Source organism: Archocentrus centrarchus, chromosome 18, assembly GCF_007364275.1.
Source record: "Archocentrus centrarchus isolate MPI-CPG fArcCen1 chromosome 18, fArcCen1, whole genome shotgun sequence".
Classification (NCBI taxonomy): domain Eukaryota; kingdom Metazoa; phylum Chordata; class Actinopteri; order Cichliformes; family Cichlidae; genus Archocentrus; species Archocentrus centrarchus.
Genome location: NC_044363.1, coordinates 1,223,486 through 1,292,819, shown reverse-complemented (window position 1 = coordinate 1,292,819; position 69,334 = coordinate 1,223,486). Strand labels below are relative to the sequence as shown.

General features: G+C 40.8%; 8 protein-coding genes across 10 annotated transcripts; 1 reads left to right on the top strand and 7 right to left on the bottom strand.

Moving 5' to 3' along the window:
* Positions 1-2,108: 2,108 nt before the first annotated feature.
* Positions 2,109-3,620, bottom strand: LOC115797378 (uncharacterized). Its single transcript, XM_030753944.1, has 5 exons — positions 3,507-3,620; positions 2,707-3,414; positions 2,463-2,588; positions 2,335-2,378; positions 2,109-2,228 (listed from the first exon to the last, which is right to left on the bottom strand). The coding sequence occupies exons 1-5, from the start codon at positions 3,559-3,561 to the stop codon at positions 2,109-2,111; spliced, it is 1,053 nt and encodes a 350-aa protein (XP_030609804.1). The 5' UTR covers positions 3,562-3,620.
* A 5,570-nt stretch (positions 3,621-9,190) lies between these two features.
* On the bottom strand, positions 9,191-10,825 carry LOC115797590 (uncharacterized). The gene is made up of 5 exons (XM_030754189.1): positions 10,777-10,825; positions 9,964-10,671; positions 9,745-9,852; positions 9,440-9,483; positions 9,191-9,316 (listed from the first exon to the last, which is right to left on the bottom strand). Exons 1-5 carry the CDS (start codon positions 10,823-10,825, stop codon positions 9,191-9,193), a joined length of 1,035 nt encoding a protein of 344 aa, XP_030610049.1.
* A 3,190-nt stretch (positions 10,826-14,015) lies between these two features.
* Positions 14,016-16,469, bottom strand: LOC115797351 (uncharacterized). The gene is made up of 5 exons (XM_030753912.1): positions 16,415-16,469; positions 15,588-16,292; positions 15,365-15,484; positions 15,100-15,134; positions 14,016-14,132 (listed from the first exon to the last, which is right to left on the bottom strand). The coding sequence occupies exons 1-5, from the start codon at positions 16,467-16,469 to the stop codon at positions 14,016-14,018; spliced, it is 1,032 nt and encodes a 343-aa protein (XP_030609772.1).
* Positions 16,470-18,183: 1,714 nt separating this feature from the next.
* LOC115797589 (uncharacterized) lies at positions 18,184-20,104 on the bottom strand. The gene is made up of 5 exons (XM_030754188.1): positions 20,056-20,104; positions 19,251-19,955; positions 19,021-19,146; positions 18,493-18,536; positions 18,184-18,303 (listed from the first exon to the last, which is right to left on the bottom strand). Exons 1-5 carry the CDS (start codon positions 20,102-20,104, stop codon positions 18,184-18,186), a joined length of 1,044 nt encoding a protein of 347 aa, XP_030610048.1.
* A 2,950-nt stretch (positions 20,105-23,054) lies between these two features.
* On the top strand, positions 23,055-53,133 carry LOC115796735 (prostaglandin D2 receptor 2-like). 3 transcript variants are annotated; one of them, XM_030753151.1, is made up of 2 exons: positions 23,055-23,092; positions 51,344-53,133. In XM_030753151.1, the coding sequence occupies exon 2, from the start codon at positions 51,365-51,367 to the stop codon at positions 52,430-52,432; it is 1,068 nt and encodes a 355-aa protein (XP_030609011.1). In that variant the 5' UTR covers positions 23,055-23,092; positions 51,344-51,364; the 3' UTR covers positions 52,433-53,133. The 3 variants fall into 3 exon arrangements, with proteins under 3 accessions (XP_030609011.1, XP_030609012.1, XP_030609010.1); XM_030753152.1 differs by lacking the exon at positions 23,055-23,092 and adding an exon at positions 45,990-46,071; XM_030753150.1 differs by lacking the exon at positions 23,055-23,092 and adding an exon at positions 46,136-46,170.
* LOC115796737 (uncharacterized) lies at positions 23,604-25,043 on the bottom strand. The gene is made up of 5 exons (XM_030753155.1): positions 24,988-25,043; positions 24,174-24,875; positions 23,963-24,091; positions 23,842-23,885; positions 23,604-23,729 (listed from the first exon to the last, which is right to left on the bottom strand). The coding sequence occupies exons 1-5, from the start codon at positions 25,028-25,030 to the stop codon at positions 23,604-23,606; spliced, it is 1,044 nt and encodes a 347-aa protein (XP_030609015.1). The 5' UTR covers positions 25,031-25,043.
* Positions 53,134-53,681: 548 nt separating the features above from the next.
* Positions 53,682-56,216, bottom strand: LOC115796736 (probable G-protein coupled receptor 132). The gene is made up of 3 exons (XM_030753154.1): positions 56,093-56,216; positions 55,167-56,014; positions 53,682-54,630 (listed from the first exon to the last, which is right to left on the bottom strand). Exons 2-3 carry the CDS (start codon positions 55,745-55,747, stop codon positions 54,207-54,209), a joined length of 1,005 nt encoding a protein of 334 aa, XP_030609014.1. The 5' UTR covers positions 55,748-56,014; positions 56,093-56,216; the 3' UTR covers positions 53,682-54,206.
* Positions 56,217-58,295: 2,079 nt separating this feature from the next.
* LOC115797159 (UDP-glucuronosyltransferase 1-2) lies at positions 58,296-62,597 on the bottom strand. Its single transcript, XM_075074445.1, has 2 exons — positions 62,559-62,597; positions 58,296-60,914 (listed from the first exon to the last, which is right to left on the bottom strand). Exon 2 carries the CDS (start codon positions 60,909-60,911, stop codon positions 59,322-59,324), a length of 1,590 nt encoding a protein of 529 aa, XP_074930546.1. The 5' UTR covers positions 60,912-60,914; positions 62,559-62,597; the 3' UTR covers positions 58,296-59,321.
* Between the last annotated feature and the right edge of the window lie 6,737 nt (positions 62,598-69,334).

Below are 69,334 nucleotides of genomic sequence, written 5' to 3'. Positions count from 1 at the left end.
CTGTCCAAAAAGCATTGCTCCAGAAGTCTTTTTGTTTGTTCAGAATCAACTTTTCAAAAATGTGCATACCTGACATGTCAGTCCTCCCAAACAATCCACACTTTTTCTAATTGTACTGTCATAAACTTCAACTTTTAAGATGCTAACTGAGCACGGTGGAGTCTGAGTTGTAGCTCTCGGGTTTGTTGCATTTTCTCTGGGCATTACACGGCCTGACCTTGGGGTGACTTTGCTGAGACATGCACTCCTGGAAAGCATGGCTTCGGGGCTGACTTTAATTTTGTCCTCTTGTGTTTATTCTTTCTCACTGTAGAAGGATGGACTTCTGATTGTTTGGAAATGGCCTTATAACCCTTCCCACCTACATGTGCAGCATGTCTAAGAACAATCTTAGTCTCTCCTCCTTGGCAGTGTATTAACACACACCAGCATGATCTAGAGCAGCAAACCGTCAAAACTGGCTTTTATAGAGGTGGTCACACTTCCTGATGATCAGTTAATGAAGTGTATTTAATTAATTATTTAATTGTAACATCTGGCTGCTATTTACCCTTAGTTCCTATGGAGGCAGAATGGGTGTACTTCTACACACTGCTTCTGCATTTTGGCTTAATTTCTGTTAAATAAATAATGATGTGGTATAATACTCTGTGTCTGAATCTGCAGGAGTGTATTTTCTCAATTTTCAACCAAATTTAGACGTAAAGGGATATTTTTCGCAGGTCTTTTCAGTGTCCTGAGAAGATGGCTTTTCACCATTTAAAAATCTAAAATATCAACGCTGTTTAGACATCTGGCAAAGTTGTCATCTTTTCAAGTTTTTGCTGAGTGGGGAAGCCAATCTAACAAAAATGGTAGCAACCTGGGCTTCCGCATTAACACGAGAGAAACACACTTTTTTTCTACAAACTGTACCTTTAAAAATATCTTCTCACATATGTTCTTACTTTTTTGTTTCCTAACTTGCAATCTTAGTCATGCTGCATATGTAACAGAAAATATGAAAGGTATTAGCACACAGGGGAGTGTGTCGGGGAGGAGTGAAGGAAGTATTCAGCTTGTGTCAGGGTGAGGCCTGACGGGGATGTTTTTTTAATTTTCTTTCATCCAGGTGGTTTGGTGGGCAGGCTTTGCTTCCGCTCTGTCTGTGTTTGCCTTGCATACTTCTCTGCCAGATTCTCCTGATCTACAAGGTGGTAAATTGGCTTTTTTTTGTTGGGCCAACCTGAAAGTAATTCCTGACTCTCGTTTCTCTCCCAGTGCTGCAATTAAGGATTCAGCACCTCACCTCAATTGCTTTGTGGAACACCCAGCACCCACACAGCCAAACTTCTTCACACACCCCCAGCCTTCAGTCTCTCTTCATCGACCAGCTCTCCACCTCACCAGCACAAGGAACATCAGACCCCAGCCAGCTCTCCTCTAGCAAATCCCTCCCCAACCCAAATGAGGCTTTTGACACACGTTATGCTCTAACCTTTGTGAGCCATACCTGCCAACACTAATTCTCCCTCTTTACAGATTCTTGCTGACTGCCAGTTTTTCCATTTAGTTCCAGCCCTGATTCTGTCACCATTTCAGATTATTTGAGTATTGTAAATAAACATCTTTACTGTGAACGTCATTGTGTAAGTCTGCTTGGGTACGGCACATCTGTTGCGAGAATATTAATAATGCAGTGGAAAAATTTACACTAGTGATAATAACTTGTAGAGAAAGTAAAACTGTATGCGTAGTATTTGGTGTTGTCAAATTTGCATTCTTCTTTTAGTTAATGGCAACCTTTCCAGCCACAATCACGTAATCCCACTGCTGGTCTGCCAAAAGGAGTGAACACACACTTAACTACTTCATAATGATGTTTACTTCTTTTTGTCATTAAATACATGTCAGAAATTCCAAAGTTTTAGATAACACACAGTAAAACCAAGAAATTACATATTTCAGTTGTGTGCACAAGTCACTGTAAAGCAGTACTACTAAAATAATCTTTAAACTCCAGACAAGAGCAAAGAAATGTGCACATTACAAAGCACTGAGAAATTATCATTTTAATCAAAAATGTACAAGTAATTTTGTGTCACACCTCTAAAGAAAGACTGAGATGGTCACGGCTTTACACTGGAGTACACACATTCACTCGAGGTGTTATCCTTCAGTCTTCTTGATCGGTTTGTCTGGTTTACACTTAAAGCAGCATAATGCAGGCTGTCTGCATCGCGGTAACCCTGCTGACAAAATATTAAATGAATACATCTCAATATGGCTCCCATCTGCATTGTATTCAAAGATTTTTGCTTACAAAATTCACAGTTAAACCACAATGATATTTACCTCTGCATTTGTTGCATGGGGAGATGAATGGCCTACATGAGATTCTGGTTGTGAAAATTGGAAAACAAAACATTTTTTAGCAAAAATTAAATGCAGTTTAAGCTTCTAGCATTGGAAAAATGCTTTACCTTTGTGTTGGCAGCAGTTTCTCCCATTTATCTTGTATATTAGGAACGCCAGAAAGCCGGTAAGAATCATGCTGAATATCAAAGCTCCACCCAAAATATACACCAAGTGCGGTGAGTCCACATCTCCTGTAAAACCAGAATCAAGACCACAGGTTTAGCCTTACTTATTTCCCCAGAATTATCATAAACACCCATGAATAAAAAAAAATAAAAAAATAAAAAAACTGCTAGAAAGGAAACTCACCGTGAAAGTCCAACTTTGTCCCATTCCCAAACAGTATGTGTCCACATGAGGCAACAGCACAGTAGTAGGTTCCAGCATGAGACCGATTCAGACTCTTCACTGGCAGGCTGTAGACACAGGTGTTAGTTTGTGTGCTGCTTTTCCCCTTGCATTGATCATTCCCGCCTCCATGGGCATAAATGAGTCCTGGATGATGAGATTCTTCTGTGGTTTTGAACCAGTAAACACTGTGTTCTCCATCACAGGTCCCAGTATGCACTGTACAGTTCAGAGTCACAGAACCTCCTGGCTGGATGGTCTCAGATACGGACTGCTGGATTAAAGCTTTGATGCTCAAACCTGAATTCTTTACATTGACTTTGGTTCCCTCTCCAAATTCAAACACAAATGAAAGACCACTTGCACAGAAATAAGTAGCTGTATCTGTGATTTGTACATTGGAAATTTTTAAGTGGTTTATACCTACATCAGTTTCCAGTGTAAAGCGTGGATTGTCCTTGAACTCATCGTAAAAAGTCCCATTTTTGTCAAATTTATAGGTATTGGAGATAAGCTGTAGCTTCTGTCCCAGCGTTTGCTTATACCAGTAATACTTTGCGGCATCACTGTCATGAAAACATTCCAAAGTCAAACTGTCTCCAACATTAGTAGTTATAAATCTTCTCTCTTGATTCACATTTCTGGGTTGTTTTAGATGATTCATCTCGGCTAAATGGGAAACAAAGCAGAAATATATTTTTAACCAGAATGATATAATTAAAATACATTAAATTGTTTTTTTTAAATATAATGCAACTTACCAAATTCCCCCAAGAGCATGCATGTCAGATATAAAATAAGCTTCGGAGGTGTCATCTTGTTGAAATTGTTGTGTTGAATGAAAAGCACTGCACTACAGTCTCACTCTCTTCAGAGACAAGACTGTTTTGATTGGCCAGCAAGAGAAGATGATCACATGTGCACTTCCACCTACAGAAGCAATTTTAGTTCCATAAGAAGTGTAAGGGGGAAACTATATGAAGTACTGCAAGAATGATAAATTATTGATTTTTATAAAACATATTAAAAGAAAAAGCAGAGTTCAGATAACATTTGACACTACAGTGAACTAACTATAATTTGAAGTATATTTTTACAGAAAAACAACATATTGCAAGACATCAAATAGTCCATAATGTAAAAATGAACTTAAATACTACCAATTTCTAGTATTTTGTCCCATAGATATTATAAAAGATTGATTTACCGACTGTGACGTCACCGATTGGTAAGCAAAGTCCTACTGTGAAGCCTCAAGCTAAGTGCTTTGGCTATCGACATCTTTGTGTTTTGAAACTGGATTTGATGATTCACTGATGGCTCTGGGTGACAAAATGAGACTGGCTAGTTACAGAGCCATACATCAAGTCCTTCTATATACTAATGGGGACCATAATTTACAAAATGGTCTTCATGTTATGTTGAATATGACTTGTAAATAGTGGTTGAGATCATAACCTCATCTGAAAAATATTTAGAGGTTGTAGAGCAAGGGCATTGACAGGATAGCTCAGGCAGTGCGGGACTCACTGGCTTCAGACTCTCATGCTGAGCGGGACCAATCAGATGTCCTCGAGCCAACCAAGGCATGAGTTGGCAGAAAGGGCCTGTGTTAGCAGCCGTGGGTGGAACAAGAGCCTTTGGCAGGGACCCAATGACACAGGAAGCTCTGGTTGCACAGGCTCGGTCTGCGCTGGGCTCTGAGCTGGCCCAGCTGACCAAGGATGTGCTGTTTGTCCCAGTGACTGAAAGGGTGCTGAAGACTGAAGAGGCAGTGGTGCTGCAGCAGACGGCACTGCAGACACTAACTCTGAAGACCGCAGTGGAGGCACAGAAGACTGAAGACTGACGAGGCTGTAGTTTTGACTGGGACCTGGCTGTCCTCACCCTTGGGACCTAGGTATAGGTGCAGGTGACTCTGGTTCCACAGGTGACTCTAGCAGCAGTGCAGAAGACTGAAGACTCTGCAGGCGCTGAAAGTTTTCGCCGCCTGCAGAGTTTGGTGGTGCATTGTATGCAGCCATCTTCTTTGACAATTGGGTCACTCTGCAGGGCACACAGTCATCTCCAGTGATGACTGGGGCTGCTTAGTAAGGCCTACTGCTGCTTCCAGAGGCTGAAGTTTCTGCTGGGCCTTGGCTGTCCCCACCTGCAGAACAGGTATGGGTGCAGGGGCAGGCTGAGCTTGGGCCATCCTCACCTGAAGAACAGGTATGGGTGTAGGGTCCGGTTGAGCTCTGGCTATCCTCACTCTGGTAAATGGGAATGGGTGCAGTGTCTCAGTGTCAGCACACATGGACTCAGTGGCAGGTGCAGGCTGGAAATATGCCTCTGGCTGCCATGTAGAGCACTAGCAATGGGTGCCTCACTTACCCTGCAAAGGAGACACCAGGGAAGCTGGAACAGCAGATGCCTCCAACAGGTCGAGAGGCAACATTGAGGTGGAAGTGCTGCGTGATGTATACACAGAATATCCAAGGTACCAGGAAAGGATTCCAGGTCAGTGAGACTATGGGCAGGTTGTGAATAATCCCTCCTTGGCTGCTGAGAGCCCCTCTTCCTAGGTCGGGAAGCATGCGGTGGCAAAGGAGAGAACCTGGAGAGTGGAGTGACAGCCAGTGACAGTGAAATCACCCACTCCCATCCCCTGTGGCTCCACCATCTGATGCAGCTGTCAAGCGAAATAGATGCTGGTCAAGGTTCAGGGACAAGGCTGAGACAGCCTGAGGTCCCTTCCCCAGCCGGGACCTCCCAGGGCCAGGCGCTTACCCCAGAAGTGTGACTGGCACTCAAGAGTGAGCCACGGATTCCGCCTCCCTCTCTCTTGCAAGTAGGCACGAACAACCAGCTGGCGTTTATGCCAGACCAAGTCTGCTGGGTCCATTCTCTGGTTGCGTCATTCTGTCATGAGATGGCAGGTGAGGGTGACAGGATATAGACCAAAAAAATGCAGGACTCAGAGTCAAGCATGAACACAAAACACAGCTTTGATTATTGCAGAGAGGCTGAAAATAACCAAAACATACAGAACATGGCTGACTCAAACAAACTGGAAACAGAGCGGGGAGAGTCATTACCATAAGGGATGCTGCAAAATGAACTGAGAAAAACTGAGGGCTTGAATGCACACAGACTGATTAGGCAAATAGGACACAGCTGAGGAGACCCGGTGAACTGAATCAAATTAACGAAACAAGTGAAGCAAACCTGAACATAATGCACAAGAGACAAGAGTGACAAAACAAAACAGGAAGTGACTAGTGATGGCACAAATGTAAATTTGGGGCTCAGGGAATGCAATAAACTGTAACCAAGAACATAACTCAAGAGGTTACAAATAAAAACCTAACCAGGAACTAAAAAGGTATAAAACTCAAACCCCATCACCAACTAGGAATCAGAGACATTAAATAACAGAATTAGTCCAAAAAAAGAGTCCAAAAACAGAAAACGCTGGGTCACAGCCCCAAGATCATGATGCTGGCACTTAATTATTGTTTAGTTTAGTTGCAAAAGAAAATTTCCAGCACCACCTCACGAGTAAGAGTAGACATCTGTTTTCATATGTAAATGTATTTACACAGAAACCTTCATGAACAGGCTTCATAAGCCACAAACTAAGACAAGAACAAGCTCTTCGTGTTCAGGATGTTTTCAGTGTCCCATTTAAACAGTCATTTTGAAACTCATTTCTGTTGCACCCTCTGCTACCTGCAGGACTTTTGTATTTGGTTGTGTTGTGTCTCTTTGCAGTACTTCATGGTATTACGGCATTATCACTTGCTTGTGGTCTTAAGAGGTTATATGTCACTGTTTCAGTAATATATTAAAGATTATGCACATAAATTACACCTACTGTGTGGTTTTAATGCAGTTTTCTTTTCAAGCTGCATCTCCAATAGGAGTACTTACACCTCTTCATTCTGCTGAAACCCACAAAGACCACTACAGTATAACTTGGCTGCAAGGGTCTCAGTTAAATGATTGCTGCTTTGTGTATACAGTAGAAACTATGAGGGGGTTGAATATTTTGCAAACATGTTTTTTTTCACTGTAATAAGCCTTAAAAGTATATATAATTAGTAGTCATACTGAGTGACAGGTGGGTGTAGTTTGGTTTTTAATATTTGCTTTCAGTTTGTCCAACTGCTCAAGCTCACTTAGCTGATAACACCCAAGCTCTGTTCTCTCATCCAAATATGGTGCTGTGCGTTAAAAGAACATGGCAACAACCAAAATAAACCAAAATTCCATTAAAAACCCTGCAAACAATACAAGAAAAGGCCAGTATAGCAATTGTGCTACTTTTGGCTGCTCCCTTATTCACAGGTGGGTAGCTTTACATGTTTGTTTTCAGAGGTTTTTTTTACCCTTCCCAACATTTCCAAGATATCTAATGCGGAATTTCCATTCATTCATTCTCGTCCGCTTATCCTGTCCAGCTGACATAGGGCGAGAGGCAGGGTACACCCTGAACAGGTCACCAGCCTGTCGCAGGGCTAACACAGAGAGACAAACAACCTTTCACACTCACATTTACACCTATGGGAAATTTAGTGTAGCCAATTAACCTAACACCAGTTAGTGCATGTCTTTGGACTGTGGGAGGAAACCGGAGTACCCGGAGGAAACCCACACAGGCACAGGGAGAACATACAGAGAGAGAGAGAGAGAGAGAGAGGCCTGGGCCAAGGTGGAATCAAACCCAGACCTTCTAGATGTTATTCTAACTGTGAGGCAGCAGTGCTAACCACTGTGCCACCGTGCTGCCCGCAGCAGTGCTAACCACTGCGCCATCGTGCTCAAGTACACTATTAGATGCAGAATTTCCATTAGCACTTAATCAGCGCGGGTCAACTTGACTCGCCACGTACTTGTTTTGTTTCCATTACAATTGAGTGTGGGTGGAGTCCATATAGCAATGCGGGAAGTAGTCTGTTGACGTAATATGTATGTGACTCAAAACACAACACAACAATGGATGAAACAGAGGCAAGCTAATGGTAGCTAATTCCAGTTTACCATTGTCATCATACATAAGTCCCACGTACAGTGTTTTAATGGATGAAGGTAATCATTTTTAAGTATTAAAATATGTATGCTGCGTGCACATTTCAGATGGCTCTCTTGTTGCTAAACTACCGCTGCAAACCGTCGGTCTGAGCATTCAACCAGGCCTCCCGGTGGTTTGCGTGCCTTCATTTTCTTGCTGTCAGGTTTTAAAAATGGTGCGGTTGATTCTGGTGAAGGAGTCGCTCTCATGACTTAGCTAGTGATGAGACTCCTTGGCCAATCAGTGGCATGCTGTTCTTCAACATCACATTTTCAGATCGCCTTGCGTCACTAGGAACCCCGTCTGAGTGGGTACTGAAAAAAGTTCCTGGTACCAATGGAAATGCCTACAAACTGTGCCGAGTAAGTACTAATGGAAACACGCCATAAATCTCCTTCCAGAATTGAACCAGGGATCTTTCATCTATTAGGTGAATGTGTAAACCATTACACTATATAGCCACTCACAATACAGATTCATGAGTTATTAAAAAAAAATACCATACAGTTATAGTGAAGGAACTAGTCATGGAGGCCAAAATGTTTTTTTTTTCTACAAGGCTAATCCTGTAAACTTTCAACACAGAGTCTATGGAGACTGACCTGGTTTTACAACCATGGACACTGGACGAACTGCAGTAGGCGGCACCTTCACACTTGATTTATTTTTCATCCATGCATGTTGCCACTTGCATAGAAAAAGATATCTGTACTTACCATGCTAATTACCAAGATGTTCTTAGTGTCAAAGAGTATAGTGTACTTTATTGATGCATATACACAGAATTCTTTTTGTTGAATACAATAGGTGCAAAAAAAACAATGAATCTCAAGTTGTTCAAAATATATAGTTCAACTAAGATACAGTTGCAATGGTGGAAAATTGGTAAAGACTGACTGTTTGCAGCCGCACAGACACAAAAGTTCTTTTCTCTCTTAATATGCTGACACAAACCATATGGAAATTTAATCTTGTGACTACAGACCTGAAGTGAAACTATAAAGACAGTTTTAGATCAATGGTTTTGTAGCAATATCTAAAAAAAATGTACACATAACATGCATACATAACGCACATCCCCCAGTAAAGAGCATGCTATTTGATAACATTGTACTTTGTACATTGCATTTCTTATTACATAAACTGACCTATTTTTGTGGTTATGTGGCACAGTGTTTCATGCACACATGAAGAAATGTAAAGGGTTGGCTTCGTAAAGGAAAACTTTTTCTTTCTGTTTTTCTTAACCTGAGAACCAACAAGTACACTGATGATGGAAATATAGCACCCTTGCAGCCAAAGCTTTGGATTGATCATCTTTCACAACAGATCTCAAAACACGTGCAAACAAAACCACATCTTACAATGAAACAACGTCTAGATGAAAAGGGTTCAATTCTGCTGTCTTACACTAGAATACACACAGTGACTCGTGGCATCGTTCATCTGTCTTTTTTGCCGGTTGAACCTTTGTGTCTGTATAGCAGCATAGTGAAGATTGTCTGCATCTTGGTTTCCCTGAAAAAAATAAAAATAAAAAAAATAAATAAGAATCAGTCAGTCTTATAGGAAATAAATAAATATTTCATGTAGTACAAAATATGGATGGATGGCAGTTTGAAAGACAAAAATCATAATCACCTCTACATTAGTTGTGGAGGGATCTGAACATCTTGCTTGTGACTCTAGTTTGAAACACAAAAAAGATGAAAGCCTTTGTAAATAAAAGCGATTTAAGACAACAGTATTATGGTCTGGCATTTATATAGTTCTTGTCCAGCCTTTCCAACAAATGAAAGCACTTTACACTGCAGGCCAGGTTTGCCCATTCATCCACATATAATACAACTCTTCTTTATGCACTGTCTCACATCCACATACCACCAGTTTAGAATCATTAACTAACCAAAGTTAACCAAAGTTACCTGGACACTAGCAGTTATTACCTTTATTCATCTTGTACACTAGGAAAGCCATTAAAACACTCAAAGTGGTGGTGAATGCCAATGCTCCACTTAAGGCATGCACAAGATTGTCAGAAAAGGTCACCTCATCTGTAGAGTACCAAACATCCAGAAGACAGTTGTCAGTATGTTTCCATTTCACGCTGGAAATATTAATGACTGTTTAGCAAATGAGACATAAGCTATTTTAATGGCACTTACCCTCAAAGTCCAGCTTGGTCCCGTTTCCAAACAGTATGTGTCCACAAGCGGCAACAGCACAGTAGTAGGTGCCATTATGAGGCAGATTCAGGCTCTTTATTGGCAAATCATAGACACACATGTGTGTTTGTGTGTTAGTTTTCCTCTCACATCGATCATTCATACCCCCATGGGTGTAAATCAGTCTTGGAAGAGATTTTTCCGAGCTTTTGAACCAGTAAACACTGTGTTCTCCACCACAGGTCCCAGTGTGTACTGTACAGTTCAGAGTCACAGAGCCTCCTGGCTGAATGGTCTCAGAAGATATCTGATGGACTGAAGTTTGGATATTCAAACCTGAACCCTTCACACTGATGGTAGTACCCTCAGCAAATTCAAACTTGTATGCATAGCAGCTTATGCAGTAATAAGTAGCTGAGTCCGAAATTTGTACATTTGAGATTGTCAAGTGGTTCAGGCCATTTTTAGCTTCCAAAGAGAACCTTGGATTGTTCTTGAAATCACCATTAAAAGTGCCATTTTTATCGTGCTTATAGAAGGTAGAGATGAGCTTTGGTTTCTGTCCCAGAGTTTGTTTGTACCAGTAAAACATAGCTGCAACATCACCTTTATAGAAACATCGCAAAGTTACATTGTCTCCAACATTAGCTGATATAAAACCACTCTCTTGACGAACATGCAAAGACAGCTGTAAATTAGCTTTCAAGCCTGTGAATAAAAGAGCAAGAAAGTTTGCATTTAAAACCATGATATAAGCTTATAATCATTATTAGAATAAACCCATAAGATTTAACTTAGGTTTTCAGAACTTACCTATTGGCCACAAGAACAGAAAAATCAGAGCAAACTTCAGGGATGTCATCGTGATCAAGAGGTCTTGATCAATGTAGAAAACCTCCATACATCCTCTAGTCTTAGAGAGAAGGCTCTTTTTGATTGGCTAACCAAAGGTGACACTGAACTATTTTTGAATCAGTGAGCGTAAGTTTAACGCCCCCTCCATGGTGAATTTGGTTCTCCACACAAGAGATATGAACAGTACCAAATATATGATATTACTCTTAAGTCTGATTAATTTTAATCAACCCCACACGCCCCACCCCTAAAAAAAAACAATAAGGTGAGTGAGAGTAAATTTGGTCAAGGTTAGGAAGAACTTTCCAGTTAGCGTGAAAAGTAGATCAGCTCCACTTAATTTATCATGAACAGTGCAATGAACCAGGATTTGATTCACCTTGTTTCTTCTTGTGTCTCCAATAGGTTGTTCCTGGCGATTAATTTCTTAGTCGACTAAACAAGGGAAAAAAATTAGACTAACAATCTAGTCTAAAACTGAGAAACACTCGGCTATCCAGTAACATTTTAGGCCTGTTTAGTGTTTACTGCAATCGATGTTTACGCATCAATAAAATATGTGAAAACATTTGTTAACATCCAAAAAACAAATAAACTGCTACTTATAAGTGTGGTCCACACTCTTACAAGTGTGTAGCACACATCATAAACGATGTGTGCTACAATCCAGGACTCACATCTCATTAAAAGTAAAAATTTAAAAGTATAAATGATAATGATAATAATACAATGTTACATCCATTCATCCATTTTTGTCCAATTATCAGGTGCCGAGTCGAGGGGCTGCATCCTGAACAGTGAAGCCCAAGCCCCGACCCTTCCCCCTCCACCAACCTCCTCCTTCTCCTCAGCTTACGCCAGATTCAGACTTCAGCGTTGGGTCTTTGTAGCGCTATGATGTAACCTAAGTGGCTGATGTTGTTGCCGTGTTTATGCAAATACATTTTTTTGCTTCTTTGTACAAATTTGGGGTAAGTAGCTGGAAATGAAGAACATGACAGTGTTTCTTGGGAGTTGTGCCTAGTTGTAAAGCTTAAAAAAATAACTAACAATATTAGACCTAATAAAAATATCAGGCCAAGATTAAGAGCATTATGGCATTTTTCTGTAATGATTTCAGGGCTGCAGCTCCATCTGGTGGCAGATCACTTAAGACATTTAGGACAACCTTCGGGCATCAATTAAAATCTTAATAAATAGGCTAACTGACTACTACGTCTGGTACTGACTAGTGACAATAGCGACGATTAGTCGAATAGTTGCGCACATCTCTAGTCTCCAATCAATCATCTGTTCTTTCAGAAGAACCATTTCTCACATGGCAACATTTGTTTGTATTTCAAACATACCTGACATATTGGGGAAGCTCATAACCCTGTCCTCTATGTATAGCTACATGCTGAAGCACAATGGATGCTTGAAAAACCACTGAAAAATCATTAACTATGCTAACGTTTTCCATTAGTGGAAACAATTGCAACAATGCCTCCAAAAAAGGCTTGACATCAGTGTTACCAGTTTATAAACCTTTTGTGAGAGTAACAAAAACCTGAGTGTTAGCTAGACTGAAAGACGCTTTGTGTATTGGGCATTGGTATGAATCAGTGATATCTGGTGTTGTCACTTCATTGGGCAATGAAAAGACCATGTTGCTTATTTTGCAACTTTCCACCATTCACACATTTGGATATGTTTTCAGTGTTTCTCTTGCTGGCCCCACCTTCACATTCCTACTTGGCTAATATGCTTCGTGTCCCGTTCGCAGTTTTACAGGCATCTTTTTATTGCCTATGAAAAGAGTACTCATTGTGGCAAACGGGAAGTTTTTGGTTGCAATAATATGAGCGGCCACTGGGGGAAAATTAGTGGCTGTGAGGGCATCATGTTAATCTCTCACAATACAACAATCACTTTTGAGCCTATGAAATGTATATAAATGTTTGTACAAATTTTCATTGTAATCCTTGCTGCAGTTAATGCATCTGAATCAAAGTTGTGTATATGGTCATGAAAAATCCAGAAAATTTATGGAAATTGTTAAAAATTATTTGAACACTTAACTACTCACTGAGTAGTTACTTCTTCACTCACCTCTTTATACTCTGTGTGTTTTTATACACCACACTGCATTTAATCATTAGTCATTCTTAATCCCTGGCTCTCTTCCACAGCATGTCTTCTATCCCGTCTCCCTACTTTCACCCCCAGCTGGTTGCAGCAGATAGCTGTGGTAAATTTTGACGTGAATTTCAATTTCATGTTTCAATGTCTGTCATAGAAATTTATTTGTTAAAATGTGCATGAACTCTGTAGACTGACAGACTAACGGACATCACTAGTTATGCAACCATGCTTGGGCTTCAGCCCTGTGTTGGCACAAGTGTCTGCAGGCAGTGATTTCTTCATAGAAGATCAGAAAATTTCTCTCACACTGGGTTTGTGGGTTTGAAGCAATATAATTAGACTGCATTCCAAATGAATAAAACAAAGACAATGTGATTGCATTTTGATTAATTTTAGTTTAATGATACAGGCTGCAGAAGAAACCTGGGCATAATTAATACTGCGTGGTTGCAGTGCATGAACACAGTGCAGACACTTCCTGTCTGAAACCAGAAAGATGAAGCGAGCAAGCTGTTCTTCAAAGACTCTTAAGAGTCAATCATTTGACTGTTGACCACATAGATGCTAAATAAAGAGTCAAACTCTGGTTTCAGGTGTGTAAGCAGAACAATAAACATTCTGCAAAGGCATCTGTAAAAGACAGATGTTACAGAGTAGCATAAGATTATCGCTGATGAACTGTTTCCTGCTATATTTAATCTAATTACATATTCATGCCACCACACTACTGTGAGAAGGCACAGGCCTGCTGTTTCTCTCATCTCTAAAGGCCACGCATTGAGTTTGCAGAGGCATTCTGATTATGACCCTTTAACCCTCCAGAGTCTGTAACATTTGTAATATGACCTCTTTATCTTATCTTATCTACATCTGGCTTCGTATTTTTGGTTTCACCCAGACAGAGACACACCTGAAACCAAAATCTGCTCTTGTGCGACATCAACTTATCATACACTTGCCCTCTTTTTGCGTTCTCTGATGTCAATGTTCCATTTTCAGAAAAAATAAAAACAGTAAAACCAGTCCTTCTTATAGGAAAACAAGGCAAAAAAAAAATGAAACATCCAATTCTTTTATTTGACACTTGAGTACACACATTCGGTGTTTGTGTTGTCTCGTTGTCTCTTGGATCGGTTGACCTTGTGATTCCTCAAAGCAGCATAATGGAGGTTGTCTGAATCCTGGGAACCCTGATAATATAACAATTTCATGTAAGCACTGTATTAATACATATTACTACTCTGATATATACATTTACTTAAAATATATTTAAATTAAAATTCATACTGATATAAGAACAGTTAAAAAACACCTATTTTCCTAACCTTTATCCAACTATCATCGATGCACTGCACAGTTTGATACTTTGGTGAATGCTGAAGTCAGTGAACATACATTATGTGGATTAAAGTATTGGACTGCCTCTTAATCTTTGAATACAGTTGTCTTCAGTCCCATCGCTGCAGGCGTATAAAATCAATAACCTAGCCATCCAGTCTGCCTGTAGAAGCGTTTGTGAAACGATAGCTCATTCCAAACAGCTCAATGAATCCAACCTTGGTACTGTGATGGGATGCCACTGTTACGGCAGTTTAGTTCAAGAAATTTCTTCCCTTCCAGGTATTCAGTGATCAACTGTCGGTAGTATTACTGCAAAGTGGAAGTGTTTAGGCACCACGGCAACTCAGCCCCAAAGTGGCTGACTACGTAAAGTTACAGATCGAGGTCCATAATGTGTAAAAGTCGCCAATGCTCAGCTGACTCACTGCAGAGTTACAGACCTCCTCTGGTATTAACATTAGCACAAAAATGGTGCTCTGGCAGCTTCATGGCATAGGTTTCCATGCCAAGCAGCTTCTGTAGGTGTAATGTGTAGGTGGCCCAGTACTTTTGTCCATACAGTGTATTACTGATATCTTGGTAAGCACGTTGATGGAAATTGCGGTTGCACCATGCAATTTTTTTCTCTTTTTCTGTCTTGTTGTAGTTCAGTTGTATATGGTCTCTAGTAAACATGGTTGGCTGGCCATAATTTTCTGTTTTTTTAATATAGTGGAAATGCAAAGATGACAATGTCACAAATTTAAAAAAAGACCTGGTGTATGTTATCTATGTCTGTGTTTCTATAGACAGTTATAGAGACACATTAGTACTCACCTCTGCTGAGGCAACTGCAGATCTTCCTTGAGAGCCTGAAATAAAGTTGGAGAGACAAGTCTTTATGATACCTAAACACGAATGAAAAATTACACTCAAAACCTATCAACATAACTAAATCAATAAAGAACCAAATCTTTTCATATTGTTAAACCAGCATCGTTATCAACGTGAAGCTTCCATTTGACAAATTAAGCATTAAAGTGGTCCTGGACTCCAATATTAATTGACAAACACCATCAATTTACAGGTAGCCTACCTGTACTTTGGCATCTCATTTTGATGTTTATTTTAAGTGCTGCATATGCCAGCATAACCACCAGGATAATGGTAAATGCCAGTGCTCCACTCAGGAAATACACCAAGACAGGAGAATACCCCTCATCTGCAAGTTCCAACATAAGCAACAGTCCAGTTTTAAAGAATGCTTTGTGTGTAAAGTAATTAAAATCATTCATATATGGATTTTCTTATATATTGCTACTTACGCACTGAGTGTAAATCTTTTCCGTCTCCAAACAGCATGTGTCCACATGAGGCTACAGCACAGTAGTGGGTCCCGGCATCAGACAGATTCAGACTTTTCATGGGTGTGTTAAAGAAACAGGCGTGTGTTTGTGTCTCAGTCCTCTTCTCATTTCTGACTCCACTGGTGTAAATAAGTCCAGGCTGAGATTCTACTGAGTCTTTGAACCAGTAAACTCTGTGGCCTCTGTCATAGGTATGTGTGTGTATAATACAGTTCAGAGCAGAGCCTCCTGGCCGAATGGTTTCAGATGCAGCTGAAAGCTCAGACTGATGGACCAACGTTTGGATGTTTATCCCTGAACCTTTTACATTGACAGTAACATCCTCAACAAATTCAAAATCGTATCCAGAGATACCCATGCAGTAATAAGTTGCTGAGTCGGAAATCTGTATATCTGAAATTATCAAGTGATTTTTACCATTTCCGGTGTCTAATGTGAAACGAGGATTGTTTTTAAATTCATCGTGAAAGGTGCCACTTTTTTCGTGTTTATAAAATGTAGACATGAGCCTTGGTTTCTGTTGCAGAGTTTGTTTATACCAGTAAAACATCACTGCATCTTCGTCGTAGAAACATCGCAAAGTCACACTGTCACCAATGCTAGCCGACACAAAACTACTTTCTTTATGTGTGTAACGTGCTGATTTCAGGTCGGTCTTCTGAGCTGAAGAGGAAAGAGAATTTAAAGAATTTTTAAGGTTATTATGTCATTCGGTGATCATCTGCAGATAGAATTACTGTAAAGTGCGTTATTGTATTCATATGTAATTATAATAGACAACTTACCTACACTGCCCAATACCAGGCATGACAGACACAAAGCAAAGTTTAGAGGCATCATCGTGTCCACAATACCCTTTTGAATGAAGTGACTCTCATTAAGCTCTTTACTCCTCACAGAGTGGACTGTGTTTGATTGGCTGGCATGAAGTAACGCCTAAAAGCATTAAGTCTTCTGGTGTTACACAAAAATTTCTGCTCTTTCATTTAAACATGAATCCAATCAGGTATACCATAACTGTATATTTCACAGTTTCACACTGTAACATTTCTGGTTATGCATATTTTTTTTTTAATATGTCCCTGCATTAGGCCTTCAATATGAAATAAACCAAAAGAAAAAAAAAAGATAAAGTACATGTGTTGGTCAATAAAGCAGTAAAACAGTTCAATTATTTCCATTCATTAATACTGAATGTATTAGCAACAGCATGTTGTGTCTATGATATGATAACTTTTCCCTGCTACTCTGTACAAGTGCCAGTGCTTCCACAGACAGAAAACCTAAACAGATAACCAGTGACAACTGGAAGAATATGATGATATGTAAACTAATTATTTTTTACATTATTCCCCAAATTTTATTAACTTGTTATACAAGATATTCACTGCATCATCTATGAAGGACTCATATAAGAGCTGATGTATCAAGGTGGGTGGGGGTGGTGGTGAGTGGGTGGTGTTTATCAGGCAAAACAGCTTTTTATAGGAGTCACTAAAACAAGCTCAGGCTAATTTTTCAGTAGCTGTTATTTGAGGTTGCTGGCAAATGTTTACTTGTATTATAGCGTAAACCAGCGATGTTTACCGATTTTAATATAGAAATGACTGCATGTAAGTGAGCATTATGCACAAATGTTAGTTACTACTTATTTTATCAGTTCAGAGCATCTCCACATTAAGGAAAACTGCAACTGCTAAAAGCAGACTGTTGCTAAAGTGGCATCTTTCTTAACTACCTAAAAGAGTAATTGGTAATCCAAGTTATACTGTGGGGCTGCAGTTCACAAAAACACTGCAGACTTCCTGTTGGAGACCACAAAGAGTGCAAAGGGTCCTAAAGGAGTACACGGCTGAAGTATACTGAGAGGTTGCCTATCAACCACACAGAGGCTAAAAAAAGATCCCCTCCTCCGTCAACACACTTACAGTAAACAGCCTGTGAAGACTTTCAGGTGTCATCAATACATTTGGGCTTTCTTTCAGAGACTGTAAGATTTGTTGGTGTCACATAATCATTCACTTTGTGATGTTTGCAGGACTGGTTGGTATCCAACTGTGAAAAAGTGGCTTCTTTGTGTGAGCAACCTAGCACACCTTAAAGAAACCATTTTTTAATGATTCACATTTGCAGTTCCATGCTGATTGTGTTTGTCTAACTCGTAGTGTGTTAATGAGAGGTAACCAAATAAATAACCAAATAATGTGTGGAATTTAAAAGCTGAAGCACCTAAGCATGCACAGGATTCAGTGATAAAGAGGGGCTGTTCATATCTTTAGCATTGCAACACAAAGGTGTATTGTGAAACCACACAACTGTTGTAGTCGTATGTCGCACTTTGTTCATGATAAATGATGGTAGTGCAGAGAGAATGGAAAAATGACACGTTTGACAACCTCGGTTATATCAAAAGAAGAACTGCAGCTTAACAGAAGTGTTTGTTTATTTTTGCAAGGCAAAGATTTACATTTAGTAGATGGAGGAGGAAAACAAAACAACAACAAACCAAAAAATATATTTTCTCACAGAGAGTACAAAGAAAATATGTCCCATTCTATTCCTTTACACTGGAATAAACACATTCACTGACGGTGTCCTCTCTCTGCCTTCTTGATCTGGTGGCCTTGTTCTCCTTCAAAGCAGCATAATGGAGATGGTCTGCATGTTGGTATGTCTGTTTAAAAAAAAAAAAAATAAGTATTCAACCCTTAAATTTACAAAAATAATCTTTGGATGGCACCTCAAAAGAAAACTCGCTAATAACAGACCAAGATTACAGCAACAGTGATGTACCTCAAGTACATCACATCGTAATCACGTTATGAGTTACAACAAAGTAGAACTAAAATTTAAAAACGCTTACCTCTGCATTTGGAACCGAGGCCCCTGAAGGCCCTGCATGAGGGTCTAATCATGGAAAAAATTAATTAATTAAAAAAACTCAGTTGGAGCAGTTGAACCAAAATCAATGAACCACTTATCTATTAAAACGTGGCTGACATAGAACTATGGAGAGCACTTCATTATAAGTGAAGACCAGTACTAAAACTATTTCATCAAACCAGGTATGCCATATGTCCTGAGCTAACTTATTTTATTCCAGTAAGAAAGAAAAACAAATTGTAATTGATAAAAGAAAAAAACATGCACAAATTGCATTTATGCAGAGAGTACATGTATAATGTCCACTGTAAAAAAGGGCTTTAAAAAACACGCACACAAGATAAATCTACTTACTGTACACAGTAATGAGTTTAAATGAGTCAACCAGACACTATGTGCTTCAAGTAACCTCATAGAACATTTTGATGGTTTAACATTAACTTATTTAGATCTTTCTGTCTTATCATCAAGTTAAACAAAGAAATGTAAAGAAGTCAGTTTAGCCTACCTGTGCATTTGCAGCATTTTGCCTTGTACATTGAATAGGCTGCGTAAGCCAGGAAAACCAAGAGGATGGAGTTGAATGCCAAAGCCCCACCCAAGACATACACATAGACAAGAGATGACCACTCTTCTGCAGAGAACCAGACATTAAGAAATGTTACCAATGTCATTCCTAATTATATTTGATTAGAAGCTATTGTTACTATTTAACAAAAAGGACAGGAATGTAGCTACCCTCAATGTCCAGCTTGGTCCCGTTTCCAAACAATATGTGTCCACATGAAGCAACAGCACAGTAGTAAGTCCCAGCATGAGACGGATTCAGGCTCTTCATTGGCAGGTTGTACACACAGGTTTGGATCTGTGCCGTGGGATTCTGCTCACATTGATCATTTCTGCCTCCATGGGTGTAAATGAGTCCTGGGTGAAATTCTTCAGAGTTTTTGAACCAGTACACACTGTGTTCTTGATCACAGGTCCCAGTGTGTACTGTACAGTTCAGCGTAACAGAGCCTCCTGACTGGATGATCTCATTTGTTGATTGATGAACTGAAGCTTGGAAAACCAAACTTGAATCCTTTACTTCGATAATAATCCCCTCCAAAAATTCATACACGTATGAATAGCCACTTATGCAGTAGTAGGTAGCAGAGTCCGACGTTTGCACCTTTGAGATCTTCAAATGGTTTTTACGACCCACAGTTTCCAGTTCAAAGCGGGGCTCATTCTTAAATTCATCACTGAAAGTGCCATTTTTGTCATGCTTATAGAATTTTGACACCAACTGTGGTTTCTGTCCCAGAGGTTGCTTATACCAGTAAAACATCACTGCAACTGTACTTAAATTGAATGAACAATTTAAAGTCACGTCCTGACCAGCATTAACAACTTTAAAATTTAAAGATGGTGATAGCTTCAAAGCTGCCAATTGAACTGAAGAGAAAAGCAAATACAAAATGAACTTAATACAATAACTATACGCACTGAAATTCATGAGATGCATTGTATAGTTGTCAAAAATATCATTTAAGCTCCAACTTACCCAAGAGTAGAGATGTCACATAGAAAGCTAACATTGGGGATGTCATTTTGTTCACATTGCTGAGGTTCATTGAGAGAAGCTCTTTACGCTCTCCACTTATCAGAGACAAGACTGCTTTTGATTGGTCAGTCAGAATGACTCAATGATCACATGCTCAGTGCCCTCTTTAGGGTTTATTTAGCTCTATGAGAAGACTTACAAGGAAAGCAATGAGAGCAGAATTGAAAAAGGTGTACTTAAGAGTGCAAGTTATGCAGATTTACTGAAGGAAATACACACCCAATTCACATTATGGCTTGTTCTGTTCATACATGTGACCAATGACTTGAGTAGTTAGTGATGTAGAGGTTGCACAGGGGTAGACTACTGAATCATTGACTCATCAGTCATTGTTATTCTACTAATAAAGGTACCTTGCAAACTGCAGCATAATTAAATGCTCACCATTATCATTAGCTAGTTAACATTAGCATTTTTGAAAGGTCTGAATGCGTTGTATTGGGTATGGCTGGTTTTGCATATGTGTTGTTACGAGGTAGCTAGGTCACACCATATGCACACTACCTCTTCTTTTTGTCACTATTACTGATATAAACTTAAATAAACTTGTTGACAGAACTGTCACAGACTTTACATGTTACATAGCTTGTCAAATTGTATAATGTTTGAAAAGATCGGATAGGTATTGGATTTAGGACCACATATCCAAGTGGCCTGGGTCGCATTTGAAAAAAATTGGATCTGTGTTGTTCAGAGTGGTGGTCTTTTTTTTTGCCTTTTTATGGAAGCTTGTTTCCGCCACTAAAAAAAAAAAAAAAAAAATTGCCATCCATAACTAAAAATTTCAAGTTAATAAGTCAAAATTTTGAGAAAAATAACTATAAATTTTGATTTGTGTATCTCAAAATTTTGCATTATATTTCCAGTTATTACTGCCAATCAGGAAGCTCCGTGAAAGAGAAAATTCCTTGTTACCAGGAAGCAGATGACGCCAACGCATACGCACTCAAAATGGGATAGCGAAAGTATCAGTGAGCTAGCAGTGTCTAGCAAACATGAACAAATTTTCAAAAAGAACTTGAAATTTCAAATTACATCAAAATTTCACATTAAGTACTCGAAATTTGGATGGACATGAAAATATTGATTCTTTACATTTTTTGCAGCTGTTTTTTGCTAGAAGGCATTTTGACCGTTGACGGTCAAACATCTGACAACAATTTGTTCACGCTTGCTAGAAACTTGCTTTTTTCTATATCTCCACTCCTCAAAAGTTGTACACATCTCCACCATTTTCATTGTCCTTGCACACACACTAAAATCATCACATTGTAGTGTATTTGTCTTAAAAGTCCCTAGAAGTTGCCAAATCGTAGGGGGGTGCATCCAAAGGGACATCCGGCACTAAATGTCTCTGTGCAGTGACGGCAGAGGAAAGATGACAAATCACTAAATCTAAGGCTACGTTCACGTTGCAGCCTGAAGTGACCCAAATCAGATTTTTTTGCCATTTTGTGACATGTATCTGATCTTTTCATGACCGTCTGAACAACACAGATCCGATTTTTTTCAAATGCGACCCAGGCCACTTGGATATGTGGTCCTAAATCCGATACCTATCCGATCTTTTCAAATGCGACCTGTGTCTGTACGGCCAGGTCGCATTCATCCAACCTGCACGTCATTGATGCTCGACAAACATCACTATTCTGTATCCTGCTATGTGGAAGCGGGAAGAAAAACAAACTTACTTCTGCAAACACTGAGCACGCTTGCTACATGTTATCGCATCCTCTACTGCGCATGCAGGACACTTTTAGGTTCGTTTGCAGTTCACACACAGATCAAATACAAGTCACATATATTTGGAAATGTGAACGACCACACAAAAAAAATTGGATTTCACAAAAAATTGGAATTGGGTCACTTCAGGCTGCAGTGTGAACGTAGCCTAAGTATATTGGCAACACCGGCTCATTGTAGTATGAGTAGTATGAGTAATCAGGCAGATCTTTTTTTCTGCTGATCATGTCAATAACTGAAAAATCTTCATAATATGGGTACCAACATAATTCCTACTGTACTGCAGTTACTAAATTTAGTACAGTAATGCGTTATATTACTATGTTAACAAAAAATATAATTTCTGACACAGTACCATGTTACTTTACTGTTACACCCAACACCATGTACTAAACAATTTGTAGTGTTTGGTTAGCAGTTTGGAACTAACTTGGTTTTTTTGGACCCTGAAGTAGTCATATTTAAACTACAGGGTCAAATGTAAGCTAAGGCTAGCCAGCATGCTAGCATGCTTAATTTATAAACTGCTATAAATCTGCAACACAGAGACACAGACACCTGGTAATTAATAACAGACTAATGACATAGCAGCATTTCACTCAGAAACCTTTTAGCTGTGCTGTACATCACACAAATTAGCAGAGGTGAGGCCTAGCAGACAGCTATTAGCTGTCACAATCACAGCTATTGGCTAGCACACCTATCAAGGGATAAGCAAACCAAATGAAATTCAAATTCAAACAAAATTAAACAAAATCCCCACACAGTTGTAATGATCATAAAAATCACCTTTAAAATTCATCACAGAAGATAAGCATTTTAACTTGGGAGTCTGTGGGGATCTGCTTAATTTTGAAGCCAACCTCAGCTAAACTACTTTAGCCTTGGGGGTTTAATTACAAATGGAAAAAAGTTGAAAAAAAGAAGTCTTTTTTTTTTTTTTTTTTTTTTTCAGTAGATGCTCAATTCATTGCACAGAATGTAGAGTCACATGTTCTGGCATGTATTGTATCTTTTTTTTAATTTTTTTTTTTTTTTTAAAAAGATGATGCAGCAGATTAACATGTAACTATAATAACTTTCCTAAAAAGTGCAGCTTTGGGTCAAGTTTCTGCAGTTTTAGGGAACTGAAACTATTCAACGGTTACAGCTGACTGGATGTTTTTAACTAAGTCTACACCAAAAGCAGCTTGCTGTGGACTAGGAAATGCACACATGGTTGAAGCTGAAGGTATGTAAAAAAATCTTTGTCGCGCAGTCTGGTTTTGTAATCATAATTCACTGTTAATTGCTTTCAGTTTTTCATACTGTGTACACAGCAAGTCTTGTGAGAGTGGGCTTGCAAACATGCAAGTTTTTGTGGCCTGGAGGCAACAGCCCAGTCTTCCTGTGTTTAAGCTCTGCTAGAACTTATGTTTCCACCAGTGGAAACTTATGCTCGGTAGCTCACACCACCTTGACCACAGGAGTGAAAGGTAAACAGCGAGAGCTTACTATAGCTGTAACCTGTGTTTACAAAGGTATTAATAGACTGCAGGGGATTGTCATGTTTATCTACAGTACACTGGGTGTGGTATTATACTATAGTCTATGTACAGAGATGCTGGAGTAAGTGATTTTGCTGTACTCTCAAAAGTTATTGGTCATACAACGTTTATACACAAAAATATATTTTATTTCCACATTATTTTACATTTGGTAATGTGTATCCTTGCATCCATGTTAGACATGAAGGTGTTTCTTCACACCTTTCTGCTCTTTACTCTAGAGTACACACAAACATTATCCACATTTTCTTCTTGACGATGTTGTTTAGTGCTCCTCTTCAGATTCAGAGCTGCATAATGGAGATGGTCTGCATCTTGGCTCTGGTAGGGGCAAATGAACAATGGGGGAAATCGCATAAAAATATAAGTGGAAACATAACATATAGCTGCTTCTACTAAAAATATGTGTGAATTATTAGGTTATTTCACCTACCACAGCATCTGAGACTGCAGAACAGGTCTGATGAGAAACAGTTCCTGCAAATCAAAGAATGTAAATGAGCCTACCAGCCAGTCTATTAAAGGATTATTATTAATGATGGTAGAACCCTCACCTTTGCAGACAGAGCACAACCTTTTCCTAAGCTTGTACATGATGAAAGCCAAAACAAGGAGCACAATAATGGAAACTGCTATTGCCACGCTCAGGCAATACACCAGGACAGGGGGAACTTTGGTAGAACCTAATGTGGAAAGAAAAGATCTCTCACAGCCAGTGTTTTACAGGTTGTTAACAATAGTTTACAGTAGTATGAAGTCACCTACCTACAATCTCAACTTTTGTTCCATTTCCAAAAATAATCTCGCCACACGAGGCCAAAGCACAGTAGTAGATCCCAGCATCAGAGGAGCTCACTGACTTTATTGCCAGGTTTAAAGTGCAATTCTGTCTGTGAGGTGTTTCTTTTGAGATGCTTGTACATGTGTGTCCCTCGCTGGGATACATGACTGCTGATTGAGACGCTCCATGTCTGAACCAGTAGAAGTTCGGCTCCCCTGTACATGGTTCAGCTTCCACTGTACAGTTCAAGTTCAACGATTGTCCCAAGCGAAGTGGCTTCAACGTTGGCTGGTCAATGGCAGAGCCGATGTTGGTCACTGATGTTTTGACATGAAGGAAAACTCCTTGTCCAAATTCAATGGCATTAAACACTAAAACCCCACAGTAATATGTTCCTGAATCTGACAGACTGAGGTTTGCAATTTTGAGATATTCCACGCTATTTTGACTTTCTACAATGACTCGAAACCTTTTTTTATACTTGGGGTAGATCTCAGCTTCTGGGTTGTGCTTCATGCGAGTTGATATGATTTCAGGTTTTCCACCCAGGCTTTGCTGGTACCAAGAAAGGAATGTTACAGCATCATCTTGACAGCGGCATTCTAATGTCACTTCTGCCCCAACTTTAGCTGTCTTGATCCCACTCTCCTGAAGTACACTTGGCATGTTACCAGCTAGCACTTGACCTGGACAGAAATGCATGCAATTATTTTAATTAAAATCTTCAACATCTTATCAATCTCTTTTAGAATTATATCCTTGCACACAGAAACTGTAGAAAAAGTGCAAAATACTCACAGATTTTATACAGAAGTGCAAGAAAAATACAAAGGGGCATCATCTCTGAAGCTCTGCTGTATGCATCTTTTGTCTTTGCGGACGCACCCAACTCTTATAGGAGACGAAGGCTGATCGTGATTGGCTAAGCTCAATGGTTGGGTTTAAAATCAGCCTTACAGTTTGCTTCTTTCCAAAAGATCAGCCTGATCAGGTGACTGGAGGTGTGATTGGGGACAAGTCCTTTTGGTGACATCATTGTTGCTGTACTGAAGGTGTGATAACATATATTTAATGAAAAGGAAAGTTTCTCAAGTCAATTTTTGAATGGAGCCACACAGGCTGGTTTATGTCAGTATTTATTTTGCAAGACATCCAGGGTGTCGATATTGGTTGTGTATTTGATATATATTTTTAAGTCATGACACATGCTCTCTTATTTGCATGAATTTGTGTGGGGAGGTGTGTCTGAACAGTTAACTGGGTTAAAAGGGGCTGTGTGGGGAGAGACAGAAAATAAAATGGAAATTGAGTGGAGAAGTTTTAAACCATCTAAAGCAGAGGTCAGCAACTACATTTGTCCAAGGGCTGGAATTTTTCTCGGAAGACAGTGTGAGGGCCAGATGTTCTCGTAAAGTAAAATAAAGTTAATATTGTATCCTAAGTAATATATTATCATTTGATAAATCAGTTTTCCTTTCAAATTTATACTATTTTTAATGATGTGATGTGCAAGTCTTGCACTTACATGTTCTCTGTTATGTTGACACCGCAACTGTGCGCAGTTGTGCTCATTATAGATATAATGAGCACAGGAAACAAAATGTTACGAGAGCAACGAGTTTATCTCTGCACAATCTACTTTTCAGAAGGCGTTTTTGTTGTTGCTTTTTTAAATTAATATAGAAACATGAAGAGTTCAGATGCAAAACCTTCTAAATCTGTCTGGATACTTTTCTTTTAAAAGAGCATTTTTTTGATCTGGTAAATTTTAGCAATTTCATTTTACAGTCAATGGTGAGGTGCCTTTTTTTAAAAAAAAAAATGTAAATATGGGCAGCACGGTGGTTAGCACTGCTGCCTCACAGTTAGAATAACATCTGGAAGGTCTGGATTTGATTCCACCTTGACCCAGGCCTCTCCCTCTCTCTGCATGGAGTTTGCATGATCTCCCCGTGGGTTTCCTCCCACATTCCAAAGACATGCACTTACCGGGGTTAAGTTAATTGCCTACACTAAATTGCCCATAGGTGTGAATGAGAGCGTGAGTGTGAAAGGTTGTTTGTCTCTCTGTGTTGGCGTTCCTTCCTGAGTAAAATATTTTTAATATCAGTTTTATTTGCACAGGAACAATGAAATGCCGAAATAAACCAAACATCAGCCGTTCACTCAAATAATCTGAGTGAATCATATCTGCGTTTAACTTCCACTCAGCAGTGAAAACCAGCGGGAGTTTTGAAAACAATGTGCCGGCAGTCTGGCATTCTCCATTCATATAGCGACTGTCGTTCGGCCGGCGAGCAGACAGCTGCTGTTAGAGCAGCGGAAAGGACATCTCCGAAAATGTTGGAGCAGTACTTGGGCTGAGAGTGATGACGTTTCACAAATTCACGAGTATGGAAGTCTGCACAAGAACGCATATTGAGAAACGGCAGTTATTTAATCAGTTATGATGCAACATGATTGACTGGCAGATAGTACCTCTGGCAGTATGCCTAAAGCTCTGGTGGGCCGGATGTGGCCCGTGGGCTGCCAGTTGACGATCCCTCATCTAAAGAGAATGTTACGTTATGGCTGATGGTTAAGCTGTAGGTGCCATGATCCCATTAATGAGCATAAGGTCGTAAATGGTACGCATCATCAAAATATTAGATTTAGAATATGAAGAAATTGATGTACAGATTAGGGCTGTTGCAAAGGAAGACAATTTTAGAGCTCGACAGTGGTTGCTATGTTTGAACTGGGACATGACCACAAGGTAATTAACACATAATGCACCTCGCACAAGCATAAATGCCAGCAAGGCTCTACAAAGAGTCAGCACTAGAGAAAATGTGTATTCTCCAAGTGGTCAGCAAGTGGTTGCTCAAAGTTGCTGGCTGTTTAGTCTCAGAGAGGGTGCAGCACCAAAAACCTCACTTTCAATGCTTTGGTCACTAGAAGATTGTCACACATAATTTGAATGCACACCAACTTGTCTGCAAATGCATATCATTTACTCTCAGAGGGTTAGTGAAACTTAAAAAAGTGAGAGGTAAACTTGAAATGGAGAATGTTTGCCTTTGAAGTAAAACTGCTGCAAGCGACACATTTCAAAAGGCGCAACTTTTACCTTGAAGGTGTACGGCCTTCTTTTCCTGTTTGGGTTGCAGTTCTCACAGTTGCACTTTCAACTGTCTGCAGACAAGTCACTGTGTTCTATATAAACTATTGACACCCACAGACCCCCTGGTACTCGCCCAAGCAACGGCTAGGACGCAGGATCATGTCAACAGGTCATGGAATGTATACTTATATATCATGACCAGAAGTTGACAGATGATCATTGACTGATCTTTAGCCCTGTGTGACTGGGTCCTTTACAATTGCACTAATCCTGCCTTCAATCACAGCAGTGATAGTATTGGTGCTTTCACAGATGAGAATAGGATGACCTAGTGCCCATCCATTACTTTTCTTCTCTGATTACTTTAATGCTTTGTTTCTGTTGTTCATGAGGTATAGCTAGCCCTCAGTAGCATGTACGCTCTAATGTGTCTGAGTCTGTTCTGTGTATATGATGTGTAAATGATTTAAGCCTCAAGTTGAGCCCAGGGTGTAGCATTGCATCATGTGTTGTATCATTGATCGTGTCATTGATTAGGATGTGGCGCACGATGAACACTCAGAGTGCCTGGGGCTACATTTTTATTTTCATAGACAAAACAGCAATTAGCCATTTTGCTAACAGTGAATGACTCACTATGGCTGTGACAAACTAGACTAACAGGTGCCACTGTGTTTTTTTTTTGCTGACAGATGTTGTTTTTTACGTCATTCTACTGTATTAAAATTAACTAGAAATTCACAGAAAATTGCAGGACATATGCATTATTGACTCTCTCTGTCCCTATTTCTGTCTCTATTTCTGTCTCTCTCTGTTCCGGGTTGCTACTGCATTCTGTTTTAGATGGCATCAATTTAAATGCACTTGACTGCGGAGTTGTGACATTTCAACAGCAACTGACAAGAGTAAGTTGAAGTTTTGCTCTGAAAAAAAGAAAAAAAAAAGGCTCCCGGTGCCTGATTATAGCACGTGGCAAAAGAAAGAGGATAATGTTCATGTACACTTATGTGCACTTGTGTGTTTTTGGTGGTGAGCGAACAAAAGTGATTGATGTCATGTATGATTATCTGTTTTCAAACTTTTAGCTCATGTAGCATTTTCATTGGATCTTTTCAGCTTCACACTTGGTGCATTTACTTGCATTAGAGTTTTACCATGCAGAAGTAGACTACTGCATCTGATGCATAGAAGTCTTTTTGATCTCTGTGGTCAGGTATTGTTTTAACAAAGCTGTGGTAAAGCTTCTACGACTGTTGACTCAGAAGAGACGGGGCTTTACTGACCAACAGTCTTCTCACTTATAAACCCATGCTTCCTGAGTCGTGCAAGGCAACAGTAAGATGTGCAATGCTCACTGTTTCTCAGACTTTCAAAGCTACAGTGGAAAATTTTCTAGCTTTTCTTCTTCGTGTTGCAGGTCAAAAGCGGTAGCACTGGTAATGAAGGCAAAGCAAACAAGGTGGAAGTGTTGAGACAAACTGTGGCATTTTGGACAAGCTGCTGCCTGTCAGACTCTATCACAACTGCTATTTCAGTGTCTTGTGTTTTTGTGTTGAACTTCTCCAAAATGCATGGGTGGGTGGCATTTGTTTTTTTGCTTGAGTCATCAGCTGAGCTGGATGCTTTTTTCCAGTCAGTTCAACAAATTCTGAGCTGCAATTGTTTCCCTAGATCAACTGCAAGCATTTTATATTTTAAAAATAATGGTTTAAAAGCCCAACAGAAAGTTTAGATAGGTGATTTTTTTTTGCCTTCAGCTTTCAACAGTTGAGTATGTGCACATTCTAAAAAGTGAGGCCAAACATATTTTTCTGACTTCAGAAAGCAGCATTTACCAACATTTTCCAGCTCCAAGTTTGTATTATTGAACTGTGTTAGAGTAGCTCTGCATGAACCGCAGTTCAATATAACCTTTAATTATTTTATACTGGGCCATGTCACAGCCCCCTCAGCCCATCCCCTGGTAGAAAGCTCCTCCCGCTTTAAGGCCGCCCTCTCTTTAAACAAACTCTCTTCTGATTGGCTGATTGGCCTTTGAGCGGCATTTAGGCGCACTTGCAGCCAATTGTGTAACTGAGATGACCACATCAACTCTTTGCATGTGACTATTTTTGGTAATTTCCACACACTTTAAGTCCATCCCATTCCTCAGTGAGGTTAAGAAGCACGTGGTCTTGAAGAAATGGCCTAATGTTGTATAAAGTCATAATGTGTCTGTTGTAAGGCTCTAAAATGCATGTTCCTTTCACCAAATGTGTATTTTTCTTGTAAGCTTCTTGGATTTAATTGATTTAATTTACCACTTATGGACAAGAAACCAAATGCAGTAACTTCACTGACCTTGAGCTTCTACATGAAAATGAAACATTTTGAAAAGTGTCACAAAAGTAATTAAGTCTTGTTACGTTCTCCAATAACACTTTAAGAGTCAAATTTTAAGTTTATAAGTATTTGAATGAGTGCCCTATAAAGAGTTAAGAATATTCACTCTCACTTACTGAGAGATGCGAGAGTAAACAAACAGGAAGTTGCTGCTGTGGTTCCCTAACTCATCATGTACAAATCAGTATTTTGACAGTATTTTTGTACCAAAACCTTTTAAAGCCATCAGCGATCATGCGTCCAAATCTGTTTCCGCTAATCATTTTTTACTGTTTAAAATAGGTCAAAAAACATCACTCTGGGGAGGAGACATATCATGTGGTAATGCTGGACTGTTTTTTTCCACTGTGCGAGAAGTAAATTCAGGTCACTCAATTACATTTCCACAGCACGTCTGTGTGGTTGCACTGCTGTGCAAATATCTCATTAGGTGGCTCTCACTTGAAGCAATTTAGTGTTTATAACTTAAATATTCTTTCACGTTTGCACATCCATGTAAAGCCAGACCCCCCTCGACTATTGTCATATTGCTCCTCCTCCTTCCTCTATAAATTCAAACAGCTTCACTTTTCAGCATCAGTGATGTTTGTACTTTTTTCTTTCTGACTTTGACACTTGTGCCTATTAATAAGTTGAAAACCTACCCACAAAGCGTACGTGGGAATGACAAGTGGCAGCGCACAAGTGTTACTGCGAAGTGACTGGAACAAACAAACAGCATAAAAAAAACCCCCAAAAAACAACCACATAGACATCCTGTCAGGGCAGAGGAGAGGTGGGGGTGTTTGTGTGTGTGGGGGGGTCGACAAAAAAAATGTGAGATAAGTTGACCACAGCGGGAGCTCAGTAGCGAGAAGTGTTTTGCATTTCGTATTAGTCAGCCGCCTGAAAGTATATCCGTCTTTATAGGAAGCAATAATTGAACAAACAACCATCTTTTACAGATCTCAGTTTGTTTGTTTGTTTGTTTCAATATAAATAACACACTGTCAGATATGGTCACATTTGATTATTGTACAGGCTGGAAATCTTGACCTGTCGACTTGCTCCAAGATAAAGAAGAAAAGTGTTTGTTTTATGACATGAAACGTTGCTGTCACAGTAGTGGATCTTTAGGGGCTTAAATAAAGAGCAGAGAGAAGCTTTTTATGTCTGTCGACCGCAAAAACTCATCCAAAAACTTCACTTTGTGGGTGGATTGCTATGTCTTTTGAACAGGATGCATTTCACAAGTATCTGTCTTTTATATGTGGAGATAAGCATCTTGCCTCTGTGGTGAGTTTACCTAAAATAACATATATCTTCACAGTTAGCTATCTAGTGGTCATGGCCACATCTAAGTGTTGTGTGATCGCTTACGCAAATTGTGCGGCTCATTTTAAAAGTTTCCCCAATGCACAATGATGGTGGTTTACTGCCCCCTGCTGGTCTAAAACTTAATTGAATGGGAAAAGGCCTGATACTAAATTGAAGGTGTCCTCCATTCAAGGGGTCAAAAGGGCTCAAAAGTAAACACTGAAATTTTTTACCTCTGCTTTTTGATTTCTTTGCTGCCCATCAAACCAACTTCATGAAAGTCTTTGTGGCTTTGTCCTGCCTCTTGTTTAGGCTATGTAATACATCACATAAGAACAAAGCCAGTGCATTTAATCATTTTATACTTTTTTTCTTTTAAATTGTTGGTCATTTTCTTCAAGATGCTCATCAATCAGTGTTTATCACAATGCAAACACCAGTGAAAGTGTAAAAGTTATCAAAAAAGACTTTCACTTTATTAACTTTATTATGCATTATTGTGTTTTGATTTAAGCATATACTGTATACAGGAAGCATATATAGCAGAATAAGTGAAAAAAAAAAAAAAAAAACCCTCCCAAATCCAGAATGAAAAAGCCAAGAAAGCAAATCCCGAAACTCTTAAGGCTTCAGTCATACAGGCCACGTGGTTTTCATGGAAGATGCCGAGCTGTAGTGAAGCTTGAAAAGGTGTCAAAGGAGAATGTTCACCTTCAAAGTAAAAGTTGCACCTTTTAAAGTGTGTTGGTTTCAGCACAAAGGCAAAGCTTTTACTTTGTAGGTGAACATTCTCAGTTTGCAGTTTGTGTCACGTTCTTCACAGTTTCACTACTGCTTAGCAGAATCTGCACTACTTGAAAAAACAATCTCATTATTCATTTCTTTTTTTTTTTTTTTTTTTAAAGCCTGTCATGTCTGGTAGATCTTGCAAGCAGAACTGTGATCTGAATGCGTTGTTGTGCCAAACATATTTGCTATTTCAAGATGAGCTCTATAGGTTCTCAATAGGCTCTTCTTGTTGATGTTTTAACCCTTTATTTTATTTATCTGAGTTATTTTTCCACATACTATGTAACAGCCAGAGCTGACAGGCTGAAGAAGAGGAAAATAAAGAGAAGAAAAAGGGAGAGAGAAAGGGAGCAAAAAAAAAAAGGGGAAAGAGCACAAGTCTATTAATCAGATACTTCATCACTTTAACATATAAAAAAATACTATCAATACTTGCAAAAATAAATTTGTGTGTGAAAAACAAAACTAACAAAGCATGTTACGCACACCAACAATTTTGTTGAGTTGTGATTGAGTGGGCGTTTGTGTCTGTGTCATGTTTGTGTCTGTGTCATGGAACGTACTTACCAATGAGGGCAAAACGCTGCAGCTCCACCCATCAGAAGCCAGAGGCAGGTACGGAAAGCCCCCGGAACCCCAGGCCACCAGCAGCCCACCAAGGGCCAGGAAGACCCCCGGCCACTCAGTCCAAAGACAACCGCACACCTACCCCAGCAGACGGGAGAGGGTGGTCTCAGACGGAGCCCCCCAAGTCGAGGAGCGAGGGCTCCAGGGAACCCAAGGGGATGAGAAGCCAGCCCCCCCCCAGCGGCCAGCCCCCTGCACTGGCCGGCGGCAGGGCTCCCGGGCCCACGGCACCCAAGGACCGCCCGACCCTCCACAGAGCCCCCCCCCACGCCGAAGAAGCCAACGCAGCCCCGCATCGCCCCCCCAAGGGGGGCAGGCCAGCACCCACGCCAGAACACCCAGCCCCACCCAGGAACCCCGAGGCACCCCCATCCCAGGGGGGTAGGGGGGAGGAGGCAACCAGCAAGGAGCGGCCAGGAGGCAAGGCACAAGGCCCAGACCCAGGTCCAGCCATACATACAAACACACCCAGACACCCGTGTACACATTTATACACAGATACTCATACATGCCCATACATACTTACCCACACACAGATATGCCATACATACACATTCACTCACCCACCCATACTCACGGAGACGGTGACAAATACACAAAGACACACATTCATCCATAGCTACCCACCCTCTGAAGGCGGGGCAAGTGGAAACCACCCCAGGGCCAACAGCGACCCCAGGACGCCACCAGCCCGGTCCCCAAGGAACCACCCGACCCCTACCCCGGGCGAGACGCAAGAAATCGGGGTGTAAGATGACCCATCCACCCCTCCTCCTCCCCAACTTGTAGGTCTATGTGTTAATGTTTGTGAGTGAATGAGGTGTATAGGGTGCAGTTAAAATTGAGGGGACAGTTATGCCACAAGCGCCAACTGTTGGTCGTCAGCGCTTGCCCACACTGCCCCCCCAAAACCCTCCATGTCTAAAGTGCAAATAAAATTTGGAGACAGACAGTGACGAGGATCCGAGTGGGGCCACCTCAGCGGCCCATCTCATCAACCTCTGAGTAACATGCCTGCCCCAAAGGTCCTATGTGTATCAGGTTGTAAGTGTGTATGTGTTGTGAGTTATAATGACTAAAGTGTAATTAAAACGGAGAGGCAAGTGGTGGTGCAGCTCTCCACGTGGCCTCTCCATCCTACATCTGTGAGTGATGTGTATTCTGTGTGTGTGTGTGTGTGTGTTTGTGTATGGGGAGGGGGAGGGGGAGGGGGGGGGGGGCATATGACCAGGAAAAATCCTGGAAGAAGAGAGCCAGCTGTCCGCTGGCTCAATAGGCACCCCGACCTCCCACACCCCAGCACAGGGCAGGGGGAGGTGAGCCCGGGGCCGCGGTGACAGCATCCCGGAGCACTGCAGCACCCGAGGTTGGCGCCCTCGCCCCCACCGCAGAGGGCGGCCCGCTCCTCCTAGATGCCCATTCACTCAACAATAGACACAAACAGGCGACAGGACATACTGGCCTGGGCATGGAAATGCAGTGCCCAGTCCCCCCCAACCACCCCACCGCGGCCCCATCCCCCACCCCACCCCCCTGCAATGCAGGCACCCCAGGGCCCCAAAAGCGTAGACCGGACATCCCGACGTCAGGCCAACCCACCCCACCCGGCGGCGCGGCCGGGACAGCAGAGGCCCCCCCCGCGCCAGGGGGGGCCCACCGGGAGCCGGCGCGGCCCCAGTGCCGGGGCCCCAGACCCCAGCCCCCAAGCTATACAGGGAAGACCAGCCAACCGACCGAGGGCCGGCACCACCCCCCCAAGCACCCCGCCCACACCCCAGGACCGAAGGCAGCACCATCCAAGCCCCCACCACCATCAACCAGGACAGGCACACAGACATCACCAGAAGGTCGCCCCAGGACCCCAGCCCCACGAGGCTACCAGCTACCCAGGCCCCCGGAGTCCCCCCCCCACCCCCCCACAAAGCACATCAGGAGCAGAGCCCGCAGCCCACCACCCCCACTAAGTAATGGAGCTGAGCAGTGGGAACCAAAGAGAGTCAAATTCCTCCAATTTGTTTTTAGAAGAAGCAGACATTCTCTCTAAACTAACATGATCTACTAATAAATTTCTGTACTGAGTAATACATAGTTTATTTTTTGTCTTCCAGTTCATGAGGATCATCTTCTTAGCGATGCACAAGGCAGTAAGAACTATGTGTGATATATTTAACTCCATAATTAATTCACTGACATCACCTAAGATGCATAGTCTGGGGGAAGTTGGGATATGACAGCTAAACCATGTGGATAGATCTTCACAAATCCTCTGCCAAAATCTCTGAACTGGTACACAAGACCACAGAGCATGTAGATGATTATCCTCTGAATTGCTTGTACAGTGGGTGCATATGTTTGAGTGTGTAAGGCCCATTTGGAACATCCTTTGTCCAGTGTAGTATGTTCTATGGAGAATCTTATATTGTACAAGTTGTATTTGGGGTCTTTTAGTCATTTTGAAGATATTTAAACATATTTCTGTCCATAAATTTTGATCCAGGTTGACAGAAAGATCACGCTCCCATTTTGTAATTGGGAGGGAAACTGAATCATCAGTTTTTATTAATAATTTATATAATTTTGATAACAATTTTGGGGTACAGAGGTTAAGAAATTCTGTTACCCAAGTAGGCATTTCTAGATTCAATTGATTAAGGTTAAATCTTCCCTGTAGGACAGACTTAACTTGTTGATATTCCAGAAATCTACCGTTGCCAATTCTATATTTTGATATAAGTTCTTGGAACGTGATAAAATTTCCATCTTGGATAATATGTTCTAAGTTATTTATACCCTTATCACGCCATAACGGAAAATTCAGCATTTTCTTTTTCTGACAAATATCTGGATTGTTCCAAATGGGTGTTAGTTTACAGGGGATGAGTGAAGACTTAGTTATTTTTAAAAATTCCCACCAGGCTGTCAGAGAGGTATTTATACTAAGGACTTTATAGCAGTTATGATGTTTAATACTGGAACTAATGAAAGGTAAATCTGAGATTTTTATTTTTCCACAAAACGCCTGTTCTAGATCCAGCCATGGGTTGTCTAATGAATTGGATTTGATCCACTTTGAAATATACTGCAATCTACTGCTTAAGAAATAGTAATAAAAGTTTGGTAATTCTAGACCTCCACTGTGTTTTGGCTTTTGTAAAGTTTTTAAGCTTATTCTTGATGGTTTGTTTTTCCATAAAAATTTTGAGATGTTTGAATCTAGTGACTTAAACCAAGGAAGAGTAGGTTTATTAGGGATCAATGAAAATAGATAATTAATTTTTGGTAAAACCATCATTTTAATGGCAGCAACTCTCCCCATGAGTGATATAGGTAAACTGTTCCAACGTGTGAGATCATCCTCTATTGTTTTTAATAAGGGGATATGATTTAATCGTACCAAGTCTGAGAGCCTGGCGGAAAAATTTATGCCTAAATATCTAATATTTCCTGACTTTAGTGGGGTCCTAGAGGTTCTCTGGAAATTACAATTCAGAGGCAAAACTGTTGATTTACTCCAATTGATAGAGTAATCAGATATAGATGAGAACTTATCTATCAGTGTGATAGTCTTCAAAAGAGAGCCTTGTGAATTCCCAAGGAAAAGTAATACATCATCAGCATAAAGGCTAAGTTTATGGTCCATATTTTCAGTTTGAATCCCTTTAATATTTACATTTTGACGGATTGCTGCTGCTAGCGGCTCAATGAAAATTACAAAAAGAGAGGGAGAGAGTGGGCAGCCCTGCCTAGTGCCCCTCTGCAGACTGAAACTTTGTGAAATGAGATCATTTGTCCTAACACGCGCATTCGGAGAGCTGTGTAGTGTTCTGATCCAGTTTATAAAGGATGAACCGAATCCAAATTTTTGCAGAACTGCTAGTAAGAATTTCCAATTTACCCGATCAAATGCCTTCTCTGCATCTAAAGACACGATTGTCGTCTCATTATTCATTTCTACAGGCACACTTTACAACAATATCTAAATGTTTAAATTAATTAATTAATTAAGACAGAAGTGCATGTGAATAACATTCTGGATGTTTTAAGGCTGTCGTGGTTGACATGCCTCTGCAGCCTCGTGTGGAAATCTGGGGCAGTGCCGCTGGATTGGCAGACTTAGGTAGTGGTCCACATCTTTAAAAAAGGGGTCAAGAGGTTGTGCTCCAACAATCAGGGGATCACAGTCCTCAGCCTCCCTTGGAAGGTCTATGCCAGGGTTATGAAAAGGAGGGTCCAATAAGTCAGACTAATTTCCTGTGGATGTTGGACTTTGCCAGGGCCGCCCTTTGTTGATGATTTTTTAAAATAGTTTTTATGGACAGAAATTTCAGGCATAGATTTGGTACCCTCAGAATTTCATCTTTGCTTTTTGCAGATGATGCAATCTTATTGGCTTCATCAGGTGGTGGCCTCCAGCTCAGGTCGGAATGTTTTGCAGCCGAGTGTGTAGCAGCTGGAATGAGAATTAGCACCATGAGGCCATGGTCCTCAGCTGGAAAAGGGTGAAATGCCCACTCTGGCTCAGTTGGTTGTTGACTGCAATTTATTAAATGGTATCTTTTGTTTTTATTACACAATAGTCACTCTTGCACCTAACAAAGTATGAAAAACTAAACCTAACGAAAACTAAACTAAAACTAAGCATGAAACCAAAACTAATAAAAACCACTCTGAAAACTAACTAATGTTAAATCCAAATATATATATATATATATATATTAAATACTTGGACATTCGGACCTTGGTCTCTTGAAATTTTGTCTGACTGGATTTTCTTAAATTTTATTTGAATACCCCTGCTTTAGGGAGTGAATTTCCGCCCACTAATCATATGCAGATGCAATCTGGAATTCAAACCGAGCGCACTGCGTCTTTATTGCTCCTGAACCTTACCTGTATTAGCAGGTGAGTACTGGGTAAATGATGCTACCACTGTCTGTCATGAGGGGAAAAGTTTAATCTGCATGCTAAGTTTGTAAAGTCGCATAACTTTACACTTGCGAGCAGCAGTTTGGAGACCTGCAGCAGCCTCAGCCAGTGGACAGGCTCTGCAGGCCGCTAGCACATATGTCACGGTAACGTTGCAGTATGGATTGGTTGTACGCCCTGAGCGTTGTCTTGCAGGAGTGTCGCTGTAGGTTTATTTGCTTTACATGATGGATATTTGTACTCCCGCACACCTTGCTGTTTAGAATAGAGATGTACGTTAAAGATGTTTGGCACTTTAAGTAAAGTTAAGTCTGAATGAGTGTATGAATGTTTCACATGTTATACAGGACTGTTTTATTTTCACAATGCTGTTAAGAATGTGTGATTAATTGCTTAGTTTCAGTATCCAGAACAGATACCGTGTCAACCGTAAACAGCTAAAAGTGTAGTTCTTAAATACTGTTGAGAATGACTGCAAGGTGCACTATAGACATGTAATAGATTTTCATTGCTTATGCAAAGGCAACTGTGTACTCTTATCCCTCCCGCAGAGAGAGGTTGTACATTTAAGATACTGGAGTGTTGATGTGTGAACACATTTACTTCTATGCTTATAACTGTCGGAAATATGGACATTTGGGAACTGTAAAAACGCTGAAACTGAAAGAGAGTAATGCACACATGGATCACTGCATGAAAAGTGGGTTTTTCGACAGTTACTGGCATGTAATATGGTTACTGGCATGTAATATTGCTGTGCACCTTGAGATTTCAGGCTCTCAGCAGGAGGCTTTGGTCAGAACAGAAAACTGCAGGAAACTTTGTGTGTGAGTGCCCCCCCCCAGCTCCCCCCTCTCCTCAGGTCTTTCATATGTAAAGGAGGTTTCTGTGAGTCATACAAATGCAAATCAAGTCCTCACCAGTGGTCACCAGTACTGACCAGTGGTCTACCCCTCCCAACAGTTGTAACCAACATATTTTTATTTTGAGATATATATGATCCAATTTACACTATCATCTTTTAAGCCTTTTTCCATTACAATGTGACTACACATAAATTATTCTACAGCGAAACATTCAAACAAGACTAAACTCAGAAGAAATCATTCTAATATATAAATTTGAATTATCTAGTTGGAAATATACTTTTGGACGTTTTCAGCTTTTGTCCCTTTTTCCAATAAGGCTGTGAGCTTCTGTCTGTGAGCTTCTGTCTGTGAGCCTTTGTCATGGAGTTTTTTGTGAACCCTGAACTTTAGTGGACTGAGGGAGATAAACAAAGGCTATAACTTGATTTTGGTGACACTACAAGCATTATTTTCATTGAAAAGCATACTCAGTTTTCAGTCTAATTCACTGTAACAAAAAGTCTGTCACACCATCATCCTCTTCTGTGCAGTGGCTTCCCAGCTAGCATTGAACATTCAGACAACATCCCATGAACGCTGCTATAAACGTTCAGTGAATGTTCACATGCATTAATGACATTAAAGACTACCAAGGCAGATGGAATAAGAAAACATATAAACATATAAAACATATAAACTTTTATTTTGCTATACATGGATGTACATAAGAGACATCAGCAAAACCTTCATGAGAAAAATGTAAAATGTTAAAAAAAAAAAGTAAAAAAAAAAAACAGTTAAAATTTTAATGCAACAGTCACCTTCTCAGTTGTCCTGCTTAAACGGACAGTGGATGTGTGTCTTCCAGCTCATAGGGGGTCGTTTTGACTGTTGGATTTTCTCTGTATTATTGTAGGGTCTTTACCCACAATACAAAGCGCCTTGAGGCGACTGTTGTGATTTGGCGCTATATAAATAAAATTTAATTGAATTGAAATGAAATGAATTGAATTCTGTGTGACAGCTTCCTCGCCTGTGATTGGACAATACAGATCACGTGCGGGATCACGCTGAAGGTCTCGCAAGACCAAAGGAAATCAGTGCGGTCGCTCTCTTCCGTTCAAACTGAATGGCGTTCTTTATCTACGCTGCTTTCCTGGTACGACAATGGAGGACGTCGTCTATATTTCAACACCCCAGAAGCTCCTCGTGAAAGCGGGCCTCTCTACCGGCCAGCTTCAACCAGCCCCGCTGCAGACAAGAAGACACTGCTGGCTGCAGTGAGTGGGTTAACTCCTCAGTTACTCAAGTTTCTACCAGCAACTGAAAGACAAGATGGCGTCTATTGTGTAGAGACTCGATGCTCTAACAAAGCCTCACCTACAGAAGGACTCGAGAGGAAAAGACGGCAGCACGATCCGAAAACTGCGGTAAGACTTGGTCGTTTCTAAAACAAAAATACTAAGAGTGGCAGAATGGTCACAGTAAGCTGACAGACGTATTGTGATTTGGTTTCTTATTTTTATTTCATCTTATAGGAAGAAGTTCGCGGCCTGCACAACTCTGAATCCAATAAAAGCCGGTATGATCCTCTGCAGAGGTAAGAATCAGAAACAAAGCAGCAGTATTCAATGTGTGGAGGAGAGAAGAACTTAAAATGTTTTTACTCTTATTTATTTTCACGTTTTTCCACAGACTGTGTTCACCTCACAACGCGAGTGTGAGTGTTCCTAATGCGTGGACCGTGATATAATTGTGTGTAAGTATCTATTGGTGTTGTATGTTTGTTTGTGTGTTTTTTGCCTGGATATGTTTATGTATGCACTGTGTTTACACTCTTTATTTACAATGTACAAAAATGTTTTCCAGCTTCTTGTTAAACCTACAGACGGTCCGCCGCAGCTTCCGCTACAGTCAGCCTCACGTTCCGGAAAAGGCGGCATTAAAAATCCTGCCCGGTGTCGTGCAAGAAGGAAGCCGGTAAGACGTATTGGATTGTTTTGTTGGTCTGCTGTATTTGTGTAGTTAGCTTGGAAATGCAGTTTTATTTTTAGGAAATATTACTTATTGTTTTTTTTAACTTTGTATAAAATCTGGCTTCTTTTGAACAACCCAAAATGTATATAAAAAGGTGATGCAGTGAAGGTGAAAATAATTAACAATGTTTATAGTTGTAGCAGCTGTAACATTTTGGAACCTAAAAGATAAAAAGTGTATAATCAGTTTAAAGGTGCCTCAAGGGTTAATGACCAAAATCACTGAAGTACTTTTATCAATGTTACATTTTTTCAAAGTACTTGTTCATTTGTCTTTTATTCACAGGATGCAGGAGTTGGTACTTTGTCAGATATGTTCCATAACCCTCAGGATCATTTAAAAAATGCAAAATGACTGTCTTACTGCGTCCACCCTCAGCAGCGATGGCACGTTGTGAGAGGCCGTTCTTATGCAGCTCAACAATCCTACCATGTTCAAAGTCAGTGAGCTTTTTTGCTTTTGCCATCAGGAGGTTTTGACAGTGTAAAGACTTGACAGAAAATGACAAGGAATCCAAATTTTTGCACAGCTTTTGGCTGTTTAAGGCTATGGTCTTAAACTTTTGATCAACTGAAAAAATCATGTTTGAGTGTAAGTGCAGTTTTCAATAAATTCCCTGCTCTAAAGTTTTTGTCTCCTGTGCCGATTTCTTCTTTTAGCATTGTGAAGCTCTACTTAGAAGCTTCTTAAGATCCAGTAGTGCAAAATACAAATTCTTGCAATTTTTTAACTGGTCTTAAGATTTTGATCAGGAGTGTAGAACCTGAGGATGTTGTTTTCTAACTCCTGATCCCCCACTCCATTCCAGTAGGTGACGGTAATGCAGCTCTAAGCTGGTTTGGTCAACAGCAGACCCACAAGAAGAAGACGGTGACAGCGAACTGTAATGCAGCTAATGTGGGTTGGATCAGATCAGATTGCATTTTTTATTTCTTTCCGATATCCGATCCAGTAATTCAGGCCAGGATCGGACCGATACCTATACTGAATATCAGTATCGGTTTCCTAGTATGAACCGGAAATCATTTGCTGTTAAAGAAGAAAGTGGATCTGTTTTGAGGAGGATCTGCTATGACTTGCTTGTACCAGGAGAGATATTCGGCCTAGGAGGTACAGGAACAAGGTAAAGTCACCTTATCGCCAAGGTTAGCGGCGGAGAGCAGCCCACTACCTGGGACACAAATGAAGATTAATTAATGAGTGCTGAAACATCTCAGTGCTCAGTGTGATGGAAAAGGAACCCTGCAACACCTGCTCAGCAGCTGTCCGAAAGCCCTGGCTGATGGCATCTATCGTTGGCGCCACAACCAGGTACTCAAGGGAGTTGCAGAGGTGGTCAGCGCAGCCATCAAGACTTTATCACCCCAGCTGAGTCACCTGGAAGATGGGGTATGATGTTGAAAGACCCGAAACCCCCGATGGACTCAGGAACATCACTGAAGATGTCACATGCCAGAGCATCGTAGGGATGTATCTTAAAACCAAAACCTGCTATAAAAAAAAAAAAAAAGCTTCCATCGGGCTTTACAGTTCACAGTTCCGCAAACACAACAGAGTAAGATTTAAGACAATAACAAGTAAATTTCAGCATGAATAAAACACATGTAAATGACTTGCAGGCTCTAAAGAGAGGAAAAGGATCATAATTAAACCTGAGCATCCTTCACTCTCCCTCCACCATTCAGACTCTTCCACTGTGATTGCAGTTTGAGCAAAGGGGTCACAGACAGAAGTTCCGCCCCCATCAGAAAAGGCCTATATGTAACAGAGGTGCCAGGGTGTGGGTGTCTCCTGTGTCTCCTCTACAGGAGGAAGTGAAAAACTCAGACAATGAGACTGTATAGAGAACTATAATGAGAAACAGTCTGACACGCTCTAACATCCTGAATCCTGTGGGACTCTTATTGTAGCAAATCTATTTGTGTACGTGACTCAATCTGCAGCAGCCCCATAAAATCCTAACTGCGCTTTTCTCAGCGCCTCCATCTAATATCTGTCTCTGCTGAAATTGTGTTACACTCTTTGTGGTGCAGAAGGGTTATCATTGCGCGCTTTGATTTTGCATCTCCGTGTGCATGCATTTGATGCTTCTTCTTTTTCTTCTTTTCATGACAGTTCTGTATTTGGCCTGTAGAGGGCAGTGAAAAACTGCATTATCTTCACTGGATAAGAGGTCCACACATGATTTCTAAGATTTCTTGATCCGTCACAGTGTGTGTGTGTGTGTGTGTGTGTGTGTGTGTGTGTGTGTGTGTGTGTGTGTGTGTGTGTGTGTGTGTGTGTGTGTGTGTGTGTGTGTTTTGGTTCCTAAACGTTTCAGCGCTTCATAAACCACTAGTAATACTTAAAAGTTCTAGCGAGTGATAATATGGGAGCAATGTCAAAGACTGACGTTACATCCACACACAATAGTAGTAAAATTCTTGCTGTTCCCTTGTCTGAGTTAGTGGGAACACAGATACTGAACAGGTCATAGAGTGGAGCCTTAGGCGAATCCCACTGGTCATTTTTGATGAGTCATTTTCAGACCAGATAACACAGTCTGCTCTCAAAAGAGGAAAAAAGGAAAGCTGGGAATGCATTCTGTAAGAGCCTTAGCATTCTGGGATATGATATGCAAGCTGTGGAGGACAAGCACAGATTTGTTATTTGGGGTCAATGTCAGGACATCAAGTGGATTATATTGACAGATAAATAGCTGTGACTGCAAATCTAACCTTACGAGGCATTTCTCCCTGATCTGAGAGCTTTCTGGGACTTGTCTCTATTTATGCTGTAATCCTGTATTTCATATTTTAAGGTATGATTTTGGGGGCTGGTCAGAACTAATTCAAAAGATGTGTTGAAACTCATCCATTTATCTGTCTGATCGGCTGTTCCTTGTCAATTATCTTTATCTGATCAAATTTGAAATGTGTCTCCCCTCAAACAGGCAGCACACAAGTCCTTCCAATACAGAGATGAAGTATTGAACTTTAAATGACTTAAAACACAGACAAAACAAGCTGGGTGTCAAATGACCGACCTCAGAAAAGGTTTAGCAAGATGGGGTTTTTGAAGGATGTGCAGAGAGTACGACCGCAGCTCTAGGTGTAGTCCACACTTCACTGGGGGTGGGGGGGTGTCTAGTAATGCTAAATGACTTGCAAGTTTCAGCAACGTGCAGTCGAGGTTTCTTCTTTTTTTTTTGTCGCTGCATAGAAATGTAGAACACACTCTGCACTCTCTCTTTCTCACTCACACACCAAAAATAAAGACAAAAAGCAGAAGTAAAAGCTGAGTGCTTCACCCTGTCTGAATCACCACAGTGAAAACATCTTTGCCTCATATTTAAAACAAAAAACACTGTGTGATAACATTTGTATTTACAAAATGTGTATTATGTTCACACATAATGAAAAGAAAGATACTGATCAGCTAACATGCATGGGTCGCTTTGATGGGCTTTCACATCAGAGAGGGAGTGAAAATGTTCAGCAGTGCTTCAAATGCGAACTCTATTATTGGCCAGCAGGTGTCAGTGTAGCTCTAGGACACCACAATTATACAGGAGGTTGTATTTACAGAAAGGGTCAGGGCCTCTCTGTGTGGAGTTTACATGTCGTTAGCCTAATAGCATAATGGCCTAAGTCATATTTTGGCATATTTTGAGATACCTACTGTAGATTCATTTAGATAGATCTCAATTTTGTTTCCTCCCACAGGCATGCAGTTAGTGGGGTTAGATTAATTGGTCATTCTAAATTGCCCATAGGTGTGAATGTGAATGATTGTCTGTCTCTGTGTGTTAGCCCTGTGAGACTGGAGACCTGTCCAGGGTGTGTCTTGAGTTTCGCCTTATGGCAGCTGGAGTAAATAGTAATAATATTAGCGTTATTAGATTAGGACTTTTATAGTGTTGTAGAGAGAAAACTAGCAATTCCCTTTGAGGTGCTTAGCAACAGCAGTGAAGAAGAGTTCCCCTTTGTCAGGGCTTCAGTTGATTAGGGTAAGGAGAAAGCAGAAGACGGGCAGTGAAAAACAACGCCCAGTTAATAAGACGCATGTTGGTTGTCCCAGTGACTACAGGTCTGAAATATGCAGTTCCAGATACCTGCTGGGAGAGAGCGGGCACTGAGGACAAAACATGCATACAAGATACAAATTTAATAGCATGCAATAGTGGCACCATAACCAGTGAAAGAGAGGAGGAGATTTAATAAGGAAGTGCCTACGAGAATTGAGTTCCATGACAGAGGCACACACACACACACATTAATGCAAACCACAGCAAGATTGTGTGTATGTGTGTATATGTATATGCATGTATATATATGTGAATATGTGTATCTTTCTCTCTCTATCTCCTTCCTTCCTGCCTGTCAGACCTGGCATAAATAAATAAAATACAAATACAAATACAAACATTGGTACAACCTATTGCAAAAACCGGTCATTCCACACACACAAACACACACACACACATTTGTACATCTTTGTGAGGACCCTCATTTGTTATGATGCATTCCATATCCTCTTGTCCTAACTTTACAGTAATGTCACATTAAATATGTAACTTAAACTTTTACCTTCATCCTGACAGAAACATAATCCTGACCTTCAGACTCAGTTTTAACCAAACAGCCCTTAGAAGGTGTATCAGAATATGAGGACTGGCCAAAATGTTCTTATCCCCATTATTATGACTTCACCATAACCTTTACCTATATCTAGTCTTACAATAATCTTAAAGCCTAACAATAATCTCTATTTTAAACTGATGATTAATCATAATTAACACGTCACCGACCTGCTTGTTTTTTCCTAAACAAAGACAGATTCTAAGATGACAACATGACTGTTTTATGCATCCCCACAACATGAGGTCAGCAAATACAAACACACGCACGCAGAAGGGTGTAAAAGAGGAAATATCCAGGGAGCAACAGTTCCCAGGGCAAAATTTGAGTGCAGACGTCAGAGGAGAAAGCCGGGCTGCTTTGAGCTGACAGGAAGGCGACAGTAACTCAAATAACCACTCAGCAGCAGCAGCACGAGCCCACAGCAGGTCCCACGGTACAAAGACATGCAGTTAGTGGGGTTTCTAGATTGCCCATAGGTGTGAATGTGAGTGTGGATGGTTTCTCTGTGCTGGCAGACTGTGCCCTGCCTCTTGCCTCAGCAGGGAAAAAAAATACCTGCGATGGCACAGATCATGTAAGATATGTTTTAAAAGCGCATCGTGTGTGATCTGAAGTCAGCTATTTGAGTCTTCCACAGCTGACATGTCAGCAAATTAAAAGCAGCGCTGAGCGAAAACAGTACTTTTAGATGTCAGTGATAACATCTGACCTTTATAGTTGAACTAAAAGAATACCCTGCGTGATGAGTCACATAACACTGTGGCAGTGTTTACTGGCTTAAATGAAAGTGGCAGCAGCATGAGACTATATTACTGCAGTGGTTCCCAAAGGGATTTTCTGTTTTTTTTAAGGGGGCTGCAGCGCTCTTGACTTGGGGAACCACAGCACTCCTGCATCACCGTAGAGTAGTTGGTTGATTGTTCAGATTCAGCAGGCTAAACACATTTCTTAGGCACACTTAGTTTTAGTCGTGAGCAGCTTGGTTAAAGATCATCAGATAAAGTTGTGACACCAAACTTGTACAAATGTTTTTTTACTACAGGAAAAAAGAAAATCTCAAATAAGCACAAAGAGGAAGTTGAATGATTATGAGCTGATAACTCACACATTTATATACGACTGAAAATTGTGTAAGAAGGACAAACTTCATTTTGTCACAGAGAGGTGACTTTATTATTGGCAGCAGCTAATGTCTGTATGGTTTTGTCACTTCAGTCTACCTCGGTCTTGTGAAGACTTGGTTCCTTTTGAGGTTTGTAACTTCCTACTTTACTGTGCTTGTACGTCCATCAGAATAGTGCTGTGCAACGTGTCATGTAGTAACATAGCAGAGACCACATCAGACCAACCGGTAAGGATTTGGTGTTGTTTGCCTAGAGAGGGAATGCGTGCATGTACTGAAGGTTACTTAGGGTGCATTTTGTGAATCTATTGTCCAGTTTTGACTTTGAGAGATTATCATTTGATGACTCTGATAGATCCAGATTCACTGGCTGTGTGGGCTTTTTTGGGGGAAGGGGAACAATATGGATAATATCTTGAGGTTTTATGTCAGTTTTAATTATACAAGTATTAATATATATTTTTCATTAAAGGTAACGAAAGTGTCAGAATTACTTTTGATATAATTTTTTTTTACAATATTTCAAAAATATTTTTGCACAGTTTACACCAACAACAGAGTAGTGGCTGTAGCTCAGGAGGTAGAGCAGGTCACCTACTGATCAAAAGGGCGGCGGTTTGATTCCTGGCTGCGTGCCAAAGTATCTTTGGGCAAGATACCGAATGCCAAGTTGCTCTGTGAATGTTAGATAATGAAAGCACTTAGCTTAGTTAATCATGGAAGTACTTGTGTGAATGGGGTAAATGTGAACATGTTGTATAAGCGCTTTGAGTGCTCAGACAGAGTAGAAAGGTGCTATATAAGAACAAGTCCATTTACCATAAGTAAATTAATGACAAAAAATATTTAATCCAAATTGTTTATCCCAATGCTCCTCCTTCATAATTTAGTCCATTAAAATGTCGAAGCTGCATGGCTTTACTGTGTTTCATTGTGATTCTTCAAAGTCGGCACCTACTGCTTTGATTACATCTTTGCACTCTTGGTATTCTCTCAGTCAGCTTCATGAGGTAATCACCTGAAATGGTTTTCCAACAATCTTGAGGGAGTTCTCAGTGCTGCTGAGCACTTGTTGGCTGCTTTGCCTTCACTCTGCGGTCCAACTCATCCCAAACCATCTAAGCTGGGTTTAGATCAGTTGAGTGTGGAGTCATCTGACGCAGCACTCCATCACCCTCTTTCTTCTCTGAACAGGTGATGTTGAGATGTGTGTGCTGCTTGAACTCTGTGAAGCATTTAGGTGGGCTCTTATCTGGGGTGCTGTTAACTTGCAGTTTCTGAGGCTGGTAACTCTGATGAACTTCTCCTGAGCAACAGAGGGAACTCTTGGTCTTCCTTTCCTGGGGAGGTCCTGATGAGAGCCAGTTTGATCATAACGTTTGATGGTCTTTGTGACTGCACTTGAGGAAACTTTCAAAGTTCTTGAAATTTTTGGATTGACTGACCTTCATTTCTCAAAGCAATGACGGACTGTTGTTTTTCTTTACTTAGTTGAGTAGTTCTTAACATGATATGGATTAGAACAATAATATTCACTGTATACCAGCTGTACTTTTTCATAATACAACTGATGGTCTCAAACACATTAAGAGGAAAAGAAATTATCTCTTGTCAAGGCACAGCTGTTAACTGAATACCATTCCAGGTGACTACCTCATGAAGCTGACAGTCAATGCCAGGATGTGCAAAGATGTCATCTAAACAAGAGGAATCTAAAATCTAAAACATATTTTAGCTTGTTTAACACTTTTTTGTTCACTAAATAATTCTGCATGTATTTTTTCATACTTTGGATCATTGTAGTAGTAATCTACACTGCAGACAATTTTTAAATACAGAAAAATCACTATATATAATTAGGTCAACCATGTAAGTTACACAACGACAGCTGAAACTAATTGTTTAGAGGATGTGGGGAACATGAAAGATAAGCGTGGAAGACATACTGCTGCAAACAGAGCTCCTCTTTCTGCCATCAAGCTGCTTTCACCTGCTGTTTCACTCTTAACACGTATGCTGGAGTTTCAGAATAAAAAATACTGTTTCATGGGGTACAGCCAACTCCCCGGTCAGTTTGGTATGAAGAAAACTCAGGTGTTGTCAGAACTAAAATTAATTTGACCAATTACATCTGCGTTCACCATTTTATATCAATATGGCTACTTTAAATGGGTCCTTAACACAAGCTGCAGTAACAGCTGCTACCTGTGAGCCCAGCCTCTGTAAGTTCCCACCCTGTACATACATATATATATATATATATATATATATATATATATATATATATATATATATATATGTACATGTACTGTATGTTTATGTTACTGGTGACATTTCCTCCTTACTTGTTTATACGTTAAATATAACATAACCCTACAGTGTCTTCTAATGTTTTCCTAAAGAACTTTACACCACCAGATAACTTGTTTATAGACATGTTAGTTTACCACTGGCATTAATTTGCAGTGAATAATTGATTCATACTTTACAACTAGAGTTTTTTTTAAAGCCCGTAGCATTTGTGATTCTCCCCTCATATGATCGCTGTTTTCCCTGGCTTTGAGTATGTTTTGAGTCCTGAGGGCTCAAAGCAAGGTGTATCGTATTGTAAGGTAAAGAGCCTACAATGATTACAGAGAAAACCCAGCAGTCAAACCGACCTCCTGTGAGCAAACACTTGGTGACAGTGGGAAGGAAAAGCTCCCTTTTCACAGGAAGAAACCTCCAGCAGAACCAGGTTCAGGGAGGGGCAGCCATCTGCCACAACCAGTTGGGGCTGAGGGGAGTCAGGACAAAAGACATGCTGTGGACGAGAGCCAGAGGTTAATGATAACTCATAGAAAGTCTTGTAATCTGTGAAACACCCATTTTAAATCAGTCAGATGCTGCCAGCACCACCACCACCCCTTCCTATCAGTGTGCAGGCATAATCATGAGCTAACTTAACAAGTTGATAACCAACTTCCTGTGAACACTTATTCTGATGGCCAATAAGTGAATACAGATAACAGAAAAATACTCTGGCTACTTAGTATAGTAGTAGTATATTATATCTTTCCCATCACACCAAACTGAATGCACCCATGTAAGCACACTCACATGCACCCCACTTGCATGCAATCGTGTGTACATTTTTTTTCACAACATTGCCTGTGAAAACACAGGAAAGCAACGTAAGGGTGTGACAGCTACTAAATGAGGAACAAGACACTTTGTAAAGTCTCTAACTTGTTCACATTATTGGAAACTAATATTCTGAGACACAACACACTGACACTATGTTGCCACAGTTTCTACTTTTTTTGTTTTTTAACTTTTATTTTGGCTGGTTGAGTCATTATTTTCATTGCATTTAAATAACTCATTTTAACTCAATGCCCCTAAAGTTATCCATTCTTTTTATTTAACCACTTATAGACTACCAGGCCAAAGGGATGTATGTTAACCTAACCCAAACACTACCTCTAAGTAGAATAGAATCAAATGCCTTTATTGTCATTATACAGGATGTACAGTGAGATTGGAGACTAGGTCGGGATTTGAACCTGTGCCATCTGCACCGCCACGTGGCTTATGTGGTCACCCATTCAACCACTGAGCCACCCTGGCACCCAGTCTAGATGTTGGTGGATGTATTTTGTATCTTGTATTTTCTTATATTACTTCTGTTACAAACATTTGCAGTTATCTGCATGCTGGGCGTGCCTGTGATACAATCATCTGGTTAGGAGTGAAGATGTTAATCACAAGAACAAACGCAGAATGGTAAAATGCAATCTGCGCCCAGGACAGAAATAACATGACATCGGCTCATGTGCAAAGACAGCATGCTAACACAAAGCAAAGAACCCAGACTGATGTTAAAGCTGAGTGCACGCAGACCCCAACCCGACAGCCAGAGCCTGATCTTCAACCGTAAACGACGGCAGTGATGTTGACCTATGAATCATTCAAGCATAAAAAATATGCACCTAACTCAAGGGATGAACCACTGTCGTCTCTACACATAACAGACAACTTAGGAAAGAACCTAAATTATATCTTTACTAGCAGCCTGTCATGGAATTATTGAATTTGTTGCCATTTTCTTTGTTGAATTGACAAAAATTACCAAAGACAACACAGTCTGACAGACATAAAACAGTATTTTTGCACCAACAAGGTGATTCCTAAAGAGCTATTAGCTTAATACTTGGCAAAAGTTAACTTGGCATGGTGTGCAGGGTGTCCTTTAAAAAAAATGAGGAAACTGGACAAGTGAAGGACAAAAGAAGAAGTGGCGGGCCTAAAGAAGAAAAAAATCTACATCTAATGCAACTCTTTACAGTAACTGAGAGTCACATCTGAAAGATGATCAGAAATGGTCTCAGTGCAAGGGTGACAGACAACAATCTATTCTTGAGTAAAGGGAAGAGGGAGAAAAGGCTGAGATATGCAAAATTAGGCAAGCACTGGACCAAATTCTGTGGTTATGGTGCGATGAGTTTAAAATTTGGAAATCTTGTTTCAAATAATTAGTATGTTTATCAGCGATCAGGAGAGAGGCGTGACAGTGATTTGGGTTTGGTTTGGGACTGCAGGTGGTGGTGGGATCTTGCCAGAACTGAGTTATGAATGCAGAAAAGTTGCTTGGAAAACTGTTCCTGAAGACTACTCTGAAGAAATTACAAGATAGCATGCCAGAGAGAGTTCAGGCTTATACCAAATATAGACTTTCTAAATATAAAAACCTCATTTTTTGCCTTGTGTTTCCCATTTTAATGGTAAAATATAAATAAAGGAACGGTGGCTCAAGACGCTAAACTGAAGCTCCAAATAGCTATTTAGTGTTCCTGAACAAGAAAAACAGGGCAGCATGGTGGTTAGCACCGCTGCCTCAAAGTTACAATACCATCTGGAAGGTCCGTGTTCGAGTCTGCACAGGCCCCTCCCTCTGCCATTTGCATGTTCTCTGCGTGTCCGGGTACTCCGGTTTCCTCCCACAGTCCAAAGACATGCACTTACTGGGGTTAGGTTAATTGGAAACTCTAAATTGCCCATAGGTGTGGATGTGAGTGTGGATGTTGTCTGTCTCTCTGTGGCCCTCTGAAAGGCTGGCGACCTGTACAGGGTGTACCCTGCCTCTCACCCTATGTCAGCTGGGATAGGCTACCAGCCCCCCCCCCCCCCCCCCCCCCGACCCTAAATAAGATAAGCGGAAGTGAATGGATGGATGGATGAACAAGAAAAACCAAATCAGCTTTTACTCCTGAACCATTCCTCGTACTGAAACCATATTTAGACAATAACCGCAGACATTTTTCATGGTCCTCTTTCTTTAAAAGTGAAAAGTTTTGAAATGGTCTTATTCTTTCATAACAAAATTGTCCTAACTGCCTGTTATGATTTCTTTCTTTTTCAGCTGTGAAGCAAAACATCTAAGATGAATGGAAACATCAGCCACCCCGTTGGGTCAACTTCTGTGAATGTTTTTACCATCACCCTCCACGGCATTTTCTCTGCCATTGGTATTGTGGAAAACTTCCTCATCATCGGAGTGGTGGGCTTCCGTGTCCGCCGCACAATCATTAGCATCTGGATCCTGAACCTCGCGGCCTCTGACCTGCTGGCCACTTCTTCGCTGCCCTTCTTCACTCTGTACCTGGCCCTTGGCAAAACCTGGACGTTGGGGACAACTTTCTGCCGCATCCATTCCTCCATCTTCTTTCTCAACATGTTTGTCAGTGGCTTCCTGCTGGCGGCCATTTCTATGGACCGCTGCTTAGTGGTGCTGAAACCTGTCTGGGCCCAAAACTACAGGAATATCGACCTAGTGAAGAAGATATGTGGGGTGATTTGGGCCATGGCTGTGGTCTGCACTATCCCATTCTTTCTGTTCCGTAAAGTCATCAATTTACCGGACGGCCGGAATCTCTGTTACTATGATTACGCTCGATTCCTGCCTGAGCCAAAGAACCAGACAGCAATAATAAAGCAGCGCAAGGAAGGACTGGCATTAATGAAGCTCTTTATTGCCTTCATAATCCCTTTGGTCATCATCATCGTCAGCTATGCTACTGTAAATTCCAGACTGGCCCGCAGAGGCAACCGTCGGCCTTTCCGTTTTGTTCGCCTTGTAGTGTCTGTGGTGGTGAGTTTTGTACTCTGCTGGGCGCCGTACCACTTATTCATAGTCATTGAGGTGATGGCTCCAAGCACTCATTCTGTACAGACCTTTATAATACAGGCCCTCCCAGTTGCAGCAACGATCGGCTTCCTCAACAGTGTCCTCAACCCGGTTCTGTATGTGTTCAGCTGCCCTGACCTGTGCAGAAAGATCAGACATTCTCTCGGTGCAGTGATGGAGAGTGTTCTGGCTGAGGATCTAGCAGAGTTTTCCCGGCGCCGCAGCACAGCTCGGAGCTCTATCGGCAACACTGAGATGATGATGAGAAAGAAGAATTCCATTCCAACTCTGACTCAGGAAGAAAGTGTCAGTAACTCAACTTAGACCTGAAACATACCGTTATGTCTTTAGTAACTTCAACTGGATCATGTACCAATTATACAGCATTTTCTCATGAAACTCACATATCTTCTGTCTTACTTTAGAATTTAATCTTTTACTCCCCACCCATCCATCAAGTCACTAGTGCCTATTCCAAGGAGAGGAGTAAATTAACATCCACCCCCTTTAGTAGAATTTTAGGCTGTTTTGAGCATCCAAATGGGAAAGATTTTAACACAAAACTGTAATTAAAAAGAATACGTGAGCCTTCTTGTCAGATCTTATATTTAACATCTTCTAGTTTAGTGTGTTGGGGTGACTGTAGCTCAGGAGGTAAAGCAGGTCACCTACTAGTCGGAATGATGGTGGTTCAGTCCCTGGCTGCATGCCAGAGTATCCTTGGGCAAGATGCTGAATCTCCAATGCAGCCGTCGGAGTATGAATGTGTGTGAATGTTAGAAAGAAAGCAGTTAGCTGTGGAAAGAAGTGCTTGTATGAATGTATGTGAATTGGTGAAAGAGGCATGTTGTATAAAGGGCTTTGTGTGCTCAAAGAAGAGTAGAAAAGAGCTATGTAAAGAGCCACTTTTAACAGTTTGTACTGACCAAAGTTGCAATATTTTTTTTTCTTTTTTTTTAATAAAATAAAAAAAACAGCAATACATATTACATATTACACTTGTCACAAATATGCAGATGTCCCTGCCTCAGCAAAACTTTGTAACAGTGCTTCATTGTGCTTATTATAGTGACACACTGTAAAAAATGAAATAAGTGACTTTTTTCAGTTTAGTTTATAGTTCTTAAATAGAAAAGTATAGCCTTTTTTTCCCTTTTGTTCAATTGTAGTCAAGCTCTCAGCTAATAAAGAGCACTTCAAACCAGTTTCCTTTATGCTCCAATTCACAGGCGAGCAATAATTTAGCCAGCATTGCCAAACAGTCATGTGCAGTATGCCCTGAATACTTTTACTTGTGTTGTGGTAAACTGGCAGAAACTGCTCCATACTGTGTAATTGTCTTATTCTGACTGGGGTGTTTGATTCAAATGTAAATGTATTTGAACGAAAGAAAGGATGCAAACATGTTTTGTTTTTCACTTAGGTTGCAAGAAAAAAAAAACGCACGATGTGTTTCTCGCTAGATGTTATCAGAAGCTGTGCTTACACGAGCATTTTTTTTTTGTTTCAGATGCGGCATGTTCCTCTTGCTTTTTTTTTTGATGAGGTGCTCACACCAGCTGTGAGAGACAGTGTATTGTACCTTTGTTTTAGTGTTAATTCGTGTGCTTTCAGTACTTTTATAGCTGTGAAAAATAACATTTTACAATGTTAATAAAAGGAAAGAAAAGCATTCTGGCTTTGTAGTATGACTCGCTGTTTACCGTTACATAACTACAGTCTTGCTTGTGTTTCCATAGTGATTCACACCTTTTCTATTTTTAAAATTCCTGACAATGGAAGTGTCAGTAAAAGCAGTTAACTGTTGTAAACTGAGCAGTAGAAAAAAATCTCTTCACAAAGTCACAGTAGTTACAGTATGGAGTAGTTGTGCAATTTTGACAAATATGAAACTTGAACTTTGAGATCTGCACACAAATAGATATTTTCTGTCTTTAAGCAGTATTTAAATCAGGAATTCAAAAGATTTCTTCAGATGGAAACACTGCGAGGCATAAAAATGTTTTCACCGCGAGGACAAAAACTAAACACGTGCCTTCCCACTGAGTGGCACAATTGATCTGATTAAATACCAGGAGGATTTGTGGTCAAGTCCAAATTACATTCCTAGAAGGTTACTCTGTCTACTTTCACTCTCCCTCTTGGTGTCTGGGTCGGCTCTGGTACTGAGGGTTATGCTTTTGCCGGGGTTTTGCCCTCTTCCCAAACAGGGCAGGGACCTTTGCAGCTCTAGCCGAGCATCAGGACACAGGAAGATGTAGAAGAGGGGATCCAGCAAAGTGTTGAGGCTGGTCAAACCGTAGCACAGACGATAGACGAGGAAAAGTGAATGCTCCAATCCGCATGGCTCATCGGTCAGCAGCAAGGATACAAACCTGTATCCACCCACCAGGTGGTAGGGTCCAAAGACAGCAATGAAGTTGACAGTAATCACGACCAGAATTCCCACGATTTTGTGCCGCTCATGAGCGGAGAGGGATGGCGACTGCCTGAGTGTCACCCCGATGTGGGCTGAGGTGTAGCTGAGGGAGGAAGCAGATTTGGAGATCAGAAACCAGCCTGTTTATCCAATATGCAAAATGTCCTTCAGTAGAACATGGAAATGTTAGGTTTATTGGATAAACATGCTATTTACAAAGAAAGAAAAGTATTATTTTAGTATTCAGATTGGTAAATAGTCTGCTTCACTTTTTTGGTCACATATTTATTAACCTAGCATCCCCAGGTCACCAGTGACCTCTCTGGGGTTAGGGTTGAGTCTTCTTTCATCCTTATGTTAAATAGACAAATTTTCAGAAACTTAAAACTTGCAAATAATGCCTCATATTTTAATTTGGGCAATTAAAATGTTTCTGTTAAAGGCCTTTTCAACTGGGAGTTCCAGTCAGGAGGTGGATATCGACCTAACATCAACCTTCCCTCTAACCTTAAATGACTCACTCCTAAGCTGGTTAATTTCTAAATGTTGTGTACTGGAAAAGATGAAATCAGAACTATAGAACTTCTAATATCATTTATGGAGGCACAGCATTGAGTGTAGATTTTGGCATTAACTCACCCTAGGATGGCACATGGCAACAGGAAGCCTAGAACCACAGTGGTGATCTTAAAGTGAGCATATCTGGGGCTGACGGGGTACTGCTCCAAACACAGCAGCCTGTCAGAGTCGAACACAGACGGCAGCAGCCCGCTCAGGCAGAACAGGAAGGTTAGGGTCCACACCGCTACACCTGACACTGCTGCGACTCTGACTGTCCGCACCCTGCGGCTGCTGAATGGGTACACAATAGCCAGGCAGCGGTCTATAGCTATCAGACACAGGAACATGACACTTGCATAGACGTTTACGTAAAACACGTAGCTGACTAGCTCACAGGTTAATTGGCTGTAGGGCCAGCGGTGTGCACCCTGGAGGTAAAGAATCCACAGGGGCAGGGTGAGCAGTTGCAGGAGGTCTGACAGCAGCAGATTGAGGATGTAGACCAGCTGACAGCCTCCCCCACCTGAGCGGCCCAGGTGGTACAATCCCCAAAGAGACAGCAGGTTGCTGGGCAGACCCAAAGTGAAGACGAGGCCATAAATACAGGTCAGCCCAAATACGTCCGTGTCCAATGGGAGGTTGCAGGTGTCATTGGACATGTCTCTGAGGGTCAAATAGGTCACATGAGAAACTTGAGGTGATCTCAATCAGATGCTGATTCACACTCACAGAGCGGTGAGTTAATTTAGGAACACCCATTCATTCACTCAAGGCATAGAGAAAGAAAAGAAGACTCTGCTCTCAGTTGGATTCTTCCTGATGTCCACTGTGCAATATTCATAAAGCCACTCTGCTGTGGAAAAGCTCAGCCTCACTTTTCATGCTGTCAGTCAGAGCATCCTGGATCCATTGATGGAAATGAAAACCTGCAAAGCAGATGCCATGAGACCTCAAGTGCACGAGGACTGAAACCATAAAAATGCTAAGAAGAATTTTTAACTCACCCCTCAGTGCTCTGAGGCTGACTTAGTCCCACAGAAGTGTGCAGCCCACTCTGCAGCTGGGTGACCTGTGCTCAAGAAATGTTAGGAACACGGTGCCTCGACCGAGCCTTGTCTATTCTGTGATCGTTTCCTCCACAGGAAACCCACTTCTTCAGCTTTAAAGGCAACATCCTGAGGCAGGAGAACGCCTTTCTGTCCCAGAACAAAAACAAGCCCCTTCTTTTTTCTGAGCCTCTCTCTTTCTTGCTTCTGTAGTAGCCACAATGATTGGGCATGGGCAGGCGCAGTGAGTGCAGCAGCCGATGTGTCCACTGTTGTGAATTATAACTGGTCCCCAGCTACAGGCGCCCAGTCGTGTTAACCCATAGTCTGTGATATCTCTAAACTTCTAGTCAGTTTTATTTATATAGCATTTATTTATTTATATTGATTTATTTATTAACCAAATAATGTTCACATCATATATGTACAGTAAAATTTTATTCATTAGCTGCATTTTTCTCCCCATAAATGAGCAGAGTTCTCTTAATTCTCGTAAATAATAGCAGATCAGTTAAAGTTAGTCTGCATCTTCAAGGAGTAAATGAAAGTAGCATAATGTCATCTGAAGTGATGGAATAGCAACTCCCTGTGCATGTGTTTACTTCTGTTATTTTTGTGAGGAACAGTTTGAATTTTAGTCCTCTGAGGTGATGCAAGCACAGCTGTGCGCGAATGTGTTTCTTTTTCTTGCTATTGTTGAGAGGACTAACACTTTAGACTTTGAGAGTGAGAACATTTTAAACAGGAGAGTGTGTTTAAGTTTGTTTTCAGGGGTTATTTGAGGATTAAAACTTGATGTGAAGGCTAAGGCTAGAATTCCATCGAAGCTTGGAACAGAACTGTTCATTTATGATGATTTAAATTAGGGTAACGGGCGATGTTCTCACAAAAATAGCTAAAAAAAATAAGTGGGTGTGCAGGTCTGTGTGTTCTGTGCTTGTGGGTGCAGCTGAGAGTAGATTGGACAGAGATGACAACCCTAAACAAACCAAACACAACACTGCAGCAAAACTGAAACTGAAAAATTTGAAAAAAGAAAAGAAAAAGAAGCTTCTTTTCTGACTGAGTTCATTAATATCGTTTGTAGACGGTGAATGTGTTACACTTAGCTCTGGGGAACTTTTCTCATACAGTGCCAACTGAAAAGAAAAAAAAAAACGTACACAATTGAAATTGTTTGACTGAAGAATGGGTGTATTGAGACAATAGGTATTACTCAGTATTTCTACCACATGGTGTCAGAGGGAGGGGAGCCTAATCGCTCACTTTGTTTCTTTTAAATGTCACAAAACTTTGATTTATTAGATAACACGAGACTGTTTATAATAAATAAAAAAGTCCCCCGAGACTTTACTGGCCCCACAGGTTCCCCAGATCTCTGTATGTAGGTCTTCATGTCTTTGTGGATGCAGCTGTTTGCTGCCTACAGTGTAAGTCAGAAGCAGTCTGTCTAAATGTTCGTTTACAGGCCCTGATAGTCTGCCATGTGACCTTTGCATTAACCACTAAAAATGTCATTTACTGGGCTATTAGGGCCCCAATACAAAACACTTTATAGTTTTAAAAAAACACCTTTTTTTAAGCCACAGGGATTGCATTCACATAAATTTCTTAAAGTTTATCTTCATTTGTAAAGAAGACAAACTAGTTGTAACAGAATGTCATGGCCTGTATATGTGTTTAGCTGAAAAATGGGTAGTTGGCCCCACAGACTAGCAGACTGACCTTCAGAGAGCATAAAGTTATGAAGCAAATACAGTTGCACTTTTTTTTTTTTTTTAAAGATCATAAATATACTTCTCCGTGTGTGGCAGGTGAAGTCAGCTGTGAAATATGTCATGTACTCTGGACATACTGTTGCTATTTTAAAAGGCACTTTATAAGCTTATTATAAGCAAACAGTTTATGACCAAAGTGTGTGTCACTGCTTGACAGGTTCTTTCCAAAATTAGCTACACAAAAAAAAAAAGGAAGAAGAAGAAAAAAGAAACATACGTTGACTGCACTTGTTGGTGGTTTGCAGCAGTGACGTCAGCAGCCCCACAACTGCAACACTTGTGATCTGTTTAGACGTACAAAATAAATGTAGTATTTATGATTCTTGTGACATTAAATATAATAATTTACTTGCATTCGTCAACATTTATAGGTGACAGCCCAGCAGAAGAGAGCAGATATTTTGCAGTCGATCAGTTTTATAAAAGATTCAATGGTCCCGAATGAAAGACACACAAACAAACATCAGAGAAATACAAAGAAAAGAAGATTACATTGGTTTCCAGTGTCTTTCATTTACATGTAGGATTTGCGTTTTGTTTTTTGAGTGAGTTCTTTGTACGTTTGCATTTTCACGCATAGTAATCATGAAAGAGTATCAATTTCACACCAGCTGCAGCTTATGCCAGATGTCACACTCTCATCCAGCGCAGCCTGCAGTCCTCTGAGCTTTGGCCTACAACTATGCAGAAGTTTAAAAAAAAAAGCTGTTATACTTAAGATCAAAAAGAGTTCATCTCATTTGCTTTTTTTTGTATTCAGTCATTTTTCTGTGCTGTTATGCTGGCTGGTCACATTAAATATGGGCAACCCTTCAAATAATTGCTTCACACAGGGATCTGCTGGCTGTGATATCATGCAGAGCCCAAAAACCCCCTCCAAAACTAATATGATCATCTCAGGGAAACAGCTCCATCTATGCATACAGCTCCCTTCTTCCCATTTAATGTTCCAACCTTCTGTTCATGTCAGCCAATCAGAACAAAGTTGGCCAAAAAAGGAGCTCAAACAGCTGCTTTCACGCAGTGGATGAACTGATCTGAACTGAGCCAAGGCCCATTAGGTAATAAATAGGAACCATTTTAAACAGTAGCTCCATGTTTTGTTTATTTTTGAGGATATATTTTGGAAGCATAAGTAAAATTATATGATGCCTATATGAAAGAAAGTTATTCTCTCTAAATGACAAATTTCTGCGGGGGTAATTCAGCTGTTCACTACTCTAAACTTTGTTTCCTACATTGTGAGCAAATGCAGTTCTGTCACCTGATTGGTTGTGTCTAATAAAGGTTTTACAACAATTTCTTGAGTAGGGCAAAGATTTGAGGCAAACATGATGGTAAAGACTATTCATGATGTAACACAACTCTGTTAAACTCCATTTGCAAAGACTGAATCATGTTTGCAGGATTTACTCTGGTTTCATTTTTCTCCTGGACCTCCGGCAACAGAGGAGCCAACAGACAAAGACGAAAGAGCACATGAAAATTCCAGTTATGGCTATGATTAAAGCAGCCACATCCAGGGAAAAGTAGGAATACCAGGGGAGACGAAAACCTGCTGACTTAAAATGAGATGCTCCTTTGTTCCTGATGACATATTCAATCCAAAAGATGGCAGTGTCCATAGGAGTCATTGGAATGTCACGGTGTAGCTGGGAGAGATGCTGCATGTTATTGTGGTAAGAGAGGTTCTCAAGAACATCCTTAAGAGCATTCAGGAATTCTTCTTTGGTCAGTGAATAGGCCTCTAGAACCCGAGCCGCACCACGCACCTTCAGCCGGAGTATGTTGTCAAATTGGTCAAAGAGGAGTGGCAGGCCCACAACAGGAACACCGTGGTAGATGGCTTCATATATACCATTGGTGCCTCCATGGGCTACAAAGGCACGGGTCTTGGGGTGTCCCAGGAGATCATTCTGAGGCAGCCACTCCAACAGCAGGGTGTTGTTTCCAAGAGATGAAGGCTTCTCCCCTACAAACCGCCAAATCACCTTCTGCGGGAGCTCAGCAAAAGCAGCAGCGATGGCCTCGGTGACCTTGCGAGGCAGAGCTGATATCAATGTCCCCAGAGACATGACCACCACCCCGTGTTCTCCGGAGCTCTCCATGAATGTTTCCAGCTCAGCATAGAGAGGTTGGGCCTTTTTGCAATGGAACCCCCCTATGTATACTACATTAGGCATGGTGGGCCGGGGGAACTCAAAGACAAAATCTGCCCTCAACAGCCAGATGTCAGCTGCACGCTCTAAAGACAGCAAATCAGTACCAGGAGGGAAGTGCTGCTGGAGCAGATCTGAGTAGGCAGGATTTATTATAAAATGTTGTTCGATGACACTCTGGAGATAATGTAGCACATTCTTGGTTCTTTCCAAAAAGTCCATCTGATCATCAAGCTCACTTCCTGGCACAGGGATATAGGAGACAGGAGAGGGAGCTATGGTGAAATGACCCTCTCCCGTATTAATCCAGCGCACATTAAAAACCATCGGCAGCTTGAGGTAACTACCAAGAATTACACCTATTGTCATACCAGGGTCGGTTAACATCAAGTCAAACTTGGTATCCCGCAACTTCTTAATAAAAACTGTGTCTTCTATTATTGTAGCAGTTGATCTGGCCAGAATATTGTGACCCTGCAGCATCATCAATGTGATCAATTGCTGCTGGCAGAAAGTGCGTATAAATGTAGGATAACTGCGACATCCCATAACATCTTGTAGCATTTTGTTGTAGTAGTCAATGTCTGCCTCATCCTCCAGCATGCTTATATTTATAGATGTATAAATGGAAGAGTTGCTAGGAATGTACCAGCTCTTTGCAGAGCGCAGCACTGTGATGTTGTGGCCTCTGGAGTGCAGCCGCTCAAGGATCACTTTCATGTTTATCCAGTGGCTACCATCGACAGGCACTACCAGAATGTTGCTGCTGCTGCAGTACGGTGGCCTGAGAAGCAGGAAGTAGAACGTCGTCAGGAACAGAGGGATGGAAAGACTGGACATTTCCTGGAGGAAACAATAGAAACAATTAGACTCATGAACTCAGTAACTTTAGCCTGTTAACTTTCACCAAGTCACTGCTGAATCATTAAGATTCAGACTGTTTGATGTTTTAGCCCCATGCCAAGTAGCACATTTTTTCAGAACCTAACCAGGGCTAATTATTGGGACCCAATTTACCTATAAAAAAGTATTTGCCCCCTACTGATTTCTCACTTTGTTGCATATTTGCCTCACGTACATGTTTCAGATTGTCAAACAAATTTTAATATTTGAAACAAGATAACCCAAGTAAATACAAAATGCAGCTTTTAAATAATGATTTTATCTATTAACAAACAAACAAACAAAAGCTATGCTAAACCACCTCGCCCTGTGTGAAAAAAAGCATTGTTCCCTCTGTGATTAATCACATAATCATATATATATATATATATATATATATATATATATATATATATATATATATATATATATATAGGGCAGCACGGTCTCTCTGTGTGGAGTTTGCATGTTCTCCCCGTGCTTGCGTGGGTTTCCTCCGGGTACTCCGGTTTCCTCCCACATTCCAAAGACATGCACTTACTGGGGTTAGGTTCATTGGCTAATCTAAATTGCCCATAGGTGTGAATGTGAGTGTGAAAGGTTGTTCGTCTCTCTGTGTTGGCCCTGTGACAGGCTGGCGACCTGTTCAGGGTGTACCCTGCCTCTCGCCCTATGACAGCTGGGATAGGCTCCAGCCCCCCCGCGACCCTGAACAGGATAAGCGGAAGTGAATGGATGGATGGATATATATATATATATATATATATATAAAATCAGCCAGGACTGATTACTGTGAGATCTGCTGAATCATAAAATCACAAATTACTTAAATGGAACCTGCCTGACAAAGGGAAGTAGGTTAAAAGATTTCAAAAAGCAACACAAAACTGGGAAAAATGGCATCCGCAGTGGAGCTCCAAGGCAAAAAAACCCCCACTGCTAACCAAAAAGAACACAAGAACTATTAAACCAGTTATTATACACGGGACGTTGCTTTTGCAACCAATCTTCACTGTCTAATCTGTTGATGTAATTCTTCAAAGAGAAAATTAAAATTTCACAGCTAGGGTCTCCAGATTCATACACACAAATAGAAAAATAGCACACTAGAAATGTGGCATTCAACACCAATGAAGCACAACTCTAAATCAACCAATGGATGCACTCTGTTATGGAGTTTAAAAAATTTAAAAACCTCTTAGACGTGCCACAGGCTGTAGACACAATCTTCGTCTAACCGCTGTTGGTCTTAACTTTCATAGCTGAAGTGCATTCATTCTGGTTATTTCTATTTTTTTCACAACTCATTTCTGAACACTCATTTTCAGGTTGTTCTATGTTGGCATGCATCATGTGCTTGTGGCACATCTTCTGCACTTTGGCTCTTTATATATTGTTTCTATATAAATAGTATGCGTCACATGCAAAGTCTCACGCTATTTGCTTTGCACCCTGAATATTCTGTGTCACTGATTAAATAAAAATGTAATTAAAAAAAAGAAAGCAATCACTAAACAGTGCTCAGATAATACACAACTAAAGTGTTGCATTATGATTGATATTTTTTTTTTAATTAAATCATTATTAGATTATCATATACCTCACCTGCTTCTTGCTGTGTCAAAACCCAGATGTGTAACTTCACCTGCAGGTATTACGTGAGCCAAGACTCTGATATGTGTTTTCAGACTGCTGAACCTTTAAACACACACAAGCCGTTTAATAGGTCAAAGTGTGCGTTTAAAGGGTCAACAGCCTGAAAACACATCTGTAGATGAGAGGTGAATCAAAGTTCTGTGTCCTGTGCGTCAGAGCACGGGTTAAAATAGCGTAGTGTGAGTCTGCTCTGTCCTCTGCTCACGTGGCATTGTATGAGTTTGCACATTTACGAAGGTAAATGCAAGGACACTGGCTCGTTCTCTCAGGGGAATGGGAACGTTTGAAGCTGTGAGGGACATTAAAGTATTTGAATGGCAGAATTCTGTCACTTTAACTGATTCACAAAAGCAGCAAAGTTATGGATCCCAAGTGAAAGTGTGTGAGTGAGTGTGAGATGGGTGTGGATGGAGTGAGGGAAGAAGGAAGCAGCAAGGTCACATAGTAGAGGGAAAATAACAAAGTAGTTACAATAACAGCAGGATTCAGTGCTCGGCAGCCATATCAGTGAAACACAGCCTTTCCCTCCTCTCCTCTGAATCTGTGGAGTTACATAAACCCGAGCCAAAGAGCAGGAGTCAGCTCGAGGTAAAGGCAGCCCACAGAGATACAGACCTGTGGCTCTGAAGACTTTAAAAGAACACGAGTCTATTAATCTGAGGGAGGAGATAACTTCTAGCTGTGCAGAGCAGGGCCTCAATAGTTAACAGAATGAACCTCAAAGGTCCACAACGGAGAAAGTTTGGAAGTAGAGAGCAAATCCCATCATCAAGTATATAAATTTTACTTCCAGAAAAGTGTAGCAGTAGCCTGTGAGCACTGCTCTCAAGTGCTCACATGATTTGTCACATGAACAACAGGAACAGCCAATCAGACGCAGGGATTCTGTCTCCAGTACCACACAGCTCAGTCTGAATTTTCTGAATGAGTGCCTTTACCGCTGAACCTAATAAATGTAAGTCAGGTGTGAAAAGCACTTCAAACTTGCAGTTGTGAATACAAGTTTGTAACTAAACATTAACCAGACAATTCAAGTTAAGCCAAGATTATTTATGCAGTACAAAAAAAAAAAAAAATAGACAAACTTCAGTTTTGCTGTCATTTAGTTGAAGGAAATTTTTTGCCATTCATGATTTCCAGTCATTCAAATTGTCAGTGTCACTGTCAGGTGTGGCAAGCTCAAAAATCATGGGGATCATCGCGATCTTTTTGTCAAATGTGAGTCTTTGTGTTCTTTTCAGTCAGCAGTGTTTTTCTCCTTTGAGCTCTAAACATGGACGCCATTTTTGTCCAGTCTCTTTCTTCACTGTTGAATCATTAACTCACCTTAACTGAGGCGAGCGATGCTTGCAGTTCAAAGATGTTGTTCTGGGTTCTTTTGTGACTTCCTGGATGAGTCGTCGGGTAGGTCGGCCTCTCCCGGGACGGTTCCCCACTGTTCCAGGTTTCCTCCATTTGTGGATAATGGCTCTCACTGAAATTGCTTTGTAACCCCTTCCAGACTGATATATTTCAATGACTTTGTGTCTCAGCTGTTTATTTGTATTGTGGCATGATGTCATGAACATTTTTTGAGCTCTTTTAGCGTACTTCAGGCCTGGGTGTGGCTAGTGAAGCCCAGATTTCCAAATCAAATTGATTGATCACAGTTGATTGATGATTTAAAAAGGAGGGTGATTCCTTTTTCACACAGTGCCAGTTCAGTTTGGACCCCCCCCCCCCCCCCCCCCCTCCCCCCCCAGTCATTATTCAAAAGCTGCATTTTGTATTTTTTTCAGGTTATCTTTGTCTAATAAGACCATCTAACATTATGTTTGATGATCTCAGTCAACCTTTACATGAATGATGTCAGACACCAGGAAATTGGCAGTTCTGATGGGTTGCAGGGTGCAGCCCAGCCTGCAGTGAACAGGGTTAAGTCATGGTTCTACTTTGAGAACTAAAACCTTACTTTAAAATGTATTTTATACTCATTTTACACAGCACTGATTAAAAGAGGAACATTTTCTGAAAGGTCTTGAGGGCAGAGGTGCATTTTGGGAAATATATTATTTTGACTTCCTGACCTTACTGTATGTCAGTTGTGCAAATGCCCACAAACCCAATGCTGTCAGCTATGCAACAGTTTGTTTTCCGGGTAGTGTCTTATAAAGCAGATTGTCAGCACAGCGGCATTTTTAATTAGCCAACAAAGCCAAAAAGTGGTGCTCAAAAGAAGAAGGATGATTTTCCTTAAAGATGAAGCTCTGACAGGTGAGAAGTTTCTGCTTTCATAAAGGACTGAAACAATGTTTCAGATAGATAGAAAACTTGCACTCTTAATATAATGTGTGTGTGTGTGTGTGTGTGTGTGTGTGTGTGTGTGTGTGTGTGTGTGTGTGTGTGTGTGTGTGTGTGTGTGTGTGTGTGTGTGTGTGTGTTTAAAAGCGAGAGAGTGAGAGAAAATGGGAGCTGGTGTGTTTGTTCCAGTATAATGTGGCTATAAGGGCCCAAATAAATACCTTCCCTATCACATAGTTGTTACACCTGTGCCCACTCCCATGTTAAAATCAACTGCCTGGCAAATAATGTAGCCTGCTGTGTGGTACAGCTGGTTTGTGCCTCAGTTTTGGTGAGTCCGTTACGTAACCATAATTAGCATGGATGCAGCTTGATGCAGCTACATTTTCTGATAACTTACTTTCCCGTCTAACTATGGTAACGTAATGTGCCAAAAACTATCATTGCCCAAAATGCTAACGTTGTGACGGTGGTTACATCCATGTTTTATGTACAGTGGAGTCTATTATTAGGCTCTTGGGAATCTGGTCATATGTTCCTCAAACCTTTCCTGAGAAGTTTGGCCCTATGGAAGGGGTATTGTCCTGCTGGGAGAGGCCACGGCCATCAGGGAATATACCAAGAGAGGTATTTGAACCACAACAATGTTGTGCTGTGTTTCTAAATGAATGCCAGTGGCATGACCCAAGGTTTCGAAACAGAACATTGCATTGTAAAAAGTAAATGAAGTTGATGTGCACATACACACTCACTGACTGATTAACAATGGCTTTCATTCACGTTGAGCCATGTATCGGAAGGTATGTGTGCTTATCTTATCACTAATGCCCTCTTAACAGGTTAGGGCAGCTCATATCCTAGAAAGGAGAGAATGATTTTCCTAGATTAGGAAAGCTGATATTTTTTTCTTACTTTCACATCCAAAGTTAGACCTAAATTGGCATCACCATGAGAATGCTGGGCAAGCTAGAACTAACTTTCAAGATGAGATATCGAGACAGAGATATGCAGTAAGGTGTTTTGGATAGCTCAGTGTCATATAAAACACAGAGACCTAAAACACTGGAAGGAATCAGCAGGATTAAGAGCAGGATTTGACCTCCTGTGTGCATTGTTGATCTCTGCTCACCTGGCACAGTCAGCAGATGCTGCAGAGGGAGGGGTTGATATAGTCAGCTTTCATGTCTCCCTGAGTAGAGACACATCTGAGCATATGTAGAAGCAGAGAGCATGATGGGACAAACATCTGGCATGCGCAGCAAACTGCAGCACATCCAGCAGATGGCGACAGAAACGTTTTCAGAGGTGGTTTTGCAGACAGGGAAGCAGCTGGAGGCAAAACAACTTGGAGCTGGGATTTTGTTGAGATAACAGGTCTTATCTGAATGGCAGTACCTCAGTCTTTATCTCAGAAAGGCTCAAAATAGCACAGGCAGATTGTTGTAAGATGGCAGATCGATCACTGGAAGGTTCTAAATTCAGACTTGAGTCTATGTAAGGACACGTGGAGAAACGTGTCATCATCTTTTATTCAGTTTTTTTCAAAGTAAGTGAATTCAGAAATAGCCTCATGCTTAACAGATGGTTTCAATTATTAACTCTCCAAAGCTGTATTTGGTGTGTTTATGATATGTTTGCATATGTGTGTTTGTTGGTGGTACAACATAAGGTGCTGCCCTTGTAGAACATGAGGACCGAGGCTGCTGGTTTCCACTAAACACATTTTTTTTTTTTCTTTTTTTGCTAACCCATGAGAGCCCACACCCATTTCTCCTTGAAGGAAAATTTATTCAGAATTCCAAAAATCTTTTTACGTAAAAACATATTCAATAAATGCTCCAGAACCTGTGAAAGCCTGACACCAGTGTCACACTGGGGTGATTATTTAAATACGGAAGGCGTGCAAATCAAAACACGCATTGCTATTTTTCTCATGGGACTCTCTCTACATTCACTGCACCTTTTCAAAGTTGACCTCAAGCCCCAAACATGTGAACAAAGCTCCTGAGGCGCTCGCTGGTTCAGAACCTTTCCTTCCTTCAATTGTTTTGCGTCATGATATGGCTCATTTCAACCCTCATGACACCATTTACTCAGATGCCCGACATGCACTGACAGCTGTATAATATTCATCAAAACAGGAACTTCACACAAACCTAGAATATTAAAAGAGAAACTAAATGTAAGCGTTTAGTTTGGCAAAGTTGTTACATACGTATAGTCTCAAAGGCAAGCGTTAATGGGTATCGGATTATAAGACCTCCTTGGAAAACTTTAAATTAACAGTTAATTAAACTTTAGCTGCGTTTTACTGTTAAAATTAAAATTATGATAAATAATAACTGTTTACAAACTGTCTACAAGCAGTCTGCTTTGTTTGCATGCTGTATCTGCTAACCTGCTAATGTTGCTAATGTTGCTAACTCTAATCTCATTGTACATCCTGTATAATGACAATAATGGCATTCTATTCTATTCTATTCTATTCTATCCTGTAATGTCCATTCAAATGGACGGCTTTCCCGTCACTGCTGTTTATCTTTATGAGCTGTTACCGCCTGAAACTACAAACTTTTGCTTCGTAAAGTATTTCTGACAGCAGCATTCAGTAAAAGTGACAGCCATCTTTATTTGTAAATCTATTCTGAAGTCCGGTGGCACAAAAAATACATTTTTTTAACTTATTCTGGCAATTTCTATTGTTTTTTCACACTTGTTTCTTCTGTTTCTCCGTGATCCAAATGCACACAACAGCACCGATGGAATCATAGTCCAGTGGCCTCTTGGACTGACTTTTGTAAAGCCTGTTTTACAAACATTAGTTGGAGTAAGCAGTAGTTGGTGCAGCTTAAACCAAAAGTTGACCTAATTTGGTTTTCGCTTGTTTAGTTTCACTTTTGCAAGCTGTTTGGTTAGCTGTATGCAAAAAAAAACCCCAAAAAACATGAAAAACAACTTGGTTTTAGGTCTTGAGTTCACAGTGAAACCAGTGTCATGCTTGCCATAACAATGCAGGACTAATGCTAAAGGACACTGCATGTGTTTTTCTGAGATGTGCACAGAGGAACGAGGACAGCCGTACTGCAGTCATCAACAATGAAACCCTTCATACAAAAATTATGATAACATGGGTAATCAATAACAAATATATAGTGTTAGTAGTAGTGTACATTAGTGTAGTATTGGTGTATATCACAGAACCCCACAGTGTCTGCTGATCTCCAATCTATGACCGTCATGTGCTCATCGTTAATCAGCTTCTCAGAAGTGTGAGGACGTGCTTGAAACAGAAAACATGGCCCTCACTTAAAAAAATAAATAAATAGCACGACTGTATGGGTGATGGTGGTGACGTCTCTTTTAATGTTTCTTATAAGGCTTGTTTGACAAAGGTGATGGCATTCTTTCTCTTCTGGCTGTCTCTTGCTATCTGACACTCAGTGCAGGGCCCGCAGAGGAAGCTGCACACACAGCCATTGCATACCGTTCCCTGTGCAGACAGGGCGTAGGGGCGAGAATAGAATGGGTGAAACACATGGAAGAAACAAATGTTCTCAAATAGTTTGTGGTCATGTAGTTATAGCACTTCTTTACTCAGCTAATTGTTTGGCTGCAGTCATTAATCATATTTAAAGTCAACCTAAGCAAAACAGCTAGAACAAAGCGAGCGTGCACAGTGCATTACGACCCTCTGCAACGACCATGAAACTGAACTGCTGGATGTCATCTGAGAAAGTGAATACAGACTGAACACGTTGAGACTGATCAGAAATCAGATAAACAGTGAAGGCAATAGTGGCTTCTGTGATGTTAACTAAGTACTGACGCAAGGTGCGTTTGATTTACGCAAAAAGCCTCAGTCATGGCGCATGAGCCTGGACCCCAGTGCCATGTTGCTGGCTTAGCAACACCCTGGCAGCTGTGGTCACGGGTGGGATGAGTCCAGAAGCATCCAGCAGAAGTAAACACAGATACTCCCCAGCCTCTCTTGCCATCTTACAGGTAAAGCAATGGGAGGAACCAAAAAGCAAAGCAAACTGCAGAGACATTAATGAGATTTCAGCTGTTATGGCCAAACACCTTTTGTTGAACTTCTACACCTCTTTAAGATAAACACTATAACTGTTGCTCTCAGTGTAATAACAATGTTTCAGATATTTCCCTTTATCCTGGAGTACCACTGGTTTATATTACACCCACACATTTCCTTACACTCAGTCTGTTACCTGTTGGCATTCTAAACCTTTCTGAATGATCATTTTTAGACATGGCTTCAACTTCTGACAAAAACTAAACACATTACAGTAAAGGTCATTACAAAGTGAACACATAGAAACGACAACCCCGTTTCTATGTGTTCACATGTGGTGATAACGAAATGAGTAAATAAGAGATCACAGTTCCTCTTTACAGAACTCGATTTATGAAACTGGGTTTCAGGTCGC

What these genes read in the sequence shown, in the direction of transcription:
- LOC115797378 (XM_030753944.1), bottom strand. Translation starts at nt 3,561, where the DNA reads ATGACACCTCCGAAGCTTATTTTATATCTGACATGCATGCTCTTGGGG. An exon ending in CATGCTCTTGGGGGAATTTG is followed by an intron (nt 3,415 to 3,506) that starts GTAAGTTGCATT and finishes TTTCCCATTTAG; the next exon opens with CCGAGATGAATCATCTAAAA. An exon ending in AAACTGCTGCCAACACAAAG is followed by an intron (nt 2,379 to 2,462) that starts GTAAAGCATTTT and finishes TTTCACAACCAG; the next exon opens with AATCTCATGTAGGCCATTCA.
- LOC115797590 (XM_030754189.1), bottom strand. Translation starts at nt 10,825, where the DNA reads ATGACATCCCTGAAGTTTGCTCTGATTTTTCTGTTCTTGTGGCCAATA. An exon ending in GACCAAGCTGGACTTTGAGG is followed by an intron (nt 9,853 to 9,963) that starts GTAAGTGCCATT and finishes GGTACTCTACAG; the next exon opens with ATGAGGTGACCTTTTCTGAC. An exon ending in AGTGTACAAGATGAATAAAG is followed by an intron (nt 9,484 to 9,744) that starts GTAATAACTGCT and finishes GTTTCAAACTAG; the next exon opens with AGTCACAAGCAAGATGTTCA.
- LOC115797351 (XM_030753912.1), bottom strand. Translation starts at nt 16,469, where the DNA reads ATGATGCCTCTAAACTTTGCTTTGTGTCTGTCATGCCTGGTATTGGGC. An exon ending in CCTGGTATTGGGCAGTGTAG is followed by an intron (nt 16,293 to 16,414) that starts GTAAGTTGTCTA and finishes TTTCCTCTTCAG; the next exon opens with CTCAGAAGACCGACCTGAAA. An exon ending in CTGCAGTTGCCTCAGCAGAG is followed by an intron (nt 14,133 to 15,099) that starts GTGAGTACTAAT and finishes TTATATTATCAG; the next exon opens with GGTTCCCAGGATTCAGACAA.
- LOC115797589 (XM_030754188.1), bottom strand. Translation starts at nt 20,104, where the DNA reads ATGACATCCCCAATGTTAGCTTTCTATGTGACATCTCTACTCTTGGGT. An exon ending in GACATCTCTACTCTTGGGTA is followed by an intron (nt 19,956 to 20,055) that starts AGTTGGAGCTTA and finishes ATTTGCTTTTCT; the next exon opens with CTTCAGTTCAATTGGCAGCT. An exon ending in GACCAAGCTGGACATTGAGG is followed by an intron (nt 19,147 to 19,250) that starts GTAGCTACATTC and finishes GGTTCTCTGCAG; the next exon opens with AAGAGTGGTCATCTCTTGTC.
- LOC115796737 (XM_030753155.1), bottom strand. Translation starts at nt 25,030, where the DNA reads ATGATGCCCCTTTGTATTTTTCTTGCACTTCTGTATAAAATCT. An exon ending in TGCACTTCTGTATAAAATCT is followed by an intron (nt 24,876 to 24,987) that starts GTGAGTATTTTG and finishes ATTTCTGTCCAG; the next exon opens with GTCAAGTGCTAGCTGGTAAC. An exon ending in AACAAAAGTTGAGATTGTAG is followed by an intron (nt 24,092 to 24,173) that starts GTAGGTGACTTC and finishes TTTCCACATTAG; the next exon opens with GTTCTACCAAAGTTCCCCCT.
- LOC115796735 (XM_030753151.1), top strand. Translation starts at nt 51,365, where the DNA reads ATGAATGGAAACATCAGCCACCCCGTTGGGTCAACTTCTGTGAATGTT.
- LOC115796736 (XM_030753154.1), bottom strand. Translation starts at nt 55,747, where the DNA reads ATGTCCAATGACACCTGCAACCTCCCATTGGACACGGACGTATTTGGG. An exon ending in TTGCCATGTGCCATCCTAGG is followed by an intron (nt 54,631 to 55,166) that starts GTGAGTTAATGC and finishes TTCCTCCCTCAG; the next exon opens with CTACACCTCAGCCCACATCG.
- LOC115797159 (XM_075074445.1), bottom strand. Translation starts at nt 60,911, where the DNA reads ATGTCCAGTCTTTCCATCCCTCTGTTCCTGACGACGTTCTACTTCCTG.